The following is a 65961-nucleotide window of genomic DNA, read 5'->3' on the forward strand; positions in this document are numbered from 1 at the left end:
AAGTCTGTTGCTGCTGAAGAAGTGCTCAGTTCCTACCACCACAGCTTCACATGCTGATATGATTCATTTCCTCAGTCCAGAGGAATGTTCTGGATCTTTTAACTTACAATAATGACCTGGCACTAGTCTAGGTATATCAAAACGTAATTGTCACAAGTCACACCAAAACATGAGAACTAACACAAATTTCTGCATGTCTTCAAAAACCGTCTTTGGATAACAACTATAATGCTTAATGCTGAAGAGGATCCAAAGAAGCACTCTAAATGATAGACAGTATTTAATGATGGTAAATAAGAATTACTTTCTAAAAATTTTAAGTTAAACATAACGTGAAATTATTTCATGAAATATAGTCTCATTCTATGCTCTCCTGACAATACTCCCAACAAAAAGCTTCCAGTCTATTTGCTGTTTCTTGGTTGATGAGACATTCCTCCTTTAATTCCCTGATTGTCTTCCCCAATGATTTTTGGAAACGTTTTTCTCGGTCTAAAACATTCCGCAGACTTTTCTTGGTATCCTCTAGCTCGCTGATCACATGATCTAATTTATACTTAAGTTTCTTTGGACTGTCCATTACACTGTAGCTATGTTCCTAAAAACATAAATACCAAGTTAGTAAAATGAAGACAAGTAATTAGCCAAAAGCTTATAACTAGGCCTCAGCTGTTTCTCCAGTACTGTGCTTAGAGAAGACCTTTAAGTTGGTGATAGTAAGTTGGTGTCAGTAAGTTGGTGAACATAAGAAGAGGATAAGGGAGTAAGCAATATTTCAGGTGCCTAGAACCTCTTTCTTTTGTTGAAGGCCAGACAGACAAAAAGAGAGCAGAATGCTATCGATGGGATGCACTTCTCATTCAAAGTAGGTATCTGCTTATGGACACCATGAAACCCACAATGACTATAAGGCTTTCATTCCCTAAGTGTGGGGCTTCTAAGTTTAAGTTTTAACAATTAAAAAAACCCTTATATTGTTAAATTTGTAACTGAGTTACTTTAGTTTGATGAACAGTTGACTTTATAAAGGAAGTCAGGAAAGGAGCACTGACTGAAGCAGGCCCTCAGGCTAGGTGTTATGGGTTTAAAGAGGACTCGGGCCTTCGATTTTTAAAGAAATAATTTAAGTTCTCTCAATATTTATTATGACTATACTTATGTTTGCTGGTATACTTCTTTCATTTGAAAATATGAAAGATAACACTGACATTTATAAAGGCACTATAAAACATTTTGAAAAGCTTTTATTTAATATTAAAATTAGTGAAGAGAACTTTTGCTTCCAACCAAAATGAAATAAGAGACTGGAATGACACCTATCTTAAAAGACCAATACAAGGCCCAAGATATAAAGTTTTGACTGATCAATTAAAGTGATAATTGTCTAGTCAGGCTGATCAGCAATAAAAGTGAACAGAAACAAAGGATCAGAAATGTGATATTACTACAGATTTTATAGATATTAAAAAGATAATAAGGAAGTATTATGAACAATTTTAAGCTAATAGGCAATGACAACTGAGATGAAATGAACAAACCCCTTGGAAAATACAAGCTAGCAAAAGTCTCTTCCACAAAGAAAACTTCAGACCTAGACAGCTTTGTTGGAGAATTCTACCAAATATTTATGGAAAAAATAATTCCAATTCTATACAAATTCTTCCAGAAAATAAAAAACAGAGGCAATATTTTTTAACTCATTGAGTTCAGCATTATTCTGATAATGACAAAAAGATTGTAACAAAAGAATATAACAGGTCAATATCATTCTTGAACATACAAGAAAGTATTCTAAACAAAATCTTAACATTGAACCCAATAATATATGAAAGAAATAATGCATCATTAAGAAGTAGGGTTTATTCCAGGAATGGAAGGATGGTTTAACATTCAAAAATCAACTGATGTAACTAATCATATTAACAAAGTAAAAAAAAGTAAAATATAATCACTCAATAGATAAAAAAAAATCATTTGACAAAATTAGCATTCTTTTCTGATAAAAATTCTCAGCAAACTAGGAATAAAAAAAACACTTCCTCAGTCTGATAAAGGGCATTTACAAAAAGCTGTAGTTAACATCATATTTAATATCATATTAATGTCTTTAATGGTGAATGACAGAATGTTTTCTTCTTAACTCAGGAGCAAGGCATGGAGCCCTGACCAGGTATCTCAGTGGTTAGAGCATCATCCCTATACGCCAAGGTTGTGGGTTCAATCCCCAGTCAGGTGCATACAAGATTCAACCAATGAATGCATAAATAAGTGGAACAACAAAATGATGTTTTTGCCTCTTTCTCTCCCTTCCTCTTTCTCTCTCAAATCAATAAATAAATTTTAAAAAAATCAGGAGCAAGGATGGAGATTAGTTCTTAGTAATTCTATTTGGTATAGCTCTGAATGTTCAAGGCAGGGCAAGAGAAAGAAATCAGTTATTCATATTGAAAAGAATCAAAACTATTTTTAATAACAGGCGACATGATGTAGAAAATCTGAAAGCTTCTACAAAAAGCTTTGATAATTAATATGTGGGTTTAGCAAGTTTTCCAGATATAAGATCAATATAAAAAAATCAATTCTATTTAAAACAGTATCATTTACAAAAATGAAGTGAAAGACCTGTCCACTGAAAACTATAAAACACCACTGAGAGAAGTTAAAGGCCTCAATATATGAAGAGATATAATGAGTTGGGGTTAAAAGATGTAAAAGAGACTTATTAAGATTGCAATTCTTAAAAAAGAAAAAAAAAAGATGGTAATTCTTTCCAAATGAATATATAGATCCAACATAATCCCAGTCAAAATTCTAGCTGGCTTTTTTGTGGATGTTTTACAAAGTGATTCTAAAATTCATATAAAAATGCAAAGGACCCAGAATATCCAAAACAACTTTGAAAAAGAACAAAGTTGGAAGACTACCAACTTTGATTTAAAGAATTATTAAAAAGCTATAGTAATCAAGATAGTAAAACAGATCTGAATTCCAGGCCTGGTTCTAACATGATCTGACAATGGAATGTATAAATAAGTGCAAGCTTGGCTACTCTGTATGTGCATGATTATACTTTAAAACCTAAAGACATAACTATTTTTTAAATTACATGTTTCCATATAAAAATATAGTATCTAAAGGGAGGAACTGCATTTTCTTGGCTGAAACATCCTTGTGAAAGCATTCTCTTAACTAAATATGTAAACAAAGGCTTAACTACCTCTAATTTGTTATTGTATTATGATGGCTCTGGGAAGCAGTTTATTTTTGGATATTACAGATTAAAAAGAAAAATCTCAAACATCTAAACCCCTAGGTTTTTTTAATAAGATTTTGAAAGATTTAATGGAAAGGAAAAATTCATCTTAAAAATATCAGCATTAGCTCAGTAAGTAATTTTACTTACAAAAATGAACTGGGATCGAAATTCTTCGATACACGTGGAAGCACCAAGCTTGTGATTGTGGTTTGTGACTGGAAGGGTTTTGATGATAAAGTGTTTTCTACAAGGAAGTTGTTCTCTTTTCCCCTGTTAAAAATTGTTAATAAAAATTATTATAGATATTTCTGTCCTTTTAAAAATTTTATTCCTTCCTAACTTTGTAAAATTAATACATTTCCTTCAATGAAAACAGCTTTTAAAAGTCAGTAAAATTTAAATTCCACTGAAATTACTTTAAAGGAACTTGTCCAAAATTACTCTAAAGTTCATTTAGAAGCACAAATTTTCCTAAAAAAGAAGAGTAATAATGAGAAAAGATATGTCCTCCAGGTATTAAAAAAATTTTACACAGAAATAATAGTAAAAGCGGTTTGCTACTCTCTTGGACAAAAACAAATCTAGAAATAGTTCAAGTATAGTTTTTTATTCTAAAAGCCTTTAGAATAAAAAAATTGAATTATGAGTAAGTGGAGAAAAGCTATAAATAATGTCAAAATGAAATAAGAAAACAGTTATATCCTTATACATAATAAAACATGATGAAAGTCTATGTATTAAAAATTTATATAAAGATAAAAACTATGAGGATCTATAAAAAATATAGGGAATCCTATCTAATAAAGAGGTAACATGCAAATTGACCATCACTCCAACACACAAGATGGCCACCCCCAAGATGGCCTGCCCGGGAGGGCAGTTGTGGGCGATCAGGCCTGCAGGGGAGGACAGTTGGGAGAGACTGGGCCTGCAGGGGAGGGCAGTTGGGGGCGACCAGGCCTGCAGGGGAGAGCAGTTAGGGGTGACCAGGCCAGCAGGGGAGGGCAGTTAGGGGCAATTGGGCAGGCAGGGGAGGGCAGTTAGGGGTGACCAGGCCGGCAGGGAAGGGCAGTTGGGGGCAATCGGGCAGGCAGGGGAGGGCAGTTAGGGGTGACCAGGCCAGCAGGGGAGGACAGTTAGGCATCGATCAGGCTGGCAGGGGAGTGGTTAGGGGGTGATCAGGCTGGCAGGCAGAAACAGTTAGGGGCAATCAGGCAGGCAGGCGAGCAGTTGGGAGCCAGCAGTCCTGGATTGTGAGAGTGCCGGGGCCGGTCCCGGCATGAGAGGGATGTCCTACTGCCTGTCACAGTTGGACATCCATCAAGGGGTTCCAGATTGGAGAGGGTGCAGGCTGGGCTGAGGGAAACCCCCCTCCCCCTGTGCATGAATTTTGTGCACTGGGCCTCTAGTGTTTAGATAATCTTAAGGTGGGAAAGGCAGTTAGACAATATAAGAGAAAATATAGCATTGACTGCTTAACAAAAAAGTCTGAATTAAAAAAAACACCAACCCCATTAATTAAAATTAAAGACAACAAAAAGTAATTGCAACACAGATGGCAGTTAAATGGTTCATATCCTCGGTATGTGTGTATATGTGTGTGTGTGTGTATATATATATATATATATATATATATATATATATATATATATATGTATATATATATATGACATTACAATATACCTTAAAATATGGAAATAGAAGAGGACCTGAAGATATAACACACACACACACATAAAAGAACTATAAATGGCAAATAAACACACACAAAATGTAGAAACTCACTAATATTCAGAGATGAATTAAAACAGTAAGATGGCCAAAACCAGTTTGGCTCAGTGGATAGAGCGTCGGCCTGCGGACTGAAAGGTCCCGGGTTCGATTCCAGTCAAGGGCATGTACCTGGGTTGTGGGCATATCCCCAGTGGGAGATGTGCAGGAGGCGGCTGATCGATGTTTCTCTCCCATCAATGTTTCTAGCTCTCTATCTCTCTCTCCCTTCCTCTCTGTAAAAAATCAATAAAATATATTAAAAACAAAACAAAACAAAAAAAACAAAACAAAAAAGAAAAACAGTAAGATGACATTTTTGCCTATTAATTTTAGCAAAGGTTAAAAACACAACTAATCCCAAGGGTTGGGATGGACAGACATGCTTATGCATTGTTAGTAGGGGAATAGATTGATGTAAGGTTTGTGGTAGGCCTTGGGAAGAACAGTATCAAAAGCACGTCTTAAAAATGTGGCCCTAGCTAGCCTATGTGGCTCTTGGTTAGAGCCTTGTCTCTTATACCAGGTGTCCTGTTTGATTCCTGGTCAGGGCACATACCCAGGTTGTGGGTTTGATCACTGAGATGGATATGAGAGGCAACCGATCCATGTTTTTCTCTCTTGTTCTCTCCTGCATTAATTAAAAAAAAAAGGATTTCTTAAAAAAATTTTCTTAATGTGTAAAATTTTTGATCCAACAATTTTAAAGAATTTAATGCAAGGAAATAAAGATATGTACAAAGATTCAGTACGGTCCACTATAGTGCTATTTAAAATAGTGAAAGATGATAATCTACACTAATAAAAGACAAAGATGCTAATTGACCATACCTTCGCTATGCCCTAAGCCATGCCCACCAGCCAATCAGAGCAACTATGCAAATTAACCCAACCAAGATGGCAGCTGGCAGCCATGGAGCTGGAGCAAGCAGGGGGCTTGGTTGCCCGGGCGATGGAGGAAGCCAAGCTTCCCGCCTGCCCTGAGCCGGCTGTGGCCTCCGCTCATGGCAAAAAAGTTTCAATTATAGAAGACAAATAAATCCCAGATACCTGCTTCCAGCCAGCCTCCACTGGGAGCTTGGGTGGCTGGGGGTTGTGGCCAGCTTGCAAACAGCCATCAGCCCCTCACCCAGGCTGGCCACACCCTCATGGAGTGAGGGTCCCAACTGGGGGGCTTAGCCAGCCTGTAAATGGCCCTCAGCCCCTCACCCAGGATGGCAAGGCACCCCAGGGGGGACTCTCACACTGAAGGGGCTGTGGCCAGCCTGCAAACAGCCATCAGCCCCTCACCCAGGCTGGCCAGGCACCCCAGGGAGGACCCCCACCCTGAAGGGGCTGTGGCCAGCATGCAAACAGCCCTCAGCCCATCACCCAGGCTGGCTAGGCACCCCAGCAGGGTCCCCTACCCTGAAGGGGCTGTGGCCAGCCTGCAAACGGCCCTCAGCCCCTCACCCAGGATGCCCAGGCACCCCAGTGGGGACTCCTACACTGAAGGGGCTGTGGCCAGCCTGCAAACGGCTCTCAGCCCCTCACCCAGGCTGGCCAGGCACCCCAGCGGAGACCCCCACCCTGAAGGGGCTGTGGCCAGCCTGCAAACAGCCATTAGCCCCTCATCCAGGCTGGCCAGGCACTCCTATATAATAAAAAGGTAATATGCAAATTGACCCTAACAGCAGAACGACTGGGAATGACTGGTCACTATGATACACACTGACCACCAGGGGGCAGATGCTCAATGCAGGAGCTGCCCCCTGGTGGTCAGTGTGCTCCCACAGGGGGAGCTCTGCTCAGCCACAAGCCAAGCTGATGGCTGCCAGCACAGCGGTGGTGGTGGAAGCCTCTCCCGCCTCCTCAGCAGTGCTAAGGATGTCCGACTGCACCTTAGGCCTGCTCCCTGCTGGCAAGTGGACATCCCCCGAGGGCTCCCAGGCTGCCAGAGGGATGTCCGACTGCCAGCTTAGGCCCATTTCCCCAGGGAGCAGGCCTAAGCCAGCAGGTGGTCATCCCCCGAGGGGTCCCAGACTGCGAGAGGGCACAGGCCGGGCTGAGGGACACCCCCCCCCCCCCCCCCCCGCTGAGTGCACAAATTTTTGTGCACTTGGGCCTCTAGTTTATCTATAATAGTGAGAACTAATTACATAAATTATTGTTCATACATAGAATCAATGGCTATATGGTCATTACAAATGTTCTACTAGTATAAAGCTCACACCCACAAGTACTAGCAACGATATAGATCCTTAGGAACTTTAATATGCTGATGGTGGGACTATATACTGGCAAAGCACTTTGGAAAATTATGGCATATCTACTTAAGCTGAACAGACACATAATAGGACCCAGCAATTCCACTTCTAACAGAGAAGTGTGCATATATTCTTCAGAAATGTGGACATAAGTACATCAAAAGTCATGAACAAAAATGTCATAGTTGAACGGAAAAATTAGTCTATACAATGGCATATTATAGTGGAGAGACAGAGAGAGAGAGAGAGAGAGAGAGAGAGACAGAGAGACAGAGAGAGAGAGAGAGAGAGAGAGAGAGAGAGAGAGAGAGAGAGAAAGAAACATCCATAGGCTGCCTCTTGCATGCCCTGGCTGGAGTGCTATCCTTCACACTGAAAGGGAGAGGAAAGGCTTCGATCCTGTCAGGGCACATACTTGGGTTGTGGGTTTGATCCCTGTTTGGGGCAGGAGGCAACTGATTGATATTTCTCTCTCACATCAATGTCTTTCTCCCTCTCAAATCAACTAAAAAAATAAAAAAGAAAGGTAAGCCAATAAAAGAGAGGATATACATACAGTATAATTCTATTTTTTAAAAATATATTTTTATTGATTTCAGAGAGGAAGTGAGAGGGAGAGATAGAAACATCAATGATGAGAGAGAATTATTGATCAGCTGCCTCCTGCACAGCCCACACTGGGGATTGAGCCTACAACCTGGGCATGTGCCCTAACCAGGAATCGAACCATGACCTCTTGGTTCATAGGTCGACGCTCAACCACTAAACCACACCGGCAGGGCCAGCAAAATTCTATTTTTATAAGACTATATAGGTAGAGATGAATTTTTATATAAACATACATATACAAATGACTGGGAAGATACACATCAGAGTGTTAGTATTATCTCTGGATTATGTAGTTATTATTAATTTTTATTTTCTCTTCCCTTTATTATCTAATTTCCTATAATAAAATTTTCTTTATTAGGAAATAGTTTTTTAAAGTAACATGTTTTATTTGGTTTATTATGCCAATATTTCTTAAGGTCCTCTTAACAGTGCAGATAGATGACGCCTTACTATGGGATAAGCACCCTTCAGAGAAAATTGCACAAGATATTGCACGTTTACTAACAAGGAAGAAAGTGAGGCATCTCTACTTGATAACTCAGGTACCACAACAAAAACAACTGCAGAAAGTGACCAAGGTCACGTGGGTGCAGTCACACTGCTGGGCTCCTTCCCTTGTTTTCAGCTGTCAGGAGGGAGATACCTTTCAATGGAGGCTCATGACTATTGTGGAACCCACAGGCTCTCTCTGAACTTTCCACGTTGGATCAGTCAGTCTAAAGTTTATGGAAGCAAATACACTTCCAGGTACAGGAAGTCAAGAAAGGTATTGAGGGCGAGGCAGCCAACCCACAGCACTAATATCACTGAGAAAAAACAGAATTCAACTAGAATTTACTTACCCAATCCTTTCCATTTCCTTTTAGGCCTCTTCTCTCCTTACCTTCTCCTGTTCTTCTTCTTATTTTTTTTCCCTTCCAGTCTCACCTAGGCTTCAAGTTTGCATGTATGTGGCTCTAAACCGAAGTGAGCAGGACTGCCAACTTGGACCTTTACTTAAACCATTCTTATGTTCCTCTATTTTTCAGACACAAGTCCTGAGTTATGCTAACTCCTAGGGGCAGTTCATTTCACCTAACCTTTATAAATATTTCTGAGTGGCTACTGGTAAAATACTCCTACTACACAGTTCACAGTCTGAAGCAGCAGTTTACACCTTTGAGAACTTAAAGGATTGTAAAGCAAGTGTGGTGAAGCTTCTTCAATAGCACCATAAAGAGCGAGTAACGGTGGCAAGCAGCACCTCATAAACACACCTGTAAGTGAGGTGGGAAATCAAAGATAGAAGGTACGACTCCAGGTTTCAGTTTAATATTTGGAGCACTTCTGTCAAAATCTGTCTTCTTAAAGTGCCTTGAACACAACACAGCTCCCTTTTTAGGCTCCCAAAAGCCTGCAGCATTCACATCAAGTCTTTTCATCGCTAATACCCATTTTCTTTTTACATTCTCATCTGTGGGGAATCTGGAAAAAAATACAAGAAGTATTTTAACATTAAACACTTATTGATATTATACCTGAATTAAGGATGTGACTGCATTAACTTCTTAACCAGTCTGCTATTACTCTTGGGAAACAGTACAGCAGAAACGATCAAGATGCATGCTTTTGTAACTTCCGGTTTTAACAGTCAGGTTTCCCCACTAATCATACGCTGCAGACATATGGCCCTCATTTAAATTTTTCTCATGTTATAACGAAATTTCAAAGGAGATTTAATACTTTATGATAAGATCCACAACTGAAGGTTTTTCTGCGTCCGAGGACAGAAAACATTTGGGCAAAGGTCCTCCCTGCGGGTCGTAACTGCGTGCCCACAGCGCCGGCTTTCCCGGAAGGTGTGCTGAAACGCCCAGGGGCGCTGGCCAGCGCGGCTCCGACCGGCACCCTGGCAGGCAGGCATCTCTTTACCTTCTGAACCCAATTAAAAGCGCAAGGCTATCACCGTCACTTCACATTTTAAGCGGAAAGGTTATTTAAAAAAGAACGGGGGAACTGAAGTCCAAAACTTAGGAGTGAAGCCAAACTGCGTCTGGCTTTTGGAAGTCCTCGGCTTAAGGACAGAGAAGGGCCTCACACGTGAAAAGTCAGGCCTTTGAGCTTGGAGTTGGGCAGACAGCGGGAGGCACATCCGATCGCCGAGCAGCATTTCACCATGACGTTAGCGGCTCATGCCAGGACTGAAAGAAAGCGAACACGGCCGCGTTAGTGCCTTCGGAGCCCGGGGGACAGTCCCCGTCCCCAGCGCCTTCCGGGCGAAGGGATCTCACCAGAAAGCCCGAGGCGAACGGGTTCTTCCACCTGCAGCCTCGCCCTCACCGTTCCCGCGGCTCGGCTCCGGAACGAGCCCAGCGGTACCGAGCGGCGCTCCGAGGCGCGGATTTCAATGTCGTGGGCGCGTTTGCGCGTCTCCCCCCCGCGGCTGCCTCCCAGGGGGGCTCTGCCTCGGGGCTCGGCACCCGGACACCCCCCTGACCCCGGCCCGCCGGCCCGTCCCCAGCCTCCGGCGCGCGCGGCTGCCCCGGGGAGACCTCCTGGCCCCGCTTGGTCCGCGCTCCGCTAGTCGGAGCTCTCGTAGAGCACACGCTTCTCCCCAGCACGTCCCAAAGCTGTCACCTCACACGAACAGTATGTCAGAGGTTCTCTAATTAAAGTCTTTCTCCCTCAGTCTGTGAGTCCCAGGGCGGCCTGGTGAGGCGTGTTTTTCCCTTTTTTTTTTTTTTTTGCGTTGTCCCCACGACTTAGCTGGTGACTGGTATACAGGAAATGTTCACACATAATTTGAAGAAATAAAGAGCAAGTAAAGGGGAAGGGGGGAGGGGGGCCACAGGGAAGCAGCGCCGGGCGCCGGTGAGCGTCCCGGTGCCCAGCAGTGGCAGCGCGCGCCCGGGATCCGCGCGGGGCCTGCGGCCGGGCCGAGCTCCGCCCCTTTCTCGAGGCCGCGGCCCCGCGCGGGAGAGGGAGGGGCCGCCCTGTCAGGTGCGGATGCGGCCGGAGAGGGGCCCTTCCCCGGAGGCCGCCGGGCGTCTCGGCGCCGCTGCAGTCTTTCTGGCCCGAGCCACGCCCAAGAGTTGGGGCGGGTCGCCATGGGGTGGGGAAAGCAAAGGCTACCTACGAGTCATTACCGTTAGCAGCGAGGAGAGCGACTAACGTCGACGACAGAGATTGCGTCTTCCTCGGCTTCCGCTCGGTCGGCCGGAAATCCCACTGCCCCGGGTCACGTGCTCAGCCGCCATATTGGCTCCGCTGGCCACCGCGGCCGGGAGCGGTGTGCTAGGGCGGCGCTGTTCGTCTGGACGTAGTTTCCATCCTGGGAGAAGGGTCCTCGGAGTGTTCAGGGGAGGGAGCGGAGATGGCGGCCTTGGTGCGGGAAGATGGCGCCCGAGGCCCAGAGCGAGGGCGGCGGGGCTGCGAGCATTATGACAGAGGATGTCTCCTGAAGGTGACGACTTAATTGGGCTCTTCCCCTACGAGCTTCCGCCGGGCCGGGCTGGGGATGGAGTGAGCAAGGCGGTTAGGTCTGGGCTTAAGTTTGAGGCTGAGCTGTTTGTGAGGCTGCTACCTTCGCCTCCACCTGCGTTCCTGCTGCGGAGAACATTCTTGGCGAGGCGTCCACAGGCCGCGCATTTCCTCCTGTTTTGTGCTTGGCAAGCAAAGCGGTCCTTGTTTGGGAAGAGCCTGGGCTTGCACATCGATCCCGTTATCAGTGGGTTTATTTATCTGTTTTGTTTTTGTTTTTGTTTTTGTTTTGCTGCTGGAAGTAGACTGAGGCAGTCTCGGGCCTGTGCTGGCCTTTCCCCAGGATCCCCTTCCAGTGTGATGAAATAATGGACGAGGGATGACAAGCAGGGAGTCCGATAGGATTTCGGCTCCTGTAGTAGATAGGCTTTACAGCTGCATTTGAGAGGCAGTGAATGTGCCAGACCTGCCAAGGCCGACAGGGATGTGTGAACTGGGAAGACAGTCTTGTAATTGCCACCAAGCAGGACGCGATGGGTAGGGCAGTGCCTGGTATGCATATATTGTTACTTTCGCGGTTCGCTTGGAGAAACATTTCTAGTCAGTCTGTAATTTTAAAAATAGGCACCCATCCGATTCAAGTTTCCTGATGCTTCGTGCAAGAAACAGTTTGAGGGTTTTGCTTAGAAAGCTTGAGATTTGGGGCTCCACAACCCTACACCCAGATCTTAGCCTTGCTCCTTAATAATTTGAGCAAACTACCCTTTAAGCGCCTCATATATAAAATACAGCTAATAACAGAAGTTCCTGTTGAAGAACTATGAGGCCTGTAAAGACCATCTAAAGCTTTTTTGCAGGCCATGGTTTGGTGACTGTTCCTCTACGGCGCCGGGCGAGCCCTTTGAAGGTTGGTCGCTCGCCATGTGCGGTGTAAGGAATTGAATGCTATGCGTATGCTTCCATTTCCACTGAGTTGTTCTGTCACTCTTTCAAGCTGGAGATGGAAAGCTGAATTCAACATTTTAGCCCTCCCTCTACCCCCCATGAAACTATGCACTGTATCTGCGTTTCATAACACTAAGCTAATGGGCCTGGAGTTATCAGATGCTTTTTTTTTTTTGGTCCTTCCCCTCTGTCTTCCTTAAACACCAGAGGCCAAGAGGAGAAAGTCTTTAGGAGGAAGTCATCAACTAAATCAAATGCTGCTGTTGGGGTAAGAGAAGAACTAAACATTGCTCCAGGAGGAGGTAGCTGGTTATCGGAGTGTATTCAAGAGAGCATGGGGTAGTGGGACCGCTAACGGTCTTCGTAGGCAGCCCTTGGAGTGTGTCCTAACAGAACAAAAGCACAAGGCTGTGGTTGCTGGGAGATGTGGGGTCATGGGATTATTTTCCCGTGAAGATGGGAGATATTGCTGCATGTTTGTATATTCTTGGACGTGACCCAGTAAAGTGAGAACGTTTTATAATAAATAGGAGGGAGAGGCAAAAACGGTGGGAGCGCTGCCCTTGGGTATTCAAAGAGAACATGGAGCCCAGTGCATAAGTTAGCCTTTAGTAATAACGTGGACTGTAGATTCTGTAACAGAAAGGAAGGTAGACTATAAGGTACATTTGCAAGTAGGTTGATAGGATTTGTGGGAGGATGTTCTCTTGATTATTTGTTGTTTTCATAGGGAAATAAGCAAGGTCATTCAGCAGATTGTAAGGAGGTAGGAAGAGGTGTTCAAGGTTTAAAGGGAGAGGAGTTGTGAAGTAATCTAGGTTCTAGGACCTACACTCTGGAAGAAGGAGGGAATTGACTGGGAAAACGTGGTAGTAAGAACCCACTTTTTTTTAGTGGTTATGACTTTAAATTGAGACCAGTCAGTGTTGAGGTGCTTTTTCTTGATCTGTGTTCAGCTGTTCCTATGTAAGTTAAGTGGGGGAGAGTTGGATTTAACCAGCTGAGATTCTGGGTAAGTGAGTAGGTAGAGGAAGAGAGAAGGAACCCAGGGTGTGTACAGAAGAATTGGAGTGTGTTGGAAAGAGAGGAGGTAGTGTTTAGAGAATTCCATACTTGAAATTAAGTTACAAACACGCCTCAGTTCTTCTAGATTAGTGGTTCTCCATGTGGGATGAATGGACTTCTCAAGGTCAAACTACTCTCCTTCAGTGTCTAATTAAGACATTGTCTTTTTAAGTGTGTGCAAAACTAGTGATTACTACTGCTGGCACCTTAGCACAAATCAAGGCAGGGGCACTGAACTGTGCTACACCTATATATTACAAAAAAACCAACAAAGCAAAAAGCCAGGTTCACTTAAGAATGTCATTGATAAAACTTAAGCAGCAAAATTATTAATTTTATAAAATCTCATCCCTTGATTATATCTCTTCACATGTTTGATGTTTTCATCAACCACAAATTAGGTGGTTTTGTGAGGAAAAGCTCTTGTGCAATTGTATTATGAACTGAACTATTTGCATTTTTTATTGAACAGCATATTTTTACTTGAAGTATGGTTATTCAAGCTTGGGTATTTGGTGAACATTTTCTTAAAAAGGAGAGAAGGGTGACTGTGTCATTACCAGGAAAACAACTAACTGATAAAATTTGAGCTTTCACGTACCAAGTAAATTTTGGAAAACGTGTCTTAGTCACTGTGAGCCTGAATGCTTCCCAATACTTAAAAAAAAATTTCTGATGAGATGGGTAGTGATATTACCAAATGTGATTTTTTGATATTGCATAATTCAGTGAACTGATACTTTCCAAATGACCTGTGCATGAGTAAAAGATACATTCAGAGTTCAAGATAGGTCAGTGGGTTTTACTGTAACAGGGAGAATAGTTTACTGATATGATTTCAGAGTCCATATTGCAACTAACCAAGAGTTGTTGAGTTTTTGTATAGTATCAGAGAACAATATCCAAATTCTCCGAAAAGGCTATTAAAGTACTCCCATTTCCAGCTACGTATTTGTGTGCGTCCAAAATTTCTTCAGATACTTCAACCAAAACTAATTGAATGAGAACAGAATTGAGAACCCAGGAATTTTTGGGGAAAATATAACTTATTTTTCATTAAACTGTTATGTTAAGATGTAATGGGCTTGTTACTATTATTTTTAAAAGTAATACTTTCAGGACCTATCAGTTTAATTTATAATATGGTATTAATAGATATAATTCACATAAACAAAAGCTCTTTGGGATAATCAGTAATTTTTAAGAGTGTAAAGGGGTCCTAAGACCAAAACGTTGGAGAGCCACCGTTCTGTAGTATATGACTGAGCATATGTTGAAGTGAGAAAGGCAAGTAACTGAGAGTTCAGGGTATTGGGAGGATTATTATTGTGGATGTGCAGGTCACTAAGAGTTAGGACAAGAATAGTGTTGGAGAGAGAGGCAGCCAGTTGAGTGTTAAAATCTTTAAGGAATAAACTATATCATGGTAAGTCATGGCATAGGAAGTCTTCAGAAATGAGTGGGGAGCTAAAAGGTTACATTGTACTGGAAAGTATTGGGTTAGTTTGCTAGTCTGAAAACTTATTAATGTACTAGTTGGGGTAAGGCTAAATAAATTGCTACAATAAAAAGACTCAAGAGTAAGGTGAGTTAAAGAATAGTGAGTTTATTTCTCCTACTAACAGTTCCAAGGTGAGTGATCCTGTTTGTTGATGAGGCTCTGTTCTACATGATCACTCCAGACAAGTTTTTTCAGTTGTATTATTTTGCCATGTTTTAGGGCATATAGTCATCAGCTGGTTGCTGCCATGTACAGGTTTCATCTACGGAAAGGGGAAAGGGAACATGAAGGAAGAGTCATGCCTGGTTTCTTAATGAATATTCAGGCATAGGAGTGGCACTGATGTCTTCTGCCCATATTCTCTTGGTAAGAACTTAGTCATTTGGCCACAACTAACAGCGAGAAAGTCTAGGAACTGTAGTATAGCTGGGAGGAAGGAGAGAACAGATTTTTGTGGACAGTCTTTGTCAATATTTAGCTATTGAAGTAGGTAAATGAATTTATCTGGAAATGTCAAGAAGTTGTTGCTGGCTTGCCGTTTAGGGTGTTGGAGGGTTAATTTCTAGTCTAGAGATTTGCATCTTTCATGATTCTTTTGTCTTTAAGGACAAGGTTGTGTTCAACTTGATACAAACATATCGATGTTGAAAAGAATAGTTAAAATATGCCAAGAAACAGTGAAATGTTATGTTTTGGATCAGCTTACCCAACTGATTTGTAGGTTGTATTCTTTGAACTTGTTCCAGGAAGAGGAGGAAGAAAATTTCTTTTTGCATTGCAAACTTGTCTTCTCTTGCTTATTATAACTCTTTTTCTCCCCTGGGCATTAGGCACCTTGCTGTGACAAGTTGTATACTTGCCGGTTGTGTCATGATAACAAGGAAGATCATCAGCTAGATCGCTTTAAAGTAAAGGAAGTACAGTGCATAAATTGTGAAAAAATTCAACATGTAAGATTTTATCACATTTTTATTTTCTTTATTTTAAAAAAATTTTTACTAAGGTGGTTTTAAAATTTTAATCGAGTATTGCCAAGTACGGCAGCTCTCAAAGTAAGCAATATCTTTGCTTTAAGTGTTTAAAACCTTATAAAAATAAAACTGCATATACTTTAACATAATTCTGGATATTCAAACAGTAATTCAAAATGTTTTGGTAAATTTATCCCAATTTTTACTTATGTGTGCCTTTTTTTAGGCCCAACAGACTTGTGAAGAGTGTAGCACATTGTTTGGAGAATATTATTGCAGTATATGCCATCTGTTTGACAAAGACAAGAAGCAGTATCATTGTGAAAACTGTGGAATTTGTAGGTACTGTAAAATATTCTTTTCTAATTCTAGTGTATCTGGACAACAATCGTTTTTAAAGATCAACTTTATTGGAATATAATTACATCTAATAAAACACATTCATTTTAAGTGCCCAGTAAATTTTCATAAATATTCATATTTATGTGACTACCAACGCAATCAAGATAAAAAAGCATTCCATTATTCTAAACATTTTCTTAATGCTTTTTTTTGTAATAATCATTTAATTAGCCCACCAACTATTGTGTGGCTATTTAACATTTTAACTTTGGGATATAAAATATGCTTGTATAATGAAGTGTTTTGTAAGTATCTGAGGTAGAAAATTAATGGTGGATTTTTCCCTTTTAAAAATTTGTTTTTAAAAGATTACCAAAGTTTTTATAAAGTCAGAAAATATGGAAAAGTAGAAAAGAAAAATAAAACCACCTACAGTCCAACCACCCACTGACAAGCTACTATTCACATGTTGGTATATAGGAATTTTAAAAATAAAATCCTGAAGTATTAGAATTATACAAAAGCATATATGTAGTGTACGTATGTCTTGAAGTATAGTAATAAACAAACTCAGTTTAAGAAATAGAATGATACTAATGTTGAGGCTCCTAGTGTTTTATGTCAGTCTTTTTCTCTTTGTTCCCATAGGAGATAACGACTATGTTAAATACCTTAAATCACTTTCTTTTATTTTATAGTTTGTTTTTAAGGCTAGATAGCAAACATACTAAAAGATACAAAAATTATGAACAGCCTTATGAGTTTGCTTATGAGCACACTCTTTTAACTACTACCCAAATAAAAATATAGAATATTCATAATGCATTAATAGACTTTCTTATGCCCTAAGGCAATACACTCCCACAAGGTAAACACTCTCCTGACTTTTTGTACTTTTTATAAATGGAAGCATATAATACATGCTCCTTTGTGTTTTGTTTTATATACTTTAAAGCAATATTATTAGGTACTTACATAGAATTGTTATATTTTCCTTTATGATTGACTCATTTATCATTATATAATATTTTTTTAATGTTTAATAATGTTTTCTGCATTAAGATTCACTATCTATATCAGCTTTCTTTTGATTAATGTTTTTATCTTAAGATCTACTGTATCAGCTTTCTTTTGATTAGTTTTTGCTTGTATATCCTTTCTCATTTTTTATTTGCAAACATATTGTATAGTATTTACATTTAAGCTGTGTATCATGTAAGCAGAATATAATAGGGTTTTATGTTTTTATTGAGTTGATAAAGACTGATTTTTTTACTGAAGTATTTAGTCCATTAATATAATTATATTAATTTCAATTAACAGTTTTAGTATTTTCTACTGCTGTAGTATTTATGTGCTGTAGTATTTATGTATTTGTCTTTTTTCTCTGCATTCTTGCCACGTTCAGATTAATCAGCCTTTTTTGTATTCTATTTTTACTAGTAGTCCTGTGTACGAATTTGTGCGCCAGTAGCTTGCTGCCTTCCAGTAGTTATCCGCCCGCTGCCCTGCCCTCCTATAGCTCCCTCTGCCCCCCTGCCCCCCCTCATAGCTTGCTGCCGCCCACTTGTAGTTTGTTGCCCCACCCTCCTGCTGATCTGTGATCGGGTTGTTACGTGGTCGGTTGTTATGTAACCACCATTTGCATATTACATCTTTGATATATAGAATTAAACTCTGTAAGATGTTTTCCTGAACGGTTAGTATTCGCTTATATTTACCATTTCAATTGCTCTTCCATAATACCTTCTTTTTAAAAAAAATTTAAATAGTCTGGCCGGTGTGGTTCAGTGGTTGAGCATTGACCTATGAATTAGGAGGTCATGGTTCAGTTCCTGGTCAGGGCACATGGCCGAGTTGCAGGCTCCATCCCTAGTAGGGAATGTGCAGGAGGCAGCTGGTCAATGATTTGCATCATTGATGTTTCTATATCTCCCAATTCCTTCTCTGAATTAATAAAAATATATTGAAAAGATTTTTTAAATAATTTTTTAATTCCAGTTGACATATAATATTATCTTAGTTTCAGGTGTATACTCCAATGATTAGTCTTTACAGTGGGGCCTTGACTTACGAGTGTCCCGACTAACAAGTTTTTTGAGATATGAGCTGTCTCTCAGCCGATTTTTTGCTTTGAGTTGTGAGCTAAAATTTGGGTTACGAGCCAGCTTCAGATACCCCACCGCTAGTTGGCGCAGCAAATGCATTTATTGCTATTTTTATGTTCATATTTTTTTTCCTTCTTAAAGAAGACCCTTTAACGTTTCATGTAATACTGGTTTGGTGGTGATGAACTTCTTTAGCTTTTTCTTGTCTGGGAAGTTCTTTATATGTCCTTTGATTCTAAATGGTAGCTTTGCTGGGTCATTTTGGTTGTAGGTCCTCATTTTTCATCACTTTGAATTTGAATACTTCTTGCCAATCCCTACTGTCCTGCAGAGTTTCTGTTGAGAAATCAGCTGATAATCTTATGGAAGCTCCCTTGTAAGTAAGTAACTGCTTTTCTCTTGCTGCTTTTAAGATTCTCTTTTGTCTTTAACCTTTTGCATTTTAATTATGATGTGTCTTGGTGTAGACCTCTTTAGGTTCATCTTGTGTGGTACTATCTTTGCTTCCTGGATTTGTATGTCTGTTTCTTTCACCAAGTTAGGGAAGTCTTCTGTCATTTTTTCAAATAGTTTCTGAATTTCTTCCTGTCTCTCTTCTCCTTCTGGCATCCCCATGATGCCAATATTGGTATGCTTGAAGTTGTCACAGGAGGCTCCTTACACTCTCTTATTTTTTTTGGATTCTTTTTTATTTTTGCTGTTCTGACTGGGTGTTTTTTGATTCCTTCTATTCTATATCACTGATTTAATTCTTGGCTTCATCTACTTTACTGTTGATTCCCAGTAAATTAAACTTCATTTCAGTTAGTATATCCTTCATTTCTAACTGCTTCTTTTTTATGGTTTTCATGCCTTTTTTTTTTTTTTTAATGCTGTAAGTTCATTGAGCATCCTTATAACCAGTTCTTTAAACTCTGCATCTAATAGATTGCTTATCTTCATTTTGTTCTTTATGTGGAGTTTTGTTCTGCTCTTTTTTTGGGGACATGCTTTCTTGTCTCCTTATTTTGGCAGCCTCCTGTATTTGTTTCTATGTATTAGGTAGAGTTACTGTGTCTCCCAAGCTTGGTAGAGTGGCCTAATGTAGTAGGTGTCCTCTGGGTCCATTGGCACAGGCTCTCCAGTCACCCAAGCTGGGCACTCCAGTTGTGTCCCTCCCCACACCCCCATGTGGGCCGTGTATACTCTCCTATTGTAGTTGAGCCTCGATTGCTATTGGCACATCAATAGGAGGGATTTACCCCCAGGCCAGTATGTGATGCAGCTGGCAGCCATGGAGGATCAGCTGTGCAGAGGCCCGCCCCACTGAGTCTGCCCTTTGAGCCTGTCATTGTGTAGGTGTTTGGGTTGTGTTTTAATGTAGTTTGAAGCTATCCACCCTGTGCACTGGCTCTGGGGCCTCCAAGGAGGTTGAGGTCAAGGTCAACTGCCACTGGCCACCTAGCTTGAGCTACAGAGTGATCTGCAGCTGCTGCTTGTTCTTCGGGGCCATTTAGTGAGAGGTATGGGGCACACTGAGGCCAGATGCTGCTTGTTTGAAGGAGTTAGGAAATTCTGAGGCCTGACTTTTCCCATTGAAAAGGCACTGGAAACAGCCTGGGTGAGCCTGTAAGTTTGGTGGGTTGGAGTCTCAGGGAATCACCAGAGCAGGCAAATGGTGATAGTTAGGTTGATGGAGACTCAGATATGGCTCCTGCCTGCTGGCTTTGTGAGGAAAGGGTTCAGAAAAGGAACAATGGCCTCTGCCATTACTTCTCTCTGGGAAAAAGTGGCGGCCCCCCCTCCCCCACTCCTCCCCTAGGTCTCACCCTGATGCCAAACATTCATTTCCTCCTTGTATGTTCCTGGTGCCTTTTGAGCTGCTATCCCAGTGCTGGAACTCAGAAAGAGTGAGTCAGAGTAAGTTCATGTGCAGGTCCTTTAAGAGGAGTTGACTGGGACTCCAGCAGCCCTTTGTCTTACTCAGCCTCAATTCATGGTGGCTTTTACAGCCAGAAATTACAGAGACATCTCTTCCCAGCACTGGAGCCCTGGGCTGGAAAACCTGGTGGGGGGCTGGGATCCCTTGCTCCTCAGAGGAGACCTCCGTACCTGATACATTTCTTCTGATTTTTTTTCTGCCACACATGGCTGTGGGACCAGCCTGTTCTATATCTCTGCCCCTCCTCCCGGTCTTGATGCAGCTGCTTCTTTAAATCCCTAATTGTAGGATTTCTATTCAGCTAGATTTCAGGTGGTCTGAATGATGGTTGTTCTGTATTTAGTTGTAATTTTGATATGGTTGTGGGAGGATACAAGTACTGTTTACCTATGCCACCATCTTGACTAGAAGGGTCCCTCTTCTTTATCTTTGGAATTATTTCCTTTCTACTTGAAAGCAGATGGGAGAGGCAGGTGCAACCTTCGTTGTCAGTAGTTCTCTGATGTGAAAAGGGGCAGCACAGTCACCTAAACCTCTTTGCATTTTACAAAGTTAAACAGCTGAAAGGAGCAAAATAAGAAGCCAAACCTTGTTGAATGTACAGTGGGTATTGGCAGTGCCTACCTAGTTAGGATTCGCCTGCTTGCTTCTCCTGTTCAATTGTTTCTTTTGAAGGCAGTGGATTTTTCTCTTGCATTTCTATCTTCTTCAATTTCAATTTATCGAATTTCTCAATCTCAGCTATATTGGATTTGTCTTGTTCCCAATCTTAAGGGAAATGCTTTTAGTTTTTGCCCATTGAGTATAATTTTTGCTATAAGTTTGTCATATATGGCCTTTAATATGTTGAGATATGCTCCCTCTATTCCCACTTTTCTGAGAGTTTTTATCATAAACGGGTGCTGGATATTATTGAATGCTTTTTTAAACATCTATTGATATGAGCATGTTATTTTTTTTTAATCCTTCATTTTGTTTATGAGATATACACATTTATTGATTTGCGAATATTATACCAGCCTTGGGTCCTCCGAATAAATCCCACTTGGTCCTGGTGTATGATCTTTTTAATGTATCGCTGGTTCCAATTTGCTAATATTTTGTTAAGGATTTTAGCATCTATGTTCATCAGGGATATTGGCCTATAATCAATCTTTGTAATGTCTTTATATAGTTTTGGAATTAGGATAATGCTGTCTAGTAAAAAGAGATTGGGCATCTTCCCTCCTTTTGAATTTTTTGGTATAATTTGAGGAGGATAGGTGTTAGTTCTTTGAATGTTCAGTAAACTTGATTGTGAAGCATCTGGTCCAGGACTTTTGTTTACTGGGAGGTTTTTTGTTGTTTGTTTTAAAATGTTTTTTATTGATTTTAGAAAGGAAGGGAGAAGGAGAAAGGGGTAGAAACATCAATGAGAGAAAACCATCAACATTGACCAGCTGCCTTCTGCACTTTCACCCCCCGCACCCCCCTCCGCCACTGGGGATCTAGCTGCAACTGGGCATGTACCCTGACCATGAATCGAACCAATGGTCTCTTGGTGCATGGGTTAATGCTCAATTACTGAGCCACACTGGCTTGGCTGCTGGAAATTTTTTGATTACTGCTTCAATTTCATTAGTTGTTATAGACCTATTCATGTTTTCTGATTCTTCCTGATTCCGTTTTAGAAAGTTGCATTTTTCTAGGAATTTTTCCATTTAATCCAGGTTGTCAGGCTTGTTGGCATATAGTTGGCATATAGTATTTTCTTACAATCCTTTGTATTTCTGTGGTGTCAATTATTATTTCACCTCTTTCATTTTTAACTTTATTTATTTGGGTCCTCTCTTTTTGTTTCTTTAAATTGTTTTTTTTTTTTTTTTTTTTTTATTGATTTCAGAGAGGAAGGGAGTGGGAGAGAGAATCATTGACCAGCTGCCTCCTGCATGCCCCCACTGGGGATTGAACCTGCAACCCAGGCATGTGCCCTTTCAGTAATCTCCTGGTTCATAGGTTGCTGCTCAACTACTGAGCCATGCTGGCTGGACTCTCTGTTTCTTGATGAATATGGCTAAAGGTTCATCAAACTTGTTTATCTTTTCAAAAAACCAGCTCTTGGTTTCATTGATTTTTTTTTTTTTTGTCTCTAAGTCATTTATTTCTGCTCTGATCTTTATTATTTCCTTCCTTTTACTTACTCTTGGCTTTTCTTTGTTCTTTTTCTAGTTATTTTTGTTGTAGGGCTAGATTATTCACTCGAGATTTTTCTTGTTTCTTTAAGTAGGCCTGTAATGTTACAAATTTCCCTCTCAGGACTGCTTTTGCTGTGTCCCATAGATTTTTGGGTTTTTGTGTGTTAATTTTCATTTGTTTCCAGCTAATTTCTGATTTCTTCCTTGATCTCGTTTTTTTAATAATATACTAGCCTCCATGTATTTGAATATATTTGAGGTTTTTAAATTGTAGTTGATTTGTAGTTTCATGCCACTGTGATTCTAGAACAGGGGTGGGCAAACTTTTTGACTCGAGGGCCACAATGGGTTCTTAAACTGGACCGTAGGGCCGGAACAAAAGCATGGTTGGAGTATTTGTGTGAACTAATATAAATTCAAAGTAAACATCATTACATAAAAGGGTACGGTCTTTTCTTTTTTTTAGTTTTATTCATTTCAAACGGGCCGAATCCAGCCGGCCCTTGGGCTGTAGTTTGCCCACGGCTGTTCTAGAAGATGCTTGATATGATTTCAATCTTCTTGAATTCGTTAAGGCTGATTTTGTATCTTAACATGTGGTCTCTCTTTGAGAATGTTCTATGTGTGCTTGATAAGAATGTATATTCTGCCCTAGCTGGTTTGGCTCACTGGATAGAGCATCGGCCTGGGGACTGAAGGGTCCCAGGTTCGATTCCAGTCAAGGGCATGTACCTTGGTTGCAGGCACATCCCCAGTAGGGGGTGTGCAGGAGGCAGCTGATCGATGCTTCTCTCTCATCGATGTTTCTAACTCTCTATCCCTCTCCCTTCCTCTCTGTAAAAAATCAATGAAATTATAAAAGAAAAATGTATATTCTGCTTTGGTATAAAATGTTCAATAAATATCAATTAAATTCCTCAGATCTAGTGTGTCGTTTAAGGTTGCTATTTCCTTGTTGTTTTTTTGTGTGTGAAAGATTTATCCAGTGATGTCAGTTGGTGTTAAATTCTACTACTTTGGCTGTGTTGCTGTAGATCAGGGGTCCTCAAACTTTTTAAACAGGGGGCCAGTTCACTGTCCCTCAGACCGTTGGAGGGCCGGACTATAGTTTAAAAAAAAAACTATGAACAAATTCCTATGCACACTGCACATATCTTATTTTGAAGTAAAAAAACAAAACGGGAACAAACACAATATTTGTATTTGCATGTAGCCCATGGGCCGTAGTTTGAGGACCCCTGCTGTAGATCAAGCATGTCAAACTCAAAGGCTGACATAACACGGGCCAGATAAACAAGGTTTAAGTTTATGGGGGTCGCAAAAAAACAAAAGCTTCAATTTTCATAGAAACGTAGGTTTATTTCAATAGAGACATGCTGAATACAAAAGACTGAAATGAATGAGTAATTGTTAACATAAAATAATAGAACATTTTAAGAAAAACTAATATTTTTTCTTGAACATTAACTTACCAGACGCTGAATAACTGCACAAATTAATTAGCATAACACAAATCTATTTTTCTTGTTCTCCAAAAGTGAAATATTTCTTGTTGTGCACACCAAACAAGTCAGTCCAAGACTAATGACGTGGCAATCAGTTGCTAAAATATTTGCTGCTAGTGTTAGTGGAGAGAAAAGGTGCACCTGCGCGTAAGGTGCATAAGGGAAATGAATGCAACATGATTATAGTAATCAGTCATTAGCAAATGTTGTAGCTTGTTAATAATTATGTATAACAGGATATTTTAAAAATTAAGTTACGAACTTTTTATTGAAACGTTTCTTACATACTGTTATATTGACTGGGCTGCAAAAATATTCAGTGTGGGCCACATGCGGCCCACGGACTGAGAGTTTGACATGCTTGCTGTAGATCTCTCAAAGTCCACCAAAAGTACTTTTTAATGTGTATTTAGGTGCTCCTATAATCAGTGCATGTATGTTTACAAGGGTTGTATCCTCTTGTTGGGTTGATTAGTATTGTGTAGTGTCTTTGTTTGTGTCTTGTATGGCCTTTGTTTTGAAGTCTATTTTTCAGATACAAGAATTGCTACCCCACTTTTTTTTTTTTCTTCTCATTTGCATGGAATAGTTTTTTTCATCTCTTCACTTTCAGCCTGTGTGACTCTTTTGTTCCTAGGTGGGTCTGTGTGGGTCATGTTTTCTTACCAATCATCTACCCTGTGTCTTGATTCCAAGGTTTGGATATAATTTGAATAGGTTCTACTTATAATTACTTCTGGTTCTTGCACTTGCATCATCAAAATTCAGTACTGACTCCAGAGCTCAAGTACATGATAAATAGATTCTGGTTTATCATTACATTGGTCTATGCATTGCCAAATTCAATGCTTTTATAACCTTCAGGAGCTCATAATGTTGTTTAAAGGTGGCTGTCTTCTTAGCTCCAGTATAGCAACACATTTTTTATTTTTAGGTTATCAACACCTATTAAGATAATCAAGCCTATGAATTTCAGTTTTTATACCATCTGTTCCCTTCCCAGTGTCCCCTTTTTTTGTTAATCCTCACCTGAGGATTTTTTTTTCCATTGAATTTTAGAGAGAGTAGAATGAAGGGGGGTGGGGGAGAGAGAGAGAGAGGGAGAGAGAAAGAGAGGTGTGAGAGGGACACATCGATTGATTGCCTCCTTCACACATCGGGGCACAGGATCGAACCTGCAACCCAGGTATGTGCCCTTGACTGTGAATTGAACCCACAATCATTTGTTTCACTGGCCTATGCTCTAACCATTGAGAACACCAGCCAGGGCCTTCCCAATGCCTTAAACACAGTTTTCTTTATTTCTCCACTTATGAGCCTTATCAAGTAAATTTTGGTGTACAAACATCAAAAACAGGTTTTCAACCAGGGATGATTCCTCCCCTCCCAGGCATATTTAGTAATATGTCTGGGGACATTTTTGGTTGTTACAGCTGCGTTGGGAAGGAAAGTAGTCTGCTACTGGCATCTACTGGTTATAGGCCAGAGATACTGCTAAGCATCCTATAGGATGCACAAGATAGTTCTCCACCAAAAATAATGATCTGGCTCCAAATGTCAATAAGCCTAGGTGGAGAAACCCTAGTCTAGAATGCTGCTATCTGACTCTTGTGTTATGATGAACAAATTATCACTGTAGTAAAAATAAATCTAATCTTTTGCCTTTTCCTTTTTCTTTCAGGATAGGTCCAAAGGAAGATTTTTTTCACTGTTTGAAATGTAACTTATGCCTAGCAATGAATCTCCAAGGAAAGCACAAGGTACCAGTATGCATGTTAATACTTTTAAAAGTATTAACAGTTTTTTGAAAACTAGCTTAAAACTTTATATGTTTGGAAGTGTGGGAATTTTCAGTGTTACTAAGTACAGCTATGTTGCTTTTTATTTTTAAGCAGTGTCAGAGTAGGTGTTCTAAAATAATGTGCTTGAGAATATCTGGTCTACTATTCCTTTTCTTTGTAGTATGTAAGAGTACTTACATCAGTTATTAGTATATTGTTGACAACTTCTAAATTGGTTTATGAATTTTTATCATTGGTGTTAGTTTTAAGAAGCTTTTAAAATGTGAAGTACAGGAGAAATATGAAGCAATGTGACCTGTTAGCACACAGCATTCCAAGAAAATTCAGGAAATAATCTTATATTTTCTTTAATAATTAGATAAATATTTTTTAATCTTGATGTAGCAATTATATTATGATCCCAGGCCCTTAAAATTATTTTTCATTATTTAGAAAAAAAGTAATAAACTACCATTAATAGTACTAATTCTATCTAATATTAGAATTTAGGGAATGGAGAAACTAGTGAGGGTTTTTAAAAATAGATATTAGATAATAGCTGACCTAAAATAGTAAAGTGATAAGAGAAGTTGAAGTGAATAATGAATACTAGTATGTGGGATAGGCTGACAAGGCATAAGAGAGGAAGAATGAAGCTGAGAGTAAAGATGACCCTCAAGGTTTTTAGCCCGGCTTATGGAACTTGTTTAATAGATTGTGAATTTGTTTGTAGTAAAAGGATTGAGTTTGGTTGTATAGACTTGTGTTTGATAGCAAGATATGCTATGTTGTCTTTCAAAAATGTACACATTTATCTTAGGATATTTTTATTTTGTTTCTCAGTTTTCTTTTATTGTTTGTATTAGTAAATGGTCCTGCCATCTACTTGAGTGCTTTCTTTAAAAATCTGGTCATTATCCATGGTTTGGTACTTTCCTTTACCTTCCCATATCTAATCGGACACTGTCTTGTCACATTAAGAACTCATACCCTGGAGGTATCCTGTTGGAGCTCAGATATTGTTCTATCTCTTACAAGACGCAATTTCTGCTGGGACTGACTGTCAGACACTGAACAACAGATGATTATAGACACATGTTTTTGTGAAAGAGAGGCCAAGGGGCTAGTTGGCATAAGGAGCCAAAAAGCCCTGATTGCCTGCCTCCTTAGGCTTTTATTGTCACAACAGCTTGAACAAAAATTAACTATTAGATACTATCAGCAGGGTAAGCATCCTTGAGAAAGCATACGTACCCTTTAAGCAAGGACGTTTTGAAGTCTAAGCATAAATATTGTAGCAAAACACCCGGGCCTCAGACTTGTTTGGAAAAGTTAAGGCAGGGTCTGCCACCTTCGGCAAGGTCCCCCAGAAGCCTCTGACCTTTCAGAGAATCCTCCTTACAGACTTTTCAACCAAGTCCCATGCTTCCCTACAATTTCAGAAGTTGTTTAGCTTTTGTAGGCCTCAGGTACCACATCTTTAAAATGGGGTAATAATTATATGTGTTTTATTTAGAGTTGTGAGAATTAGACTAGTACAGGTAATGAACTTAGTATGTGGCATGTGATAAACTCTTGATAATATGAACTGTTATCATTATCAATATTATTAAGCAGTTTAGCTTTGGAGTAAAACACACATAAAACAGAAAAGTTCCAAACGTTATCGTTGCAATTTTGGTAAGTCTTGACTCACTAAATTACCTTACTTGTAAAATGAATAGAATTTGAATAATTCAGATATATTAAGCAATTTAATTATTTTAGGTAATATTGCAAAGCCTGAAATAGTTGTGAGACTTAAATTGCTCTTCCCTGACATAGGAAACATGTATTAATGTTAATTATTATCTTTTTTTTTTTTTTAATATGTCTTTACTGATTTCAGGGAGAGGAAGGGACAGGGAGAGAGAGAGAGGGAGAGAGAGATAGATCAGTGATGGGAGAGAATCATTGATCAGCTGTCTCCTGCATGACCCCTGCTGGGGATTGAGCCTGAAACTTGGGCATGTGCCCTGACCAGAAATCAAACTATGACCTCCTGTTTCATGGATTGACCTTCAACCACTGGACCACACCAGCTGGACTGTTAATTATTATCTTTAATAAATTGGTTTTGTTTCCTTTATTTGTTAGTTTTTATCTTTAATAATATTATATCTGCTATTTCCATCTAGTTAAGCTTTGGTAATTTGAATTTCTCTTTTAAACAGTGTATTGAAAATGTTTCCCGGCAGAATTGTCCAATATGTTTAGAGGTAAGCTTACAATATTTTTTGCTTTGGAAATATCCCCTCTTGATTTTAAAATACTTGGCTGTTTATATTGTCTTCATGTAAGCAGTAACATTTATTTCTTTTCACAGGACATTCACACATCTCGTGTTGTTGCCCATGTTTTGCCATGTGGACATCTTTTACATAGGTAAAGTAAATTTTTTTTTCTCAAAAGCTGTTTGGAAATAGTTTTTGTTTTACTAAAATAATGTGTTGTGTTTTTTTTGTTTTTTCCCCCAGAACATGTTATGAAGAAATGTTGAAAGAGTGAGTGTTTGACATTTAAAATGTTACAATTGTAAGATGTCTGGATTTTTTGTTTTCTTCTTTTTCATTGCTATTAGTATATTGGGCATGACATATTTATCTTCAGATGGGTAGGGTAAGTGACTACTGTTAAACTGGGAAAGCATCTTTGGGGGTGTAGGACTATATCTTGGTCCCCATGCAAGATGCCTTATCTCATCCTACAAATGGAGACAGTTACCTCTGATTTCCTGGATACACTCACCAGGGAGCACCGTCTCCGACAGAGGCAGTCATAGCTTTGTGAAAGTGCTAAGGCATGTTGCTCAAAATTCTGTTAAGTCATTATGTTGTCCCAGTATAATGAGCTGCAAAGAAAGCTGGTAGCAAGATTATCTGAAGCTGAGACTTTATTGTGGGGGAAGGATGTGAAATTGAGATAATAATTAGGAAAGAGGTAACTGTGTAAAATGTATTTTGTTTCTGCAAATTGATGAGCAGAAGTTTTAATTTATAATAGCCAGATAGAAGGAAACTTTTTCAGAATTTTTAGGAAATAATATCTGAATAAGTTTTAAGGAATATAGTGTGTTCTTTACTTAAATATATTCAGAAAGTGAGGTTGTTTAAAAAGCAGCTTAAATTGGTTTTTAAAATATATTAAGTATATTCTACAAATACTAGGGACTAATTCCTATCCATTTTAGAGAGCTGAGAAGAAAAGTAGGTTTAAAGAATGCCATATGTTTCAAGATTTAATTGAAAACTTTCATAGTATAAAAGTTCCCAGGTTTGTAACAGATTGTCTTGAAATATAGATTAATGCCCTGTCTTGGATGGTTTATGTATCAGTTAGCATGTATCTTCTATACTTGAGTTGATATGCTTCTAGTTTAATATTTGGAAAATAACTTTTCTGTCTTTTCTAGAGGCTACAGATGTCCATTATGTATGCACTCTGCTTTAGATATGACGAGGTACTGGAGACAGCTGGATGATGAGGTAGCACAGACTCCTATGCCATCTGAATATCAGAACATGACTGTAGATGTGAGTAGAATCAGTGCTGAAAACTTTCCAAATTTTTTGTTGATGTTCCTGTTTATTTTTGTCCTTTTGATCAAATCTTTCTCAAAACTACTGCTTTGGTATAGATGCCAATAGGATGATCTAATAGGAAGAACAGACAAAGCAATCTTTAAATTTTAGTTACTTTGAACTTAAAAGACCAGGGAAAAAAAGTCCTAAGAATACCTTTGTGCAATTCTTCCCAACACTAGGTGGCAGGCACAAACTTTATTCTGAACTGTTTACACATTACTTGCCAGAATCAGTAATGTACCTGAGTAGAGGTGAATTACTGGTTTGATGTTTTATTTTCAGTTGATTTCAAGCAAACATGTTTGCTGATTTTTGAGGATCACTTTTTTGTTTATTACCTGTTTATTCTATCTTACTTAGACTTTTAAAATTTGGTCTTATTAGCCTGTAACCTAAAATATAAGAAGTATTTCTATGCCGTTTGCCTTATAGAGAATGATCATCTTTTCTCCATTAATTGAGGTGTGGTTCTGTCTATTCTCAGCATAGTATATTGAATTACAGGTCAGAATTAGAATTCTAAATAGTTTTCCGGTGCTTTAATAATTTTTGGACATTTAAATTTTCTAAACATCATTAGTTTAGTTTAGGTACTTCTACACAAAAGGATCAGAACCACTTATGAAAGCCAAATGAAAATTATTTTTTGTTTTATTCACACGAGCATTTTATAATTCATGTGGATAATTGAATTGTTAGTAAAGTCAGTGATCACTTTTGGAATACTAAACTGATAATCACATGATGCTTTACTATAGGCTGCAGTGTGTGATATTCCATGTGGACGATTTTTTAAAATAATAGCTTTAATAAGATATATTTCACATACCATACAACTCATCCATTTAAAGTATACAATTCAGTGCTTTTTATTATATTCTTGGGGTTGTATAGACATCATCACCATCAATTTTAGGATATTTTCATCACTCTAAAAAGAAACCTGGTACCCATTAGCAGTCATTCCCAATTCACTAGCTCTAGGCAACTACTAATCTATTCTCTACATTTAGATCATAAGAGAATTATTTTCCAAATTATAATTTAGAGTAAATTTTTTTTTAAATATATTTTATTGATTTTTCACAGAGAGGAAGGGAGAGAGATAGAGAGTTAGAAACATCGATGAGAGAGAAACATCGATCAGCTGCCTCCTGCATATCTCCTACTGGGGATGTGCCTGCAAGCCAGGTACATGCCCTTGACCGGAATCGAACCTGGGACCTTTCAGTCTGCAGGCCGACGCTCTATCCACTGAGCCAAACCGGTTTCGGCTAGAGTAAATTTTTAAGTCTTTTTATTATGGTGTGACTTTTTTAAAACGAATGCTTTTCTCACATAGTATTGATCAATTTTCAGGGTGACACCTTTTTTATTTTTCAAGGTCTTAGTACTAGAAAAGATTAATTCCTAAATGGCATCTTATTGACATTTTAGGGATGAGCCAAAAGCTTCTCTTTGTTCAATTTTAGAACTACTTTTGAACTTTAATTCATTCCTGAGGCATTGAAGACTAGGAATTTAGTCGAGTAAACATAAAGTAAAGGAAGTGGAGGGTCTGTTGTCCAGGAAGACCTGGTGCTCTAGAAGTCCCTTAAACATAAATAGTCAATCTCCCAAGTTTCCCCAATTAAAACTCACCCCACTAGCACTTCCAAATACTTGTTTCCCCTAACTCCTTAAAATCCTCTGATTATAAGCCATCAAGGAGTTTGGGCTTTTGAGCAATAGCTTTCCCATTCTTCTTGTTTAGTGTTAGCAGTAAAGTGATTCTAATTTCTCCACTGCCAAAACAAAAAAACCTAAAGAGTAAGCAAAAATGTCATGATAAGTATGTAACAGTTTGTTTTATTAAATAACAATTTTCTAAGTGTTAATGAAAATAATGAAATCATGTATGTTATTTTGAATTGTAAGTACAGGTGGTCCTGGACTTGTGGTGGTTTGATTTATGGTTTTCCAATTTTATGGTGGTGCAAAAGCAATACACATTCAGTAGAAACTGCCCAGGCTAAGCTATGATGTCCAGTAGTTGTATTTCAATTTACAGTATTAACTTATAATGGGTTTATCAGAATGTAACCCCATTATAAGTCGAGGAGTACCTGTATAGGTGTTGATCTGATAGTGCCTATGTTACTTTTCATGCTAGTACTATTTATACCACTCGGGAGCTATTTTAAAATAGACTTCTTGGCGCAAATCCACATTTTCATTTTCTGAATTCAAAGTAGCCTCTTAGAGTTTTCAGTGAACAAAAAATAGGGCATTTCTACTTATGAAAATGTTTAGATGTTTTTACATCTTCACTATGATTTCTGAGGAAATGTTTTGAGCAATGTCACTTTATATCTCTAAAGTTTAATATTCTTAATTTGAATTTATCTCTTCACTTTTTAGATTCTCTGCAATGATTGCAATGGAAGATCTACAGTCCAGTTCCATATATTAGGCATGAAGTGTAACATTTGTGAATCCTACAATACTGCTCAGGCTGGAGGCTGTAGAATTACACTAGATCAGCAGTGACCAGCATATACTACACTGGAAAACTCAGCATTTTCTGATAGAACAAAGCTATCTTTAGTATCCTATTGTCATAATGTGTCAGAATCTATGCATTAGAGTTGATGTGTCACAGCATAAAGTCATATTACAAATACTTAAGGATTCAGGGTCTCTTTATAGAATTATCATATCTCTATATTTAATGAACACCACTGCACCTGTGTTTTGATTGAAAATTCCTTTAGTGTCAGTTGTTTGGAAGCCAATGATGTTTGCCACTAAAACTTACATCCATAGAAAGATGTTATACATTCATGGAACTTTGCTTTAAATGGCATTCTGCATGCAGAATTCATTTCTAGTTTGACAGAACTGTAATTAATTCTAAGTATTATTCTTGACTTTTTAAGGGCTGTACTATAATAAGAATATGTTCTATCTTACTGTTAAAATCTAATTCCATATGCTTTAGAAATTTCTAAGACAGTCCTTTGGATCTTGTAAATGTGAATTTTGACATAATAACTGCTAATAAAATTATATTGAAACAGTGTTTTATAGAAAATTTTTCCCCAAGACTATCTGTTTTTGGCTTAATTAGGGCAATATAATCTTATACTGTAATATTTCTTAAAAGAAACATTCTTTTGTTTTGAGGTATTCTTCCATAAGAATAGTTGGGAAAAATGTAAAAGAATAGAATTCTTCTAAGTCTTAAGAAAACCATCAACATTGACAGTAATTTTGTTTTGGTTATCCAAAATAATTCCTTCAAAGAATAATTCAGTAAGTATTTAGTGAGCAACTACTTTGTGCTGGGTATGGATCTAGATCAGTGGTTCTCAACCTTCTGCCTCTTTAAATACAGTTACTCATGTTGTGACCCAACCATAACATTATTTTCGTTGCTACTTCATAACTGTAATGTTGCTACTGTTATGAATCATAATGTAAATATCTGATATGCTGGATGGTTTTAGGCGACCCCTGTGAAAGTGTCGTTTGACCGCCAAAGGGGTCGCGACCCACAGGTTGAGAACTGCTGGTCTAGATGCTGCAAAGACAACAAAAAACTACATAGACAAAAATCCCTTATGGTGGTATATTCTAGTGTTCTTCATACTTCCTAGGCTTCTAACTTGTGTTTTTTTTGTTTGTTTTTTTATGCATACAGTGGTTGTCTTTGTTGTAAGTGGGTGGATTCTTCCCTAAATGCTTAAAGTAGATGGGTAGAAAGGGTACATAATGTTCCTGGCAAGATCTCTGATTTTTTAATAGTTTTTTGGACTCATGTAGTAGAATTAAATATACTACTTAATTCAGGAACAATGCACAACAATACTTTAGCAGTAGTATCCCAACATCCAACTTAGTCTGTTTATAAAAAGCTTTAGTTTAGGAAGTAAAGTGTGTACTTATCAGTCAACTCCCATTACATTTCTAACTTTGAGCTAGTTGAATCTTCTGTGAGTAAGGAAGATAGTGTTATAACTAGAGATCCTAACATTTCTGGTACATTTATTTTTTCCTTTGTTGAAATTTCTTTACCTGGATAAAGGCAGCAGTATTGATTTCCAGTTTGGGGCCTAGATCTTCTCTATTCTATCTTGCCTTCCTGTCTTACGTGTTCTACTCTTGCGATCTCTCCCTTCACCTATTTCTTTGGCCTGGGCAGGGGCGCACTGCCAATCTTGATTTGGTGAAGCAATGGGATATCTTGTTTGGTGTTACTACTCGGAATACAGATAAGGAAAGACTAGTTTTCTAGTTGTAATACTTTTTGTTTCTGTTATCCTGCTAAACTAGTTAAGTTATATGATTGCTTTTAATCATAATCACTGGATCTTTGAGTAGGAGTGACGATATAAAAGTGTTTTGAGAACCTATGCGCCAGGCTTGTGCATTAGTGTTAATCATTACCATAATCCTGTAGCATAGGTGTCTTCATTTTATTGATGAGAAAGCTGATGTTCAGAGGTTATATGACATGCTCAAGTAAATGACAGGTACTAAATGTTGGAGCTGGGAATCGGGTCCAGGCGTGTGACCCCAAACCCACTGTACCACACTGCCTTTGACTCAAACTTCTATTTTGCCAAAGTACTCCTAATAGTTAAGTCATCTATTATGGAGGATCTCATGATTTGTTAGACCTTCCAGTTTTAGATGTCTTATTTTAATTCATAATCAGATTACTTAAATCTTCAACTCAGGATCCAAATTTGTCCAAAATAAGCAGAATTAGCATGTAGTTGCTTGTTTATGATAGCCAGTTGTGTGCTTGAAGCAGTTTTCAAATGCCCTTGAAGTCAAGGCTTCAAAGATTTGATCATGACATGTCAATTCATTTCTCATTTACAATCATAAGTACCTCAGCATTCAGTATGTAATAAAATGGAAAGTCTTAATTTTGGGGGGCTTTTCCTGATTTAAAAATATTTTTATTGTGGGAAATATGTAAGAAGAAAATAGCCCTGGCTGGATTGCTCAGTTGATTGGAGCATTGTCTCCTACACCAAAGGGTTGCAGGGTTTGATTCCTGGTCAGGGCACATACCTAGGTTGCAAGTTCAATCCCCAGTCTGGTTGTGTACGGGAGGCAACCACATCAATGTCTGTCTCTCTCTCCCGCCCTCCTTCCTTCTCTAAAATCAATAAAAAACATACTTGGGTGAGGATTAAAAAAAAATAAGGCAAGTCTCATCTTCCAGAGATAACTACTGTTACTATTATAACAGATAACTTCATTCTTAAAAAGCTTACAGGAATGTAGGCCTAGTGTGGTCTTAGGAATTGTCTGTCCCTGAAATAAGAAACAGCATAATTGTCCCTAATTTGTTTCTCAGTGTACTTATTTTAAAAACTAGTAACTCAGTATGTTTATGAATTTCTTGGTGCATAGAAGCTTAGACTTGTTATAATTTTGGTCAAAATAAAGTACAAGTTCCCAACTGTGTATTAAGCCCAGATTCCTTGCTTTGAAACCTTTACAATATCTGTTCCAATTTTATCTTTTCAGTTTTATTTTTCATTTACATATACTTCTTAAACACATCTCCTCTGAATTTTTGCTCCTTGCCTTTGCACACATGGGTTCCTCATGGAACAGTCATTCTTAGAAAAATGTAGTTGTCAAAGACCTGCCTCTTCTTCACAATCCATCTCAAGGCTTACCTTCTCCATGAATGCTAATTAATATCCAAAATTTGTAACCTCTCCCTCTGTACACTATACCACTGTACCAATTTTAAAGCTTAGTATTTCCTTTATTATGGCTCAGTTTTTGCCCTTCCCCTTCTCATTTCAACATTGCTTATGAAGCACTGTATATAAAATTTACTGTGGACAAAGCAGAGATGGGGTTGGTGGTACAACTAAAACTGAAAGCCCTGTAGCAATTGACGTGTGGAAGACAAACACAGGAGGTAATTGGTGGGAGCTAAGGTAGAGGTAAGAAGATGGGCTGTGGAAGCACCCTCACCCAGGGTGGCTGGGGGTGAGGGAAAGGGCCTATGATGTTTTGAGGACAGTGATGGGGCTTTTCACCTCAAAATGCCATGTTCCTAAGAATTTGCTGAATTTCTAATGGGATTCAAAAAACATCTTGTTCCCAAGTTTTCACTATATTTAAGAATCTGATAGAAGCATATGTACATTTGTGGGTAAAAATTCCATGAATAGATCCCCCCACCCCGAAGTGTTTAGTACTAGAATGTATTGGTTGAAATGTGATGGTATCAAGAACCTTTCTTAAACCAGAAGACAGGAATCAAGTCGTGCTGGAATCTGGTTGGTAGGTTCATCTATTCATTTATCCCATTTAACTAATTGTATTTTGCACTAGTTGTGCCAGGTTATAAAAAAATGAGGAGTAAATGACCTCAAGTTGCCCTGGCCCAGGAGAGGTGGATGTGTGACAGTGCTACAGGAGTGTTTTTCCTGATTTCTAGTGTCAAGTGGCTCAATAAGTGAGGAGCCCTTAGAACAACTTCCGGACAACTTTTTGGCTTGGTTCTGCCACTTGGGGACCACAAATGTGTGGTCTTTGGGAGGTGTGTGAGCCTGTGACTTACGTGTTCTTTATTTTAGAATTAGTAGTTAATTCTAAATTAACTACTAATTTAGAATAGTCACCTATGGGTGTCAACAGGCTTGCTCTGTGACCCCTGGTGTAATGCCTGACAGTTCATTAGGGATTGCCCTTCTCTAAATGTTGCTTAGGCCTGCCAGGCATTTGCTCTGGTAAACCTCTGATCAGGATCCAAGCATCAGGCTGGTTGCACTTGTTTTCTCCCAGGGTCAAAACTTCCCTTAATCACACACCTGCTTCCAACTATTGTCCTGTTTTCACTCCTCTTGCATAACGTATTTTTCCATGTATAAGACGCTATTTTTTTTTCCTAAAATCGTTAGACTAAAATCGAGGGGTGTCTTATACACAGAAGTCAGCCGAGGAGGGAGCCAGCAGGTGCATAGCTGCTAATACCTTGTCAAACAGGCTTCCTCCAATCATGAGCCTTATTGTTAGTGACGTCAGCTGATGCCATAATTGGAGGTGGAGTTGAAGGTGGAGAGTGTGCAGATGCAACAGGGACCGGAGAGTTCTGAGCCCATAAAGATGTCAAAAAATAAAAAGATAAATACCGGTAAGTGGTTGTCTTACTCTGCAAAATTCAAACTGAATGTAATCAGCTATGCAAAAGAGTATGGATATAGAGTTGCAGAGAGACAATTTGGACCTCCTCCCACTGGGTGTATGATCAATCAGACAGTGGAGAAAACAGGAAGAACAACTCTTTAAGATGCCAAAAAAGAAGGCCTTAAGAGGAAAACCAGCAAAATGTTTAAAATATTGATTTAATTTGGGTTGGAAAAGTAGGGGGCGTCTTATTCACGGAAAAATACGGTATTCTATTTTTCTTAGAGTCAGAATTCAGAATGAGCTAAGTATGGTAAACAGGCCTTTAGCCTGTCTAGAGGTTGCCACAATTCCAACCATTGCCAATACAGTGGGCTTAGGTGGGGCTTGGCCACTGGCTCCTCATCCTCGTGGGTGGGGACTGTGAGGAGCTGAGTTTGGAGAACTTTGAGAAAACAGTTCTGGGTCTTCTAGAGCAGCGGTCGCCAACCGGTGGTTCGTGAGGTCCGAAAGGTTGGCGACCAGCCTATTCACAACATCAGAAGATCTCTTGGCAACCCATCCCTGATTGCCCCAGACTGTTGTCCACCCACTTACTCCCACCTCCCACGTGACATCACATTTGCTTGAAGTGTCTAATTGGGATTTTCTCCTTTGCTAGATTATTTGCACTTTAAGTTAATCTCCCTTGTTGAATTCCAATTTCCTTTAGAACAGTGGTTCTCAACCATGGCTGCACATTAGAATCACCTGGGAATCTTTTTAAAATCCTGATTTCTGGGCCTCATCCTCCGGAAATTCTGTTTCTTTGTTACTAATGTTGTGGCCTCAGCCCATAACAAAGAATTTCCAGAGGATAAGGCCCAGAAATCAGGATTTTAAAAAGATTCCCAGGTGATTCTAATGTGCAGCCAAGGTTGAGAACCGCTGCTTTAGAACAACTAGTATAGTACCTGATATGGAACTTATATGATCTGTGCCTTTTCTTAAAGTTTTAATGAGTTATATTCCTCCGGAGTTCTGCATCAAGTTCTGTGTCCAATGAGAAGTAAATTTGGGAGTCAGACATTGCTGCTAATGGGGAAAGTAGATTGTGGCTTGGAACCAAGGCCACATTAAGTGCTCTTCCTATTCTAGGTTGAGTTTACCTGTACAGTCATTAAGTACACCTGGGGAGGGAAGTGGTGAGTCCTAAATACTGCAGCTGCAAGGGGCAAGGCTACAGCCTAGAAAGGGCTTCAGCGATATATGTGCAAAGGCTTTCCTCCAAATTTCACCCTCAGGTAACTCCTCTGATGGGGTGGGGTGAACGGGGAAGCCAAGGAGAGAAGGATGGAGGCTTTCTAATGAAGTTGATCCTTTTAACAATGTGGGGATAAGGGGCCTGGACCGCCTGTGCAGTTGGAAATCCAGGTATATTATCAGCAGGCCCTCTACATACGCGGATTCTCAATTTCCCTTTGACCCTGGAACAATGCTCGTCAATTGAGAAAAACCCACTTATATGTAGATCTGTGTAGTCCAAACTCGCTTAATACAAGGGTCAACTGTACTTCCAAAGAGGGCAGAATTGATTAGCTGAGACAAGAATATGGAGGCATCCCGGTTCCAAAGGCCCTGAGATAGCCATGTTGTCCTGGTGTCTTTTAAATGAAGGTAATCTGAATCTGGTCAGACCATGTGGGCTGAATGTAACTTGCAGATAAATAACTTCCTGGTATAGACTCTAAAGCTGGCCTGACCTCCAGGGACAGTGGGCTGTGGCACCAGGCAAGACCCAACTTCCAATTTGTCATCTTGAGAGTGAAACAGTGCTGGCTGGTATAATCTGTGCACTTTTTCTTTTACAATCAAATCATGTTGATGTCCTAGGCAAAGAGCATTATTTGTCAGAATTAATCTGTCTCTTTTGGCCTTTTACTTTGTGAGTTGATGTATTTCTTTGGGGCTATTTTGCTGTGAAGATTAACGGATTTGTTTGAAATAATGAAGTTATAGACTTTAGAGTTGGAAGACCATATATTCTAACCCACTTTGGTTTTGCTTGATCAAACCGAATTCCAGAAAACTGCAATTTACTTGCCCAAGCTTTCTATGAAGACCTGCAAAGGAAGAGTTTTTCTGTATTTTCTTCACCATTATCTCATCAGAGGCTCTGTATATGTATGTGTGCTGCAGGCTGGGATAAATTTAGCCTCCCTGTGCATAAACACCTACCCAGACATACAGATTAGAGATGATCTGAGTTGGGAGAAGGGAGACATGAGGAATAAGGGAAAAGAATGGAAAACATGTAGGAATAAATAGAAAAAGTATCTTCTTCAAGCTATATTTCCTAATGTAACAGCTGGGCGTAGAAATCTAGTTGGATTTGTGTATCCAAACATTTAGGCTCCTAGGCTAGTCTAAAGGTTTAGGGGAGGGGCCAGAAACAACTCTTGAGTTGCCTAACGGTTGAGTGAGCAGCTTGATATACTAGAAATGGCTTGGACTTTGGGAGCACAGAAGTTCAAATTCTGTCAATCTAACATGACCGTGGGCCTTAACTTCCCAGACATTTTACTGTTTGTACAATAGAGAGAGTAGCAACAACTTTGTGGGGTTTGTGTTGTGAGGTTTGGATAAGATGAAGTGTGGGCACTCAGGAGAGTGCCTGGGGTGTCCTGGGCCATCAGGGGACCTTACAGCTCACCCTTCCTGCCTGCAGCATTGAGGTGATCTCTAGCACCTGCGCTCAGTGAACTGGACCAGTGTCCCCAGATCTCCAGCCACTGGAACAGAGTCTATGCCTTACCGTTCTCACGTGGGTTCTGACTGAGGCGGGCTTGGGAGACTGCCCAGGGACTAATGGCCTCAAGTGGATTGATTGGGTCTTGCTTCTTACTCTGCCTAGAGGGCCTCACAGACCATGAGGTTCTTCTGGCACCATCCCAGGTCCTTGCCATTCAGCCTGCAGCCCTAGGCTTTCCAGGCCTTTGGACATCTCTCACTTCCTTGACTCATTTTCCCACTGAGGATGACCGGAGCTGGTTGCTCTGTCCTTTCTGAGGAAAGACAAGTGAATTGGTCTTCCGATGTGGAACATTCTGTGTGGCTGTCTGCTGACTGGTTGGCCGGTGGATGAATTAGTCTGGTTGTATAGCTCTGAGCTTGTTATAGGGGGAATCCATTCTCTTTGTAAAGTAACTCAGAGATTTTAGTGAGGTTGTGATGAGGGACATTTCTTTTGAGGTCATTGTAGTACATTTTGATTTCTCAAAAGAACAGATTTCTAAATTTAGAAGGGAAAGGATCTTCTGAACTTCAGGTAGTTTGATTGTGGATGGGAGACTTGGATTACTTCCTAATTTCTCTGCTTAGTATGGGGCAAGTAATTTTCCTGGTAATCAGTTTTCTTTTAGGTAAGAGAAATAATACATAATAACTCCTGATAAATGTAGAGAAAGTTTTCCTCCTGGTAGTAGTCATATTTATTAGGCAGTAGAGTAGAATGGTTAAGGACACAGGCTCTGGAGACAGTTTGTATCTGTCAGTTCTGTTATATTTGCTTGCTGTGTGACTTTGGGCAACTTATTTAACCTTTCTGTGTTTTGTGGGTCATTTATGAAGAATAACTTCTGTAAAATGTTTAGACAAAGGTAGCTATATTATGATGTATCTCATATCTGCTACTTTTTGATATTCTTTACTTATTAACATTTAATTATATACACTGATTGAATGTTCATTCTTTACCTTCACCATCTTGCCCGAATTAAGTACCATAACTTTCCTCCCCTCTCTGATTTATGCTTTTACATCTGGATGAGATGATTGGCAGCTTATGGTACAAAGATGCTGGTGAACTTTGCAGGGAAAATGAACTCAGGTTGCCATTAAACTTTGTTTTCTGACAGTAGAGGGTGCCACAGTATTTCTGGTGACAGGAATTTTTTTGTGCAGAATAACTTTTTTTTCTACATGGTACTTAAAAAGTAAGAGCTCTTCCAGGATACTGACATTGAGAACATTCGTTGTCCGTTATATAAGAATGACACAAACCAATATCAAGAGTGCACAGTCATTGAATAGTTTTAAATTTTAATGAAGCATGTCTATTGCTATCATATTTCATATCTGCCTGTTTGTATTTCTTGGGCCAGATATGTAAAGGTGGAATATTTTCAAGAGTATATGACCAGTGCTATCTGCTAATGTTATATCCTTATACATTTTGGGGCAAGAGAGGAAGGAGGAACAGTGGTGAGGGGTCAAGGGGAGAGGAAGAAGTCTGGGAGCAGGCAGCACCAGTGCTGGAACGATGCAAATTTCGATGCCATGGGGACTCTGCAAGCTGAACAGGACCAGATGGATGATAGTTCTAAGTGGAAAAGTGCAGTTTGGCTTGCTGATAATTGGAAACTTGTCAAGCTAGAGAAACAAATATACATACCAACGGGGACCCAAAATATGGCAGATTAAATTTTTTAAGATGGCTGCAACAAGATCTCTATTCCATATGCTTATTGTCCAATGTGACATTGATATTCTTGCTATTTAAGAGGTGGGGACAACTTTTTCTCCCCTTGAACATGTGTGGCCAGGGACTGTGGTCAAAGTGATATTTCCTAGACTAGGTCATAAAGGTGACAGATTTGCTACTGGGATATATTGGGATGCTAGCTCTTGGAATCTCACCACCATGCTATGAGGAAGCCCACGTCACATGTGACCTTCAGCTGACATCACAACCAACAGTTAGCAATGATTGTCAGACTTATGAGTGAGGAAGCTTTCAGAGGGCTCTAGCCTCAGTCACCCCCTGATTGACTGAGTGTAGAAGTGCCCAGCTCAATCTGGTCAGCACCCAAAACCATAAGAGATAACGAGAACATGATTGCCATTGTTTTAACCCACCAAATTTTGGGGTGATTTGTTGCCTAACAACAGTGACTGAAATACAAAGTTAGAGTCCACCAGCCAGAGGATCTGGAATAAGAGAGTAAGTCAGGGATGCATTTCCAAAGTTAAAAGCTGTTTAGCAGAAAGGAGTTTGAGCACAGAAGGATTCAAGATCAAGGTTAGGGTAGCCAATTAGTGAGTCTACAGTGAAGCATGACTGGTCAGGGTTCTGTGATGTGGCAGACTACTTCCTATCTTGCGCTTCTTAAAACTAAGCCCACACCCACCCATTGGCCGGCGTGGCTCAGTTGGTTGGAGCGTCATCCCATACACCAAAAAGTGGCATGTTTGATTTCTGGCCAGGGCACATGCCCAGGTTGTGAATTTTTGAATACATTTAACGTTTTATTCTGTTTTAGTCAACATTTGCCAACTCCAGTCAGAGAGACTGAAACAAAACATTTAAATTAAATATCCTTCAAAGTTTACAAACCCAAGTAAGAAAGAAATCCCAATACTCAAACATTAAAATTAATTTTTATAAGTTTGTAGAATGTATGGTTCTGCGTTATTAAAGCTTAAAATTGCATGAAGACTTCTGGGACACTCTTTGTTATTTGATTAATCCCCAGTATGTAACCAATTTCTCACCCCTGCCACCATACCCACCCTGTAGGGTACCCTCCTCACTCTACCCATTCTTCACCTGCCAGGCCAGGCTGCCCTTATACGGGGTTGCCTTCCTCACCTGATGGGGCTGTGACTCTCTGGGGCATCTGCGTTGAGATGACACAATGCCCTGCTTGTCTAAGTTGAGCCACTCCCTGGTGTGGATGCCCCCCACTCTTGACCTTCAGAGGCCTACTTTATGCTCTTGGGCCCCATGGCTCACCCCCTCCCCATTTTGTGATGTGGATGCCTACTTCTCTTGGGCTCACCAAATAAATTTAGGACTGAATTGTTCAGGAAAAATGGCAGGGGAAAAATGGAAGGGAAAGACAGAAGACTAAGAAGAGAAATAATTTGTTTTTAATCTTCCTTCAGTATATTCAAAGACATAAATTTCCCTCTCAGTACTATTTAGGTGCATCTCACAGATTTTAATACATAATACTTTCATTGTTATTCAGTTCTAAGTAGCTTACAATTCACCCATGACTTTTGTTTAACCCAACCATTATTCATTTATTTAAATAAAATGAGACCTTCAATCAAACTGTGTAAAACGGAATTCTAGAAGTCATTTTACTTGTTTTCTCTATGCATGTTAAGTGTCAATGATCTCTTTCTGGCTTAACATGGGAAGTCAACAAGTATTTACATATCTAAGATGCCATTTTAGGTATTATCACCAGGACAATACACCATAAAACAACCCATCAACATTATAAGTCTTTTCGAGAGGAGGAACTATTTCCCTGGGATATAGTAGCAGTTTCTGAAGTCTGGATGTCTTACAAACCTTTGCTAGAATTAAAGTTGTCAGGTCAGTTTTATGATGCAGAATATTCTGTGCTTTTCTGGCAGCTTCAGGGGGAAGAGGAAATATTAGCTCCTTATCTTGCTAAGACTTTTCACCAGAGTTATAAGAGTCTAGTTTTTCAAGGCTAAATGTTAAAATGTATGAGAAGAAACAAAGGCAGCTCTGAAAATCCCCAAATTCACAGTTTGGAATGGGTTATATAAATTTTGCATCTATATTTCATAAGGTGTTTTTTAGTTTCAGTTTGAGAATTAAGTATCCTATATCTTTGCTTTTTTTTTTCCTACTTAGACTATTTCTGAAAATGGTGACTTAAAAATCTCTGAGTAGGAGATTAATTTATTGTTCTGTCAGTTATTGTTCCATATTTCAAGCCTACTAATATATATGTAAAAATATATGTATTTAATAATATATACATTCATTGTCATTAAATCTTCTTGGTCTCTTATTCCTAATACCAATATATAACTCTTATTTATTCCATATGATGTTTTTCATTTTATATATTCTTTTTTGTCTATTAATAAAATTGCTATACTGGATTTCTTTTGGTTTATATCTAAACAGTTTATCTTTTTTAATCCCTTAAAAATTATTTAAACATTTTTAAAATTAAACACCTGACTCAAGAATAAACAATGACAATTACATCTGCCTATGTTGTTTCTCTTCTCCCCACCCCCAGCCCATTTATCTGTTTCCCTCAAAGGCAATAGCTATCCTAAATTTTGTGTATATCATTGCCTTACTTTAAAAAAGTTAATATATATATATATATACACATATATATATCATATACATGTATGTATCATATATGTAAACAATATATTTTTATTATGTTTTTAAACTCTAAAAAGATTATATCACATTGTATGTAGTCTTAGACTTGCTTTTATTAATCATTGTTATGCTACTTATTTCTTAAAATAAGACAACAAGGAAGTTTGCTACACCCAATTGACTCTTCCTTTCACAAATTATTTCTCTGTAGCATGTGGTGCTCTTTGATAGCCTTTTACCGCCTGTAGAATTGTTTTTTTCAAAATAGTGGTCAATCTTCTCAGACCATGCTGCTGCTTTGTCAACTAATTGTATGTAATATTCTAAACCTTTTGTTGTCATTTCATCAGTCTTCACAGCAGGAGTAGATCCCATCTCAAGAAACCACTTTCTTTGCTCATCCCTAAGTAGCAACTCCTCACCCATTAAAGTTTTATCATGAGATTGCAGGAATTCCGTCACATCTTCACGCCCTGCTTCTAATTCTAGTTCTCTTGCTGTTTCCACCACATCTGCAAGTACTTCCTCCACTGAAGTCTTGAATCCTGCAAAGTCATCCCTGAAGGTTAGAATCCAGTTCTTCCAAACTCCTCTTAATGTTGATATTTGATCTCTTTCCATGAATCATTAATGTTCTTAATGGCATCTAGAAGGGTGAATCCTTTCCAGAAGGTTTTCAGTTTACTTTGCCCAGATCCATCAGAGCAATCACTACCTATGGCAGCTGTAGCCTTACAAAATGTATTTCTTAATAAGACTTTAAAGTTGAAATTATCCTTGATTCATGAACTGGAGAATGGATACTGTGTTAGCAGGCATGAATCTCATAGCACATCTCTATTAGAGCTCCTGGGTGACCAGGTGCATTGTCAATATGCAGTGATATTTTGAAAGGAATCTGTTTTCTTAGCTAGGTCTCAACAGTGGGCTTAAAATCCATCCAGGCTTTGTTGTTTTTAATAGAGCACACGAAGAGTAGATTTAGCATAAATCTTAAGGGCCCTTGGATTTTCAGAATGATAAATGAGCATTGGCTTCAACTTCACCAGCAGCTTTAGTCCCTAACAAGAGAACCAACTTGCCATTTAAAGCTTTGAAGCCAGGCATGGTTTCTCCTCTCTAGCTATGAAAGTCTTAGATGGCATCTTCTTCCAATATGAGGCTGTTTCATCTGTACTGAAAATCTGTTTAGTGTAGACACCTTCATTAATTATCTTAGCTAGATCTTCTGGATAAGTTACTGCAGCTTCTACGTCACTTACTGCTTCACCTTGTACTTTTATGTTATGAAGACAACTTCTTTCCTTAAACCTCATGAACCAACCTCTGCCGTCTTCAAACGTTTCCTCTGCAGCTTCTTTACCTCTCAGCCTCATAGAACTGAAGAGAGTTAGGACCTTGCTCTGGATTAGGCTTTGGTTTAAGGGAAGTTTGTGTCTGGTTTGATGTTGTATCCAGACACTAATACTTTCTCCATATTAGCAATAAGGCTATTTCTCCTTAAAAATTTTTTTAAATATAATTTTTGTGTTCACTGAAGTAGGACTTTTAATTTCCTTCAAGAACTTTTCGTTCACAATTTGCCTAACTGTTTGGCACAAGAGGCCTAGCTTTCGGCCTATCGTGGCTTTTTATAGGCCTTCCTCATTAAGCTTAATTATTTCTAGCTCTTTATTTTAAGTGAGAGACTTGCAACTCTTCCTTTAATTTGAACACTTAGAGGCCACTGTAGGGTTATTACCTGATTTCAGTGTTTCCTCTCAGGAAATAGAGAGGCCTGAGGAGAGGGGGAGAGGGGCAGGGGGTGTTGGGGCGGGTGACTGGTCAGGGGAGCAGTCAGAACACACACATTTATAGAATGGCTCACCATGTTATAAGTATGGTTCATGGTGCCCCCAAACAACTACAATAGTAGCATCAAAGATGACTAATCACAGATCAACATAACAAACATAATAATAATGAAAAAGTTTAAAATATTGTGAGAATTACCAAAATGTGACATGCAGACACAAAGTGAACTATTTGAAAAATGGGGCCAATAGTCTTGCTTGACGCAGGGTTGCTACAAACCTTCAACTTGTAAAAACACAAGTATCTGCAAAGCACAATAAAATGAAGTGCAATAAAAAATGGTATGCTTGTATAGAATTGGTGTTAATTTCTCTTTAAATGTTTGATAGAATTCTCCAGTGAACCTATCTGTTTTTATTTTATTTTAAAAAAAGATTTTTAAAGTTGATTTTTAGAGAGAGGAAGAGAGAAACACCGATCAGCTGCCTCCAGAATGCCTCCTACCTGGGACAACCCAGGGCCCCCAAAGTCTACAACCCAGACCAGGAATCGAACAGGCAACCTTTTGGCGCATGGGAAGATGCCCAACCAACCGAGCCACACAGACCAGGGCTATCTGTTTTTATTTTAAATAGCCTTTCTTCCTCCCTCCCTCCCTCTTTCTCTCTCTCTCAAAATGTACTTTTTTTTTTTTAAAAGAGCAGTTTTACACTCACAGCAAGGTACAGAAGGTACAGAGATGTCCCATATACCTCCTGCTTTGTACACGGCTCCTCCCATTGTCAAAATCCTCCATCAGAGTGGTACTTTTGTTACAATTGATGAAGTTACATTGACACATCATTGTCACTCAGAGCCTATAGTTTACATTAGAGTTCACTTCTTCTATTGTTCACTCTATGAGTTTGGACAAAGTTATCTATACATATAAAAAGCCAGCAACCGGAACGCTGTAACGACTAGAAGGACCGGTTGCTATGATGCCCACTGTGGCCAACGAACTGGCCTGATCAGGACGTGGGGCTGGCCAGCCAACCTCCCGGGAACCTCTCCCCAGCCGTCCCACCCCTGATCAGCCTCTCCCACCCAGAAAGGGTTGGAGTGGCTGGCCAGCACCCCCCTCCCCGCAACTCTTCCCCCAGGCCGGCCCTGCCCCTGATCGCCCTCCTCTATCCCATTAGGGAGCAGGGCTGGCCAGCCAACTTCCCACCATCTCCTCCTTCCAACAGGCCTGCCCCAATCTGCTGATTGGGGCTGGGCCAGCTGGACCCCACCCATGCACAAATTTGTGCACTGGGCCTCTAGTAATGACATATATCTGCCATTATATTATACAGAGTAGTGTCACTGGCCTAAAAATTCCTTATGCTGTGTTTATTAGTCCTTCCCTCCCTGCTAACCCCTGGCAAGTACTGATCTTTTTACTGTCTTCATAGTTTTTCTTTTTCCAGGACGTCATATAGTTGGACTCATACAGTATGTAACAGTTTCAGACTGGCTTATTTCACTTACTAATATGCATTTAAGATTGTACCATGTCTTTTCCTGGCTTGAATCTCATATCCTTTTAGCACTGAATAATGTTCCATTGTGTGGGTGTACTACAGTTTATTCATTCACTTATTGAAGGATATCTTGGTTGCTTCCAAATTTTGGCAATTATGTATAAAATGGCTATAAAAATCCATCTGCAGGTTTTTATGTGGACATAAGTTTTCAACTCCTTTGGGTAAATATCACTTCCATGTGATTGCTGGATCGCATGGTAACAGAACGTATGTTTGTTTGTTTGTTTATTTATTTATTGATTGATTTTTAGAGAGGAAGGAATTTTTGTGGGGAACCATCAAGCTATTTTCTTTTTTGGAAGTTTTAAAATTATGAATTCAATTTTTAAAGTAGTTACAGGGCTATTTAGATTATTTAATATTGATGAGTTGTGGTTTCTTCTTTCTCTGTTCCCTTCATTCTGCTGTGAACTATCACTGAACTTTTTAGTTTGGTTTTTATATTTTATAATTATAAAATTTCCACTTGATTTTTTTTATATCTTCTAATTTTTTTGCTGTGGCATAGTTTTGCATTTGTTTCAAACATGTTAGTAACTGCTTGTTGAAGCATTTTTATAATGGCTGCCTCAAAATCTAGCATCTCTGTCATCTTATTTTTGGCATCTGTTGATTGACATTTTCATTAAGTTTGAGATTATCTTGGTTTGTTATATAATGGGTGATTTTCAATGGAAACTTGGGCATATTTATATTATGTTATATGTCCCTAAATCTCATTTAAACCTCCTGTTTTAGCCACTTTTTCTGATACTGCTCTGGCTGGGGGTGAGGGTGCTACTTCATTCTTTGTTATCCATCTGTCCTCCACTGACACCCAAGGTTGGGGTAGGGGCTCTTCTTCAGCTCTGGGTGGGGGTGAGAGTTAAATCTCTCCTCTTGGTCTCTACTGACACAATTATGGGGTTTCCTTGTTATCAGTGGGTGATGAGGAAATTTCTGACTCTCCACTAGGCTTTTTCTGATGCCACCCCAGTGAAGAAGAAGGGGACATCTTGCTACTGCCAGGTGGAGGTGGAAGTTCTGACTCACGCCCTAGTCCCCATTGGGGCAGTGGGAGAGAGGGCTTGTTATGCCTGGTGGTGATGAAAGTCTTGGCCTTCTGCTTCTGGTGGTGGTTGTAGGGTACCTCATTATGACCTTGCAAAGGTGAAAGTCTAGGCTCCACATTTTACATTTTCTGGAGTGGAGGATGGTAGTGGGGCCACAGTATTTTCTGGGGTATTTGAGCTGGACTAGAGTAGTTATTTTCTGAAAGTTTTTTATATTGCTAGATTTCTCCTTTCCTGGTCCTTTGACTAGTATAAGCAAGGCTTTTTGTTTTGGTTTGTTTTTTTGTCTGTGCTTGTTTGTGTTTTTAGGTTGCCATCTTCTTCAGTTCCAAGTCTGGGATAAATGAGGCAAAAAGAAAACTCATGGAATTCAGCACCGTGTCCTTCCTTGGTTGCTGAGGTCTCTAGCTGATCTGCCTTTTTCTCTCCACCTTACAGAGTCTTATGTTAGTTTTATATCTAATGTCTAGGATTTTTAGTTGTACTTAGTGGGAGAGATAGGGAAAATAATGCCTATTCCATTTCTCCAGAAGTGGATATCTAGTGTAGGATATAACATATCCATTTTACAGAAGAAAAATATGATATTCAAAGATGTTAATGAACTTGTCTAAGGTCACAAAGAAAGTGAGGGATAGGGCAGAATCAAACTCAGGCTCTAAAGTTCTGAATGCCAGGGTTGAGGGGCAATCCTTTTTCAGCCTCTTTTCTGATAACTTGAGTCCTCTCTCCATTGTCAAGTATCATCATTGAGGCCATGCAAGGAAGTAGCATCACTCCTAATTTCTGCTTCTAGCACCAACATATGATCTCACTCTGGATAGCATGAACCTCAGATTATTGCATGGAACAATATGTCCTGTTACATGATGTTTCTGTGATTTCCACTCCTGTGCAAGGCACAATGTTGATGACTAGTAGCTGCCAGTTGACTTTGCTTTTTCTGACCCTGGCATTTAAAGCCCGCTTGGAGAACCGTAGGCGAACACTGTCTGACGTGTGTGAAAGAGAAGGCATTACCAATGCCACGGTTTCTTCTTCAACCATTTCTCCATCGCATTCCTCAGTCTTCTCCAATGTAGTGGATATGGTGGAGCTGTGCTCAGTTCCCCTTGAGTACTATTTTACTATTTTTGCACACCACCTGATTTTGCTGTGCAGCCTTTCTCTGGAACTCCTGGGGCCTGCTGTTCCATAAAGGCAAAAAGCTGAAAATACGTGGGATTTACATCCCCCTGGGGTTACTGCTAAGTAATAACAAATGGGTTCAGGCAACTCTGAGAGCAGGCTGAGGTTACCTTCTGCAGGACAGAGCTTGGGGCAACACTGCTGCTTGGCTTTCTCCCCTTTTCCACCCCACTCTCCCCTTCCTTTCTGGTTTCCCTTGGGAGCACTTCTTTAATAAATCACTTTCAAGACAAATTCTTATCTCAGGGTCTGTTTCTGGGGAACCTGACTAAGACATCCGTCAAAGAAATTCAGAGGTGGAGTTGTTCATCTGGAATTGAGGGTGTGCAGTACTGTTACTGTGGTCACTGTTGAGGAGGAAGAGGGAGGAGTCATGGCCAAGTTGCCATGATCCTGTTGTTATGGAGACAGACGTGCTGAGCTTCATCACAAGGTTGCTTTCTTCCAGGTACGATGTTGCTGTGGAAACACAGAGCATGACGCCTCAAAGAACACTCTGTTCTAATCTCAGCTGCCTTTTCCATCTGCTTTGTGTCTCATTAGCAGGAGGAGCCTAGTGAGACAGGAGGCTTTGGTCACATCTCTGTTAAGCCATCTCTAGGGAAGGGCCCCACCTCTGGACTTGTTCCTGTGTAAGTGGGAATCTTAGGGTGCTTTTAGGTAAGGTTTGCTACATTAGATCCAAACAAACTCTTCTTACGCTCTGTGGCTTTCAAAATGACTGCTTGGAATCACACTTATCACATATTTATTCCAACCTAAGATCAAGAAGATCCACCATAGACTTAGCCTTATTTTGAGCCCATAGAGTTAAAAAAAATTGTTTTAACATTAAAAAATTTTTAGCAAAAAAAAAAAAATATATATATATTTTTAGCGTTAACCTCTTTGTTCTCAGAAATGGGAATGATTATGCTAACTCATGGCTAATGGCTTCTGTCATCAAGGAAGCGAGATTTTCAGTAGAGTAGTTATGGGATGTGGTATCTCTCCATGGCGATGGCACTGATTCTGGAGTCTTAGTATAGGCATCAATGTGGCCCAAGGCTACTCTTCAGGGGGTGGCAGTGGCTCTGTTACAGTGTAGTGTGACAGTCGTGGGCTCATGATGAAGAGCATGGGCTTTGGTGGGAGACAGTGTCTTGACTTAGTCAATGTGGGCTGTTCTAACAAAATACCATAGGCTGGGTGGCTTAGGTAACACACATTTATTTCTCACAGTTCTGGAGGCTGAGAAGTCCAAGATCAAGGTGCTGGCAGATTTGGTATCTGGTGAGAGCTCTCCTCCTGGTTTTCAGATGGCTGCCTTCTTGCTGGTCCTCTTCTTATAAGGGCTCTAATCCCATCATGAGGGCTCCCCCTCATGACCTCATTTAAATCTAATTACACCCCAAGGCCCCACCTCCAAATACCATCACATTGGAGATTAGGCCTGCAATATACATCAATTTGGGGACATACAAACATTCAGTTAATCACAGATGGTTTTAGGTTGAATCTGGAGGCAGGGACAATATATGAAAAAGGTCTCTTTTATTGTAAAAAGGTATTTACTTTGACATTTAGAAATGGCAATGGCTTCTGCTTTCTTTATTACTATTGTTGAACTTAAACTTTGCCACTGAATTAGAATTTTTACAGTTAATTCCTGACATTTTACTGCCTGAATCTCTTAGAGGTATTAGCTAGATTGGGAGTCAATATCATTTTTAAATAAAAGCAGTGTCAGTCATGGATCAGCCAGGAAAACAAAAATCATTCTAGGTATTTCAACTAGAACAAGATTTAGTATGGGGAATAAGGTACCTACAAAAATCATTGAGAGGACTGGAGGAGAAAAGTCAAGAGGACAACCACAGCTATGGTCCATCCAAGGAGCCAGAGAGATTCTGATGCCATTCTGTGGTCAGCAACTGATAAGAAACCACTGTCAGCCTCATAGCTTCCCTGCAGCCCTAAGGGAGGGAATTTCAAGGGAACTTGGAAGCTGTTATTAAAAACTCCCATTTGATATCGCCATTTGCAACAATATGGATGGATCTTGAGAGTACCATGCTAAGCAAAATAAGTCATATGGAAAAGTGCAAGAACCATATGATTTTATTCATTTGTGAACTATGCGACAGAAAGAAACACACACAAAAACAAAACAAACAAAAGAACTCATTGCCACCTAGAACAATGTTGGTTTTTGGAGGGGAAAGGGAAAGGGGTAGGTTAAGGAGGGTAAATGGGTGATGGAAGGATACTAAACTTTGGGTGGTGATCGCACAGTGCAATGTACAGATGATGTATTATAGAATTTTACACTTGAAATTTGTATAACCTTATTTACCAAGATCATCCCAATAAATGCAATAAAAAAACCATTTGAGAAGCCGCTCCCTCTGCAGAAACTAGCAGAGGAAGCAGCATAATCCACCCTTTTCTGCCTTCTAAGTCTGCATGAGTCTATCTCCTTGTCAACTAAACCAGTCACAGTACCCTGCTGGAAACTGAGTGTATGACAGTTAGTTCCCAGGCTCCTCGCCCTTGTGATGTAGGGAGAAGAGAGAAGGGGAGGGAAAAGTGCGGGGCCAATATCTGGTTATCATTCATTCAATTAGCCTAGTCCCCAGCATCCTGGTTTTATTTCTCAGCATTTGTAATTGTGAATTGGATTATGAAGTGTCTGAGCTGGATGTTTCCAACAAGTCTGTTGTAATTATGTTTTTGCCCTTGTATTGAATAGACAAAATTCCTGATTATATACACAATAGGTTGTTTAATTTGGGGTCAACGAAAAGTCAGAATGTAATTTGTGAAAGCTAAGGACCTGAAACCCAATGACTAGAATACCATTAACTATCTTGGATGGTAATATAACAATAGTAATAGTGATAATGATCCTATATAATGAAAGCCTAATATGCTAAGTGTCCAGTCGTCCGTTCAACCAATCAAAGTGTAATATGCTAATGATATGCTAAGGATGCTCAACTGCTTGCTATGATGTGCACTGACCACCAGGGGACAGACAGTTGGCTGGTCGACCAGTTGCTATGACGAGCACTGACCATCAGGGGGCAGACACTCTGACCAGTAGGTTAGCTTGCTGCTGGGGTCCGGCCAATTGGGACTGAGCAAGATGCCCTAGAGCCCTCTTGCGGTCCCTCCCCAGCTGGGCAACCTCCCATGTTCCTCCCTGGCCTGGTGATCATGGTGGAGTCCCTCGGCCTGGCCTGCACCCTCTCGCAATCCAGGTCCCTTTGGGGGATGTTGGAGAGCCTGTTACAGCCTGTCCACTCAAGGCAGAAGCTGTTCCCTGGTGGTCAGTGTGCTCCCACAGGGGGAGCGCTGCTCAGCCAGAAGCCGGGCTCAGAGCTAGCGAGCACAGCAGCGGTGGTGGGATCCTCTCCTGCCTTTGCAGCAGCGCTAAGGATGTTTGACTGCCAAGGGGTGGGGAGGGAAGTGGGCCTAATCCGTCAGTTGGACATCCCTGAGGGCTCCCGGACTGCAAGAGGGCACAGGCTGGGCTGAGGGACAGCACCCCCTCCCCCAGTGCACGAATTTCATGCACTGAACCTCTAGTATAATAATAATGATGATGATAATGATAGCTACTGCTTATCTTTACTATTGGGCCCTGTTCTAAATGTTTCACATCTACTAACTCATTTTCTCTTTAGCACAATCAAATGTGTTAGATACCATTGCTATTCCCACTTTACAGATAAAGGCACTGGAATATCTAGTCATTATATAAATCTCCCAATTTCATACAGCTAATAAGTGGCAGAACCAGGATTTGAATTTTAAACTAGCTCTCAAACACCACAAAATACATAGGAATTCTAACAGCCAAAATAGGATTTTTATTCACTTGTTACTTTATTATAAATCTTTTTATTAAGTGCCATCGAAGTATGAGTTTTCTTTGGCTTTCCCTTCTGTTTACCTTCGTATTTTGTGATAAAATTAGTGGCTAAAATTCATTGAGAGTGTTCTATGTGTCAGACACTATGCTAAAGGATTTGCAGGTAATATACCATTTAATGCACAACACCATTTTAATTAATTAACTAATTAATTAATTAATTAAAATTTATTTATTGTTACAAAACCACTTTATGAGACATGGAGAGGTTAAGTAGCCTATTCATGTCACACAATAAGAAAGTGGCAGAACCTGGAGTCAAACACTAGAGCTGCACTGGCCAAGATGCTTAACTACTAGCCAAATGTCATGGCTGAGCACTTGAAATGTGGCTAGTCCAAATTATGATGTACTATAAGTATAAAATGCGTACTGTATTTCAGAGGCTTTTCACACTTTGGTGTGTCTGGGAGATGCTGTAGGATGAAGTAAGACGGAAGCACTTCATTTCCAGCCTCAATCTCTTCTTAGAAGTTCGTCTGAAAGTTATTGAGGCATGTTGGCTACAGTGATTGGAGTAGACTTTATTGAGAGCCAGGGGCTTGAATTGGTGGTGGGGCTCTGAAAGGAAAGCATAAATTTGCATTTCTTAGAAATGCCAATGGCATTTTGAGTTTAGAGAGCAGATGAGTTATGCTGGAAGGATGTGCTGTCTTCTGAGATTACTTATTACAAATCACTCAGCCTTGGAGTTGCCAAGTCTAGCAACTCGGTTCTCTCTCTGCTTTGTTGTACTCGGTGTTGGCTGGCTTATTCTGACTCTTCAAGTGCTCAGTGGAAAAAACACTTGATTGACTGGAATTGCTGGGTCCCTGTTCAAAATTCTCTGAGGGGGACATGATTGACTGGGCTTTGGTCAAAGACTCTCTCTTAGTCAAAATGTGCAAATTAAACAATATGCTACAGAAGTAACTGCCTCCCTCTCTATTTTTTACCTGAACTTCTATCATGCCTGGGAAAGTTTCTCAACTCTTTTTCCTCTTAAAAGAATTTTTAAAATACTTTCACCACTCCATAATCATGCCACAGCTCTTAACCTAGTAAAGTAATATAGTTAGCAATTTTATTTCAGGCAGTTCCCAATACAGGTGTTCAGAGATGTCCTCTTGTGTTTGGCCAATGTATATACCTTTTACTGTTCCCATCTTTTGTATATAAAACTCAATTAAACGCGATAGCTTTGTTGCCCCTTTTAATACTCTTACATTCTATTCACATATATAAGTAATGTTACATTATAGTATTTTATCAGACTGTCTTTAGATGGAGTGGATTATGAAGATCTGGAAGGCAAGGACTATGTTTACTTTACTTTTCTAATGTTGGTACATGATGCACTTTCTGTAACCAAGTGTTGAATGAAAGAAAGAATGAATGGCACTGAATTTTCCCTTCCTTCCTTCCTTCCTTCCTTCCTTCCTTCCTTCCTTCCTTCCTTCCTTCCTTTCTTTTGTTAATTCTCACTTGAGGATATTTTTTTCCATTGATTTTTAGAGAGAGTGGAAGGGAGGGGGAGAGACAGAGAGTGAGAGAAACATCAATGTGAGAGAGACACATCGCTTCGTCGCCTCCTAAATGGTCCTTGATCAGGGCCGGGGATTGAGCCTGCAACCGAGGTACCTGCCCTTGATTAGAATCGAACCCACGACTCTTCAGTCCACGGGTCAACGCTCTAACCACTGAGCAAATTGGCTAGGGCTAGCACTGCATTTTCCATACCAAAAAAGACAGGTTTTGTATTTTTAGAATTCTCTTTTTATCACCTGATCTGTGATTCTTTTCCAACCTACCAGTATTGCTTTTTAAATAACTTGTGCTTTGGACTCTCTTGGAGAAAATATTCATTTCAGATGATTTTTAAATACTCAGACTCATTCATGTAAGTGATGAGATTTGGCAGTTGAGTTGGAAGGACTTTCTCAGTAGGGATCACCCCTACAGAGGAATGCTCTGCAAATGGCTTCTCTGAAGGGAGCCTCGATACTAGAGAATACTGATCAGTCCACTACAGATCTGTTTTGTGAGAGGGCTCTGCACTAGATTATGTGGCCATCTCTCCCTGTCTGATCTGGTTACCCGAAGCCTTCTTCTCAGCCATGTTCCTGGGCATGATTATTGCCCAGAGAGATTCAGGATGAAATGGTCAATTCAAAGGCTGCTGCCATAGATTTAGCTACAGAAGTAGATGTGTTTGGCCTGTGGAGCTGTCTATAAGACCTGATTCCCTGGACAGTCGCCAAAGCTCCGTTCCACATTATGCCATGGAACTGAAACTCAAGAGGGAAATAACACTCCTGCCAATGGAGGAGCTTTGCAACCGTGACAGTAATTATTAAAAACTGTTAACAGTCCAAATATTTCAGCAGTTTAATGCCATAAAAATGGAGCCAAACCTTCAATCAAGGGTTTCTAATATAATTTCTTTGTGTTAGCTTTGTTATTAAAGATAAGTTTAACTGACTCACATATTAGTATATGTAAATTAACGAGGTTGGAATTGCCATATTATTAAGGTGAGAAATTGGCTTATTTTATCCTCAAAATAAGGAAATATCCATCTATATCAGCAAATGGAATAATTTTCCTGGTTTATACCAAATGTACAAAATTGATAATTGCCAGTGATCACTCTATATCGAAAGAAATGGCTCAGTTGTTTACGTGGTGAAAAAATATAGATAGCATGTACTGAATGTTGCCTATGAGCTAGGAGCTTTACATACTGATGCTGTTCAACATCACAACTACTGGTAGCTCACCTCCACTTTACAGATGAGGAAACGGACATGCTTCAGGCTAACAGGAAGTAGCAGTGTTGGTATTTGAACTCTCATCTGGGCGGTTCTAAAACCTTTGCTCTTCCTTTTAAAAAAATATTTTTATTAACTTCAGAGAGGAAGTGGGGGGGGGAGAGAGAGAGAGAGAGAGAGAGAGAGAGAGAGAGAGAGAGAGAGAATCATTGATTGGCTGTCTCCTGCACACCCCCTACTGGGGATTGAGCCCGCAACACAGGCATGTGCCCCTGACCAGGATGGAACCCGGACCCTTCAGTCCACAGGCTGACACTCCATCCACGGAGCCAAACCAGCTAGGGCAAGCCTTTGCTCTTTCTAATCTCCTAAGCTATCTTCTTTACCAGTTCTTCTCTCCTTCTTTTTTCAATTTCTTAAAAGTTAAAATATAGATTGAATATATTCATGTGTATAATGAAGCCTGAGGGTATTTTTTTTTTGGGGGGGGGGAGAATATGACGAAGATAATGATGTATTTACAAAATGTAACTCAAACTACAGTGATAGGAGCTCCACTGGCTTTATAGCCAAGGTCACACTGTTCACAAACTAGTTCTGAGTGTGTGGGGCTGCCGCATGTGTCCTTAGGTACAGAGAAGGGCCCACGGGTCCTTCTGTCCCTACCTCCTGCTTATATCTCCATGCTGAGTCTTCTGTATCCCGAGACCCCCCTCTCTCCAATCAGGGCCCTGACTTGGGCATAGGAAACCTATTGAGGCTGTAAATTCAGTTTCTCTGTAGCTCTGCTACAGTTAAATCCCATCCCTGATTTTCAGCACAGACTGCAAGATTTAAAGGTCCCTTTACATTCTGCAAGGGAGACTTGTTGACGTTCACAGTGTGCCTTGAATTGCTAGCTAGCTAACCTGAGCCTGTCATTTTCTTTTGTCAAGATTTCTAAGTCTATTAAATAAAACAAGAAATTTACAATTATTGTCATTATCATGAGCCCCATACTGTTCAAGGGTACTGCCAGTGCATACTCCAATACTTCACTTCCTTTGGCTTCTTCCCTCAATCCACATAGGAAACCTTGATGGTTGTGATGCTACTGCATGCCAGGGGTCATTACCTCCCGACTTACCAACACCTATGTGGACTTTATCTCTGTCTGACCACAAGAATTTGTTGACAGCTGTCTTGGTTTTGCATTCAGGATGTTTATATTGGAAGCATGAAAGAGGGAAGGGAAGAAGCCAACCCAAGGGTAAATTGTGAGACACCGGGGCTCAGTCCTTCCAGGGACCCTTTGAGGAACTGTGTAAGATGAACCTCAGAGGGACTTATCTACTGCCTCTCATTCCCTCTTGATCAAGGTTTGCTCCCTGGTGTTAACTTCCTCCCACTACACAGATGACTATCTGTGTGGTCAGGATAGCTGGCCTGTAGGCATCTCACATGGCTTGACAGTGACAGAGAAGCCTGGGGCAGAAAGTGGGCAGTATATTTGGAGCAGTTGACATACTGTATGATCAGGTTACATCTGAGCATAGTTGATTGCGTCAGTAATGATGAATAAAATGTTAGGCAGAGAGGATGTGAACGGGGCCACAGGAGGTGTCAGACACAGATGTGATTTTGTTATATGGCCCCAACAAACCATCACAATGGATTAGCTAGTTTCAAATTACACCAATAGGAGGCATTGATGACTCTATCTTGGTTGGGGTGCTCCAGTTTCTCTTCAGTCCCTCTCATCAAGTGTTCACAATTGTTGGGGTTCAGACTCAAGGTTACACAAATATTCAGGGCTTTACTTTCAGCGGTTCTCAATCTGTGGGTCGCGAACAGTGAAAGTACATCCTGCATATCAGATATTTACATTACGATTCATAACAGTAGCAAAATTACAGTGATGAAGTAGCAACGCAAATAATTTTATGGTTGGAGGTCACGACAACATTGAGGAACTGTATTAAAGGGTCGAGGCATGAGGAAAGTTGAGAACCACTGATAAATGAATGCTTGGTTACATTTGTGTGGCTAGGGCCACATACATGACTGTGTTTTTGGTGTAATCCCATGTGGTTGCTGATGTTTTCTGAGACTGTGGTGGTATAAAAGGTGCCCCTCTATGGGCCAGGGAAGGTAGGAATAGGCTTAATTGAACTCTAACTTGTGAAGGAATCTAGAACAAAGACGTATGACTCCATTGATGGGGGTGAATTCAATCAGATCCACTGGGAAGCTTTTCCCAGATGTCATGCTCTTGGCAGAGGGAAATGGGAGGGGGTTGAAGGGGCAGAGCATGTGTTGCTTAGAGCTACTCAACTGGTGAATCTGCAAAGCCCCACCCATTTCTTTTGGAGAAGACTGAAGTGGGTGAGTTGCCCAGTACTTAGCTGAAGTTCCACAGGATTTCTGACACCTTTCTCATGGCGCTCCATCAGGTTCCTACAGCAATATCCAAAGCCAGGAGAGGCCCTGTGGAATGACGGTGGCTGTCCACAAAGCTCCTGAAACAAAGACGTGATTTGATTTGATGAAGAAGGAGGCAGAGCCCTGTTGGGGTGGCTCTGTTGGCTGGAGTGTCGTCCTGTGCACTGAGAGGTTGCAGGTTCAGTTCCTGGTCAGGGCACATTGATGTGTTCTCTCTCACATCGAAGTTTCTCTCTTGCTTCCTGTTTCCTTCTCTCCCCTCTTCCCCCGTCTCTCTAAAAATCAATAAGCATATTCTTGGGTGAGGATTTAAAAAAAAAAAAGGAGGCAGAATACTTGCACAGACTTCTGTGTAACGTCAGCTTTTGAAAACCCACAGCTGCCCTCGACCTCTTGGCCACATGTGGTAAATGTCTCCTCAGTCTCTACCACTAAAGCGCCCGAAAGTGACTATGCTTTCCTAATCCTGATCTTGAGGCTGGTGACAGGCTGTCTCTACACTGCAGAGCATCTGCATGCACTGGGAGTCCTGCCTGCCACCTCCCCAGCTGGTGGCCTCCTAGGATGCTGCTTTTGGCAGGAGCGTCTTACAGCTGGGCTGATTATTAGTGAATTTCTGAATTATTTATGCCAATGCTCTCTTTCATTAGTGTGAATTATCATGTACTGGTTGTAAAAAGTGATTTGGATTTGAGGGACAGAAGAGCGAGGTCTATTTTTTAGTGTAATGTTATAACTTGTTGAGTTTTGTTGTTGCTCTTGAAGACTGTCGGGAGCAGCAGTTTGGTGTGTTGGAAGGGACCCTGGTTCCTGCCCTGCTCTCCTTACTGTACCTCAGTGACCCCCTTGTCTAACATCCTGATACTTCATTTGAGCAAACAGAGGCCCAGTGAGCTTAGTGGTGCAACCAGAATTAGAAGCCAGGTGGCTGAATTCCCTCTTTGCTCTCGTCTACATGGTCTCATGCTGGGGTCCAACCCAAGCAGGTCCAGGGGTTCCCCATAGGTGAGGACGGAGTTGGCGGAGAAGGAATGACACGGAGACAGCGTTCAGTTGATCAGCAGCCTATCCAGGATCTCTAGCCAGGATCTCCAGCCAAGTTCTGGTCTGGATCTCCAGAGAGGTTCTGCTTTGGATCTCCAGCCAGGTTCTGTGTCCATGTTCTCTTGCTAGGTTCTCCAGGTTCTCCAGCCAGGTTCTGTAGCCATGTTCTCTTGCTAGGTTCTCCAGCCAGGTTCTGTAGCCATGTTCCCTCGCTAGGTTCTCCAGCCAGGTTCTGTCCAGGTTCTCCAGACAGGTTCAGTCACCAGGTTCTAGTCAGGTTCTCTTGCCATGTTCTATCCAGGTTCTGTAGCCAGGTTCTGTCTCTAGGTTCTTCAGCCAGGTTCTCTCGCTAGGTTCTGTCTCTAGGTTCTGTTGCCAGTTTCTGTCCAGGATCTTTTGCCATGTTCTCTCCAGCGAAGTTCTTCTGTCTCTAGGTTCTGTGTAGGTTCTGTCTTCTAAGTTCTGTCTTTTAAGTTCTGTCTTCTAAGTTCTGTCTTCTAAGTTCTGTGTTCTAAGTTCTGTGTCTTGCTGTCTTGTTACATCTGTATTTATACCAGTTGATTCAATCCTATCAATCTCTATTACAAAGGTTAGGGCGTTTCTTATCTCCATTCCAGGGAGTAAAGATTATGTAGCTTAAGCATGATTGTTCATAGTTAAAGTGATTAATTACCCGCCTGGCACTTAGTTGAGGGGTTTTATTCCCTCCCTAACTTCAGGGGAAAATCCCTACCTGGGAAACAACCTTTCTCAGAGAGGAGGCCTTGGTTAAAACACATAGTGCCAAGGTGAGCAAACATATTAAGAACAGTATGCCATATATGCTAGGTCCTTTGAAACAGCAAGGAAGGACCGGCTCCCGGCAGTCTCATTGACCTACTGGACATTCATTTAACTTGTGAGAACACAAGTGAGAAGGCAGCTTTCTGCAATCAGCAGGTGAACGCTCACTGGAAACTGGCCAGGCTGGTACTCTGAGCTCAGAATTCCAGTGTCCACAACTGGGAGAAAGTAAATAGCTGCTGGTTAGGCCACTCAGTTTATGGTATTTTGTTATGGCAGCCTGAGCTGACTAATTCAAGGGGCTAGAATAGCTAGCGTAGACTATCAGAACTTGTCTTAGTTTGAGTTCTTCCAAAAGCAGACCCTGAGACAAGGATTAGAGGGAGACAGTTTTTTTGGGAGTCGAGTCCAGGAAGCAATGCTGAGGGAATGCAGAAGTGAGAATATAGCAAAGCCAGTATGCAGTGTGGGTGATCACTGTGGGCAACTGGAGCTTGGTGTCGCTGGGGACCCTCTGAAAGACAATGTGGAATTGCCTGGAAATTTCCCTTTTGAAGGCCAGGAGAACTGTGGTGCTCATATATCAACTCACCGTGCCTGCAAGGGCATTAAGCTCTCAGCATTCCTGGCCTACATGTGAGGACACAAGTGAGGTTTCCTGCGTCAGCGAGTGCCGTCAGGGGTACATGTGCAGTGGTGTGTACACAGGAGCTGTCTCCAGTCATCTCTGGGAGGACTGAAGGGACATGAGCACTTCACAGACCGTGTTGACTGCAGCAGAACTCTTACACTTCAAGGTGAACACAGACATTTGTGGGGCTTGTTAAAGTACACATTCTGACACTGTGGAGAACAGTATGGAGTTTCTTCAAAAAATTAAAAATGGAACTCCCATTAGATCCAGTGATCCCACTTCTAGGAATATATCCCAGGAAACTAGAAACACCCATCAGAAAGGATATAGGCACCCCTATGTTCATAGCAGCACAATTTACCATAGCTAAGATTTGGAAACAGCCCAAGTGCCCATCAGCAGATGAGTGGATAAAAAAGCTGTGGTACATCTACACAATGGAATACTACTTAGCGGTAAAAAAGAAGGAACTCTTACCATTTGCAACAGCATGGATGGACCTGGAGAGCATTATGCTAAGTGAAATAAGCCAGTCAGAGAAAGGCAAGTATCACATGATCTCACTCATATGTGGAATCTAATGAACAAAATAAACTGATGAACAAAATAGATCCAGAGACATAGAACCATGGAACAGACTGACGAATTTCAGAAGGAAGGCCGGGGTGTGGGGTGGGAGGGAACTTATATATACATAGCCCATGGACACAGACAATAGTGTGGCAAAGGTTTGGGAGGGGCGGGTATGGGGTAGAGGAATCAATGGGAAAACAACAACAATAACAAAACAAAACAACACAAAGGAGACATCTGTAATACTTTCAACAATAAAGATAAATAAAATAAAATATTGTCATAGAAAAAAATACAAATTCTGATTTGGTAAGTCTGGAGTGGGGCCCAAGATTCTGCGTTTCTAACAAGGTCCCTATGATGCCACTGTAGCTAGACTATGGACTAGGCTTTGAGTAGAAAAAGTTACATACTCTTTCATGGATTCAGCTCATTTCCACACATATTTATTGAACACCTGCTGAGCTGGCTACTGGGGCTAATCCTGTGATGTACATTCAAAATAGTGAGATCAGAACATAGGGATCAATATTGCATCTGTTTTACAGATGATCTAAGGGCTACCTGCTTTAATTGTCCAGGCTTGGAAGTGCTCACTGCATATTCATTTGAAGAAACAGAGGAAGGAGAATTCCTGAAGTGTTTCTATTTCTTGGACAGAATTTCAGTCTATTAAATATGGTGGAAGCCATTAGCACAGATCTATCTCTAGGTATGTGTCTCAATGTTGTGGTATCAGCCTCTCTGGGACCATGAGAGGGTTTTCACAAAGCTATTGTTCACTTGAACACTTTAAAACAAACAAAAAAAAATCTGGAGTTGTAATAAAAATAGTAACATTTTTATAGTACTTTACAGCTTTCAGAGTGCTTTCCACCACATTATCTCATTATGTCCGTCGCAGACTTGAGAGAAAATAATCTACGAATGGCATTTTGAAATAAATGCATTGCACATTAGGGCAGGTACATTACACAGCTGGGTCCATGATATTCAAGATCAGATGATAATGAAAAGTGACTGTGAAGAAGGCTGCATATAAACATATACTGTGTCCTAGAGTACTCAGATGAAATCTGCACCAGCTGGGAAAAGGTAGTGCAGACATATTGTCATTAGTTTCTCACCTTTAAACTTTTCACTGTAAAAGTGTAGAGTTTCATCAAGGGTCTTATGAACACTTTTGCCCTGTGTACAGATCTTCCAGTTTGATCACTTGGTTTTTCATTCTGTTGAGAGGCTTTGGGCCATCTTTATGCCTTGTCTCAAGTTAAGCCCAAAGAGTGTGGTTCATACACAATGGGCATACCTCATGGCTGTCAACCTCTTTGGCTGAATAGCCAATGGGCTGAGTCAGTCAGGTAAGGAAATAAAAATGAGATGGTAAAGAATTTTTTTAGACATTGTAAAATGACTTGGCTGTGACATTCTTCATAAAGATTTTGCTTCATATGCCAATGAACTTTAATTATATCTATCGAATATTATCAACAGAGGTCATGAATTATGTCTAATATAATTATAACTAAATAAAAGCAAAGATTCTACTTTTAATAATATTCAATACATTTATGTATAATTCCAATAACCATGAAATATTGAGTGAAAAGGAAGCAAATGAATGTCATTCATGAATATTTTGTCAGTTAGAATGCTTTTTGTTTAATTAATATAATATTACCCTAGCCGGTATGTCACTGTGGATAGAGCATCAGCCCACAGAGTGAAGGGTCCCAGGTTCAACTGCAATCAAGGACATGCCCCTGGTGAGTGTGGCAGGCAGCCAATCCATCTGTCTCTCTCACATCAATGTTTCTCTCTTTGTGTCTCCCTCCCTTCCACTCTCTCTAAAAATCAATGAAAAAATATCCTTGGGTGAGGATTAACAACAACAACAACAAAAAAGAAATTGAATTTAATGGAGCCAAAAATTTATTGTTTACATAACACATATCTGGAAATAAGTGGTTCTGAAATTTATTAATTCAGCACAGTTGATGTCTGAGTTCTGGGTCAGCTTCTCTGTGATTCTTTTGATTTTCATTTCATGCTCACACAATGGCTATCATAGCTCTGAGCATTGTGTTCTCACACAACTGGATTCAAACAGGAAACAGAGTGCTTCCTTTCTCCTCCTCCTCCTTTTTCTTCTTCCTCTTCTTTTTCAATGATGTAGAAAATTCATTCTGAGAAGCCCCTCATAAGTTTCCCATAGACCTTTTTGACTAAAAGTGGGCCATCTGCCCATTCAAACACCAATCACTGGTAGAGAAAATGGGATTACCATGACTGGCTCAGCTGATTATGTGTAATCTTCCAGGGCTGGGTTAGGTTCTAAACTTCCTTGAGCACATTGCTTCCTCAAATCTGAACAAAATAGGTTAGGAAAAAAAGCGAAATGGCTCTTGGGGAGGCAAGCAATTTTTTCTGATGCACATATTTTCTATTATTTCTTTAGAAGTTCTTCGGTTGCCTATTAATTGAACTGGGGACACTCTCAGGTGTTAGAATAAAAGACTAAGATTGAGAACATTACTTCTTACTGAATTCTACAGAATTATAAAAACTAGGGGCCCAGTGCATGAATTTGTGCACCTTGAAAGGAACTGTGGGCCGTAAGGTCATGGTAGGCACAGGGGTAGGTCTTGGCCTATCCTCCATGCCCCCGCCTGGCCCCTCCTACCATGGCCCGCAGTCACCTGTCTGACGGTAACCCCACTCCTGTTGCTGCTCCCACGCACTGACCGTGCCGGCCCTGCTTGCACCCGCTGATGGCATGGAGCGATTGGGGCCAGCACCAGCAGCAGGTGTGAGTGGCAGCTGCTGCCCCAATTGCCCCTCAGGAGCATGGGGAGGTGGAGAAGCCCTCAGGGGAGATCAGGGCTGGAAGCCACCTCTTGCACCTGCTGATGGTGCTAAGTGAATGGGACTGGTGCCAGGCACCGGCAGCGGGTGCGAGCAGCGGCTCCGGTGCCAGGCAAGACCGCGGCGTGTGGAACAAAGAATTTTCAGTAAACACTAGAGGCTCGCCCTGACAACAGCTACTGTTGCCCCGCCTTGGTCTTGCACCCCCCCCCCCCCCTCACCTGCTCCACCATCCCACCATGGTCAACACCCACCATGTTCCGCACATGCCCCCTGGTGGTCAGCGCACATAGCGACTGGTTGTTCAGTTGTTCCATTGTTCTGGTTGTTCTGCCATTTGGTTTATTTGCATATTAGCCTTTTATTATATAGGATATTTGTGGGACAAGTTGTGTTTCTTGCTAGTTTGGGATTCTTATGAAATGAGAGACTTCCCATCCAGAGCTCAGCCCCCACATGGTGGCATGTTTCCCCCATATTGCTTGCATGCCTGGGTCTTCAGAGGGGGAGAGGAGAAACAGCATGTTGCCTAATGTTATTAGAAGGGCTTTCTGGAGGAAATTTTCCGGGAAATTTGGGGATTGAGGGAGAGCAGAGCTGTGGGGAAAGAAGTAGATGTAAAGGAAAGGAGGATTTAAAAAGTGTTATGTGAGCAGGTACCCAACCCCTTCACGTATTCAAAAAACACAGATAAGGCCTTGACCAGGCAGCTCAGTTGGTTAGAGTGTTATCCCTATACACCAAAGTTGTGGGTTCAATCTCTGGTCACAGCACATACAAGAATCAACCAATGAATGCATAAATAAGTGGAACAACGAATTGATGTACTTTTCCTCTCTCTCAAAATCAATTTTAAAAAATCTTAAAACAAGCAAGCAAAACCACAATAAACAGAAAACACAGTTAAGAAAGTGGGCTAACCTAGAATTGATGTCTGTTTCATAGCCTGTGTTTCTTCAGCATTGCTCTGAAAGTTGTGTCTTCAGCAGGATACATTCTCATCATTGCTCTCAAGAGGCAAGCAAAGTATTCTCCCCAGCGTCCGCATTCCTAACTGAAAAACCAATCTAAACCTGTGGGAGGATTTATGGGAATTAGAGGATGTTGGAACTTCCTTGCCCAAGGTTATCTCAAGTTCCAAGGTAGTTGCTCAAGCATCAACCACTGTATCTACAGTCCACTAAGCAGGAAGGAAGAAAAGAGAAGTAGGAGGGGCCAAGGGCAGTGCTAGCTGGTTTCTTAAGGATGGTTCTCAGTAGCTGCTACATGATACATCTACACACATATCTCACTAATCAGAATTTAATTACATGGTCCACCTAGCTGTATGGGTGTCTGATAATGTGGTCTTTATTTTGAGTGGCCATGTACTTAGCTAAATATTCTATTATTATGAAAAAAAGGAAGAATGGATATTGGGAGAACAAAAGAAGGGAGCCTCTTCCAGACCCGTACTCCTCTCTATAAATGGGAGATGGACTAATACTTTTATGACTCTTTCCTCTTATTCATGTTATTTATTTAGCATGGAATGCTCTTTATTCCCGCTTGCATCTCACATATCTGCACAGCTCCTTTGTTGTCTACTGGCATTTTCCCATCTTCATAGCTTAATTCAATGTTACTTCTTCCAAGGAGGCTTCTTGGATTCTGCCAATTGGAACTAACTTCTTCTATGTCTCCTTTTCTTATACATGTATTATAGCAAAGTGTTCATTCTATTTCACATTATCAGCAGTTGTTTATTTTTTCCCTTAGATTGTAAATTTCATGAGGGCTAGGTCCTGGATTTAATCATTTC

General features: G+C 40.3%; 2 protein-coding genes across 6 annotated transcripts; one reads left to right on the forward strand and one right to left on the reverse strand.

Moving 5' to 3' along the window:
- Positions 1 to 358: 358 nt before the first annotated feature.
- Positions 359 to 10041, reverse strand: THAP6 (THAP domain containing 6; the record flags this gene model as incomplete). Of its 2 annotated transcripts, XM_081101046.1 has the most annotated exons (4): positions 359 to 598; positions 3404 to 3526; positions 9141 to 9348; positions 9962 to 10041. In XM_081101046.1, 4 exons carry the CDS (start codon positions 10039 to 10041, stop codon positions 359 to 361), a joined length of 651 nt encoding a protein of 216 aa, XP_080957172.1. The 2 variants fall into 2 exon arrangements, with proteins under 2 accessions (XP_080957172.1, XP_080957173.1); XM_081101047.1 differs by lacking the exon at positions 3404 to 3526.
- An 800-nt stretch (positions 10042 to 10841) lies between these two features.
- On the forward strand, positions 10842 to 32348 carry RCHY1 (ring finger and CHY zinc finger domain containing 1). Of its 4 annotated transcripts, XM_081101072.1 has the most exons (10): positions 11146 to 11326; positions 15074 to 15220; positions 15685 to 15804; positions 16052 to 16167; positions 25557 to 25635; positions 27870 to 27914; positions 28022 to 28080; positions 28173 to 28199; positions 29108 to 29228; positions 31680 to 32348. In XM_081101072.1, exons 2-10 carry the CDS (start codon positions 15197 to 15199, stop codon positions 31806 to 31808), a joined length of 720 nt encoding a protein of 239 aa, XP_080957198.1. In that variant the 5' UTR covers positions 11146 to 11326; positions 15074 to 15196; the 3' UTR covers positions 31809 to 32348. The 4 variants fall into 4 exon arrangements, with proteins under 4 accessions (XP_080957197.1, XP_080957200.1, XP_080957199.1 ...); XM_081101071.1 differs by lacking the exon at positions 15074 to 15220 and having other exon boundaries at positions 10842 to 11326; XM_081101073.1 differs by lacking the exon at positions 15074 to 15220 and having other exon boundaries at positions 11137 to 11590.
- The last annotated feature ends 33613 nt before the right edge of the window (positions 32349 to 65961 follow it).

The sequence above is a fragment of the Myotis nattereri genome, assembly GCF_964212035.1.
Source record: "Myotis nattereri genome assembly, chromosome: 1".
NCBI lineage: Eukaryota > Metazoa > Chordata > Mammalia > Chiroptera > Vespertilionidae > Myotis > Myotis nattereri.

What these genes read in the sequence shown, in the direction of transcription:
- RCHY1 (XM_081101071.1), top strand. Translation starts at nt 11,237, where the DNA reads ATGGCGGCCTTGGTGCGGGAAGATGGCGCCCGAGGCCCAGAGCGAGGG. An exon ending in GAAAACTGTGGAATTTGTAG is followed by an intron (nt 16,168 to 25,556) that starts GTACTGTAAAAT and finishes TTTTTCTTTCAG; the next exon opens with GATAGGTCCAAAGGAAGATT. An exon ending in TGTGGACATCTTTTACATAG is followed by an intron (nt 28,081 to 28,172) that starts GTAAAGTAAATT and finishes TTTTTCCCCCAG; the next exon opens with AACATGTTATGAAGAAATGT.